At 44.3% G+C, this 71,372-nt stretch overlaps 3 protein-coding genes across 3 annotated transcripts; 2 read left to right on the top strand and 1 right to left on the bottom strand.

Moving 5' to 3' along the window:
• Window positions 1-36,130: 36,130 nt before the first annotated feature.
• Window positions 36,131-48,237, top strand: CDH5 (cadherin 5). The gene is made up of 11 exons (XM_062500048.1): window positions 36,131-36,325; window positions 39,603-39,891; window positions 39,979-40,095; window positions 40,778-40,942; window positions 41,325-41,512; window positions 43,165-43,418; window positions 43,993-44,135; window positions 44,694-44,818; window positions 46,302-46,410; window positions 46,691-46,936; window positions 47,744-48,237. The coding sequence occupies exons 1-11, from the start codon at window positions 36,140-36,142 to the stop codon at window positions 48,235-48,237; spliced, it is 2,316 nt and encodes a 771-aa protein (XP_062356032.1). The 5' UTR covers window positions 36,131-36,139.
• A 5,674-nt stretch (window positions 48,238-53,911) lies between these two features.
• LOC134048379 (thymidine kinase 2, mitochondrial-like) lies at window positions 53,912-64,962 on the bottom strand. The gene is made up of 10 exons (XM_062500114.1): window positions 64,846-64,962; window positions 64,033-64,070; window positions 63,215-63,289; window positions 61,905-61,958; window positions 60,435-60,524; window positions 59,020-59,093; window positions 56,403-56,491; window positions 56,039-56,118; window positions 54,724-54,804; window positions 53,912-54,339 (listed from the first exon to the last, which is right to left on the bottom strand). The coding sequence occupies exons 1-10, from the start codon at window positions 64,946-64,948 to the stop codon at window positions 54,241-54,243; spliced, it is 783 nt and encodes a 260-aa protein (XP_062356098.1). The 5' UTR covers window positions 64,949-64,962; the 3' UTR covers window positions 53,912-54,240.
• Window positions 64,963-65,077: 115 nt separating this feature from the next.
• LOC134048309 (chemokine-like factor) lies at window positions 65,078-68,233 on the top strand. Its single transcript, XM_062500013.1, has 4 exons — window positions 65,078-65,245; window positions 65,327-65,485; window positions 66,177-66,272; window positions 67,858-68,233. Exons 1-4 carry the CDS (start codon window positions 65,090-65,092, stop codon window positions 67,960-67,962), a joined length of 516 nt encoding a protein of 171 aa, XP_062355997.1. The 5' UTR covers window positions 65,078-65,089; the 3' UTR covers window positions 67,963-68,233.
• Window positions 68,234-71,372: the final 3,139 nt, after the last annotated feature.

Here is a 71,372-nt window from a genome sequence, read left to right as displayed (position 1 = left end):
GATGGATGATGGATAATGGATGGATGATTGATGGATGATGGATGGATGATGGATGGATGGATGGATGGATGGATGGATGGATGGATGATGGATGGATGGATGGATGATGGATGGATGGATGATGGATGGATGATGGATGGATGGATGATGGATGATGGATGGATGGATGGATGGATGGATGATGGATGGATGGATGGATGGATGGATGGATGGATGATGGATGGATGGATGATGGATGATGGATGATGGATGATGGATGGATGGACGGACAGACGGACGGACGGATGGATGGATGGATGGATGGATGGATGGATGGATGAAGGGATGGATGAGGGGTGGATGAAGGGGTGGATGAAGATTTGCCTGCACAGCCACAGACTTTATTACCTGTGCAGTGACTGGTGAGCACATGGCCAGCCCATTTTCCCTCAGCTTCTGGGGTTTTACCTGAGAACTGCACCTGCAGCTGCTTAACCCCTGCACTCCAAGGCTCATCTGAATGTGGCAAAGCCCAGGTCCCTGCTTGCTGTCCAGTGCAATTCCAGGGACCTGGGCACCTTCCAGGGAACTGGGCAGGTTCCAGGGAGCAAACACAGCCATCCTGTTGGGCTCAGCAGGGGCCTGTGCACCACATCTTTTGTGCCCACCCATCCCTAGGGACAGGAACAGCTTTCCAAAGCCTGTCTTCTGTTCTCAGCTGTAATATGCACAATAACCATTCCAGAGAAAAGAAAATGAAGCATTAAATAATTTCTATACTTTTTAAGAAGGTCTGAGTAATGACATTAATTAAAATTGCTAAATGAATTGAGGGTTATGGCTCTCTGCAGTGAACCAGAGAAATGTCAGTCTGTGGAAACACCAGGACTTGTAATTGTTGGAAATTCAGATGGAGAAATTGTTGGGATGGAGTTGGCTCTGGAGGAAACAGTTTAAAAACCCCTTTATACCTCCTTCCCTAAAACTAAATTATACTTGACCTCAAATGTAAAAAAACCCGTATTTTGTTCAAGAGTCAAACTAACAGCAGCATATTTCTTAAAAAGAATAAAAAAATCAGAGTTTCAATCAAATTGTGGTTCACAGTACCTCCCATCAAATCCTGACAATAGTTTTTATTGTCAGCAGCAGCAATAAATGATTGCCCATCATAGCTGTGGAGGACATGCAGTTTATATGATCCAAACAATTGCCAGTAACGTGCACAAAAGTAAGGAAAAAGCATTATCCAGATTACTAGAGCAGCAACCTGCTGTAACAGGCTTATATAGCAGAACCTGTAGAAATATTCATTTATCTTTTTGCTTAATGCAATGCCTAGTACATGAAAATGATACTTTGCACCATCTTATTTACTACAGGCAAGAAGGTTAATGCATGAGAACATATTAAAGGTCATTTCCATTCTTTGAAATAATAAAGTGTAGCACTTGCAGAACCCTTTTAGGGAGATTTGCAACAGAAATGCTTTTAAATAACTCCATGGGTAACTGCATTAAAATAAATCCTCAGTGGAGGGTGGACAAAGAACTTGGAATAAAACAGCAGCCCCCATTTGAGAGTCACAAGGTGTCTTTAGTTTCCAGACCAGCAGTGCCCACTGCACACCCTTTTGTTCCATGTAGGCCCAATAGGAACATTTTTATGTGCTTACAACTAGATTAATTCCAGATTTACATATTGGAACAAACCTTTAGTGGACTGGAAATACAACACATTCTTCATTGTCATTTAACCAGATCTCTCAATGGCTCCAAAAATACAACAATGGCCATTAAAGGGAAGCTCACTAAACAAGAGCAGGAATCAAGCTGAAAACCCCAGGGTCCTGTGGTGCTGGACCCAGGACCTCCTCTTGTCATCTTGCAGAAAAGGTTTGGTTCATTTGGAACAGAAAGAACTGCCAGAACTCAGCAGCCAGCACAGGAGAGCTGGGTCTGCAATCAGTGAGGAAGACCCCAGGCAAGCCCAGAATTGCTGGCCTGGCTGGAACCCCATTCCCTGCTTCTCTTCAGAGGGGATATTTTTGTTAGATGGGTCACTTTTAAGAAATCTGTTTAAATACTCTTTGTTCAGTGTTGTCTCCTCTTGAGGTAAGACAGCTAAAATACCCAAAGCTTGTGGTAATGAGAGATGCACAGAGAAATGGGGGAAAGTAAACAGGATATTCCTGTATTTTAATCAGTTGCAGCACACATGGCAGGAATCCCTGAGCTTCCACATGCGGGAAGCACAGGAGAGGCAAGAATATCTTCCCTAAATTAGGTCATAAGAGGAGCAATGGGATGTGCCAAAATTATGAGGTGGAGAGGCTCCAGCTGTGTAACATTTTGGTGGTCTCCATTAGCGCTGGCAGCTACAGGGACAGGGCCGTGCTTGAGTTACACCAGGTGACATTCCCAAAGCAGTGACAAGCCCATAAACACCACAAATCTGCTCCCCAGGTCCACTGAAATGCTTCAGCAGCCTCAAGCTGCCCACAGGGACAGCGTGAGTCCCAGCAAAGCCCTGCTAGTGCTCACTGGGCATCAGCTCCCAGCAAAGAGAGAACTATGAACAGCCCACAGAGAGCAGGCAGGGACGAGCTTCTGCTTGGGAAATCTTTTCATTTTGATAATTTATCACTTTTCACACTCAGTAATCATTTCCTTCTGCATAAAAGCCATGAAACCCAAATGGAAAAGCCAAAGTGATGGGCAGTGTCACCACATTCTTTAAACATCCTGAAGCTGCTGGCACTGGCGGGGTCAGCAGATCGATGAGAGCTGCCTGCTCGTTGATCCTCACAGCTCCACCTGTGCAGAGCAGCAGGGTCTCTGCCCGTGCCCACAGCCCCTTTGAGGGCAGGGTAGCCCCCCAGACAGGGGGCAAGATGCCAGAGAAAGGCTTCTCCTTCCAGCACAAGTGGCACAAACGTCAGGAATATTTTCCTGCTGAGCTCTGCTGTCAGCCACAGGCCATTATTTCTACCCTCAGACACATTACAAGCATAATGGAGAACACATAAATGAATGCACAATCATTGCAGGTATTTATATGCATCCTGCTGGTGAGAGATCATGCCTATAATTCATACATGGTAAAGCCACAGAATTATGAAGGTCTTCCTAGCACAGCCGTTCATAATCCAACGGGAATCCATTACATTTTTATTTCCTGTGCTACAAGAGGCAATTTATGACTGTCTGTATTTCACATTATGTTTTAGAGGTGATGATAATGTAAAAGCAGCCTGACCTCAAAATGGAATAACTGATTGAGGCAATGAGTCATTGCACAAAATGTATACTTAGTTTCTTAAAGAAATAAGCAACTACAGCTTTTTAAATTTTCGTCATGGAATTCATTTCAGAAAAACATTTTCGTCAAATTAATTTATTTTATTTTATTTTATTTTATTTTATTTTAATTTTAGGCACAGAGGTCTGGATTTATTTGATTTACTTAATTTCAACCAAATATACAAATTCAAGCTCTTTCAGAAACATTAAAACACCTCGTTCTCTGTTCTTTCAGTGTGGTCTTTCCCAAGGCCCTTTGTGGTCAATACTGAGGTGTTCTCAGCCCAAATGGAAATTTCAAGACTGTTACTATTTATCTATTTCCTCATTGTGTTGTGAGACATAAGCTCTGGGTGTATTTACATGTATTTAGGAGTTACTGAGGTGACATTGCTAAAAGAGGCCAAGAATTAATGTTAGACTTGTCACACAACAATTTGATGGGTTTGAGTTCTACTTATTCTTTCTTAGAACTGACATAACATTTGTGATAACAGTACCCTATGTCCTCTGCAAAAGTGTTCCTTTACCAGTGCTGTTGTGGGGTTTGTTATTATTTCTGGGGATATGTGCTCTATTATATCCATTTGATTCCCTAACAGCAATATAATCCTGTTCATGCCTTTGCAAACCCACCACATTTTCATTTTCAGATTCGCAAGTCCCCAGTATTAAGAACAGCATTGCCATATTCTGGCAACAGTTTTTTAAAAGCAGTAAATTCAGTTCTCTCTTGAAGGGCTGCCTTTCTGGAGGCATGAGTATTTCAGAGCAGATCCATAAAAACTGACAGCTAGCTAAACTTTATACACCTTGACCTCACTAAGAGTCCTGTTTCACCTGCAGCAGAGCCATTTTTATTGGCATCATGTGTTGCACAAGTCTGGCTGCAGTAAAATTGCCCCAAATAAGCCAGACTATATATTAAAAGAAGATGAAATAATGGCTATAATATTTAATGTGTCATTTAACTGTCACATTAATAGTAAATCCATCAGTAAAGATGACAGATCTACAGTGATTTAGCAGTCACCAATCCAGACCATCAGAGCTTTATGCTAACACCAGCAAAGAACATTTTGGGGCCAAGCCATGTAATTTCTCAGAGGGAAAATTACTTTCTTGAGGTTCCCAAAACAGTCACAACTACATGGAACTTGTAATGAGGCTGCTCAGAATTAGTCAGGATACCAGAATGTGGCTCTAGCAAGACTAAAACATGGTGCCATTTTCCAGATTTTACTGGGATACCTCCTGATAGACTATTTTAATTTCTAAAAATATTCTCACTACACAACATTTCATGCTCTAACGGTGCTTTCTTCTTTTCATATTAAGCAAGCCTAATGCTGGGCAAAAGTACAAATTTATTCCCCACAGTGTGATGCCTGAATTGCCACAGAGCTTCTGAACGTTTCAGTGATATCAGCCCCAAGCCTTCTTAGTTCACCAAGGAAAACTCCAAACACCCAAACAGCCTCCTTTCCATGGAAAAGCAACAGCTCGAGTTCCCTTAATTCATTGAAAAGGCCACCAGGGCAGGGCTAGCAGATGCCACATGGCTCATGTGCTTGAAGCCCCTTTTTCCTTGGGCACTGGGTGCTGCTCTCCAGTCTCCCAGAACAAGGGAAAAGCACCACAGTCCATTACAAACATCCCAGGCCATAAGTGATCATTCACATTAGAAACCCTCTAAAGATTACCCATGAACACACACGGGTTTACCATGACCTGCTTTAGGCTGGGTGCTCTGTGGAAGTTTTCAGGACTGAAGCTGCAGCCGTGGTTTCAATCTTTACTACTGACCTCCCCCAATAACAAATTTCATGGATACTGTGCTCTGCTCAAAAATTCAGTAGCCTCTGGCCACAGATAACCATCTACCAAGCAACCTTAAATGTTATCCTCTCAAGGTTAAAAAAGTGTGTTTAGGATTACTTTGGCTTTCAGGTCACATTCTTGCATCCTTCCTGAACTCTTGTTTCCCAGGAGATTCTGCCCAGTGATGGATTCAATGTGTTTTTCCTCCTGTTCTTTCAAGCTGATTCATTCATCACACTAGGTGGGGTACATTTTTTTAAACACTGGAATGAGAGGTGGTCGGCACAAAACAGCATGTGTGAAAGGGAAAACTATGCTGAAAGCAGGTCTGGGGAAGCTCTGGGGAGAGTCCAGAGAAATGTACAAAACCCTCTCTTATCAAACCCAAAACTTTGTATCAAGCAGCTCATTGCACCTCCCTCTCAAAATCTCTGGAATCTCAACTGATGTTCCAGTTGTTATCCTGCATTAAGATTTACTCGTATTATTATGGAATATGGCCCAAAAAATTTCAGAATTTTCTCTCATCTTTGCTGAGGGAAGGCATCAGGAAAGAAAACTGGCCCACAACCAGCCTGGATTTGTGCTGTCTACACAATGAACACAGCACCAGAGGCAGAAATTATTGCAAGTAATTTTCACATCACTTCTAAGAGAAAATTACTTTTCTACATATATATTCTCTGTTTCTACACTCACCCTCTTGGCTCTCCCAGATTATTGCCAAAGAAGATCTTTTAGAAAACAAGACCAGCTTCCTTTGCAACCAGAGTTGTGAACATCTTTATATGTCTCACCATTTACTTTTCATGTTACAACCAAAAGGAATTAAGATGTAAAAAAAAGCACATCAAATAACAAAGCTACTCCCAAGATGGAGCAAATGTAAAAACTGAGGAAATCTCCTCTTAAAATCAGATTAAATTAATAACAGGCTCTGCCTTTGCACAGTACAGAAATACAGTCTTACCAGAAATTCCCTGGTCATCGAAGATTTGGCTCTTGTAAGTCCAGCTGTGGGTTTGGGACTGGTCAGAAAGCCCAGGGCACAGGGTTTTCATCTCTGGGGGTAGTCACTACTGCACTGTGTGCACAGAAACAAACCCACTGTTTAGAAGTCAGGTTGCTAGTACCCAACAAAATCACAGAATGCATTTTGAATTCAGGCCTAAAAGCACTGTTGAACTACTGGCATAGAAAAAAATTTAGCCCTGGAGATGAAATCTTTCTGCTGTTGTTGATTTTCATGTATCACTAACCTACATAATCTGTTATTTAATCTACCATCCCTGATTTTAATGGGCCAATGCTGATGATTTTTTTAAGCTGTCATTAAATACAGAAATGAAGACAGACAGATATCCCATCAGAGAGACACTAACCAGGCAGAAGGGGTGTGCCCACTGAAGTCCTGTCAGCACACAGGGTGATTACCATATCTTGAGGCAACAGCTCCTCAGGAGGGGGCTTCAGATACAGGCAAGGGGAGACACAACCCTTTTCTGTTGGAGGAAGCTGATAAACACAGCAAAGGGTATCTTGGATCTCCTCCAAGATCTCCTATTTCTGAAGTGCAATAGTATTAAAATACTACATTAACACAGAAAAACAATTTTCTCCCTTTCCTTGCATTCTGCTTTGTTTCCCCAGTAGCCAGTTTCTGAGGCGTGGAAAAAAAAAAAAAACCCAACAATCCCAAAAGAGAAAAGCCCACTATAAAGGTACAAGTTTGCCATTCCACCACAGCCTATACCTTCTCTCAGCAAAGTCCAAACACAATGTGCTTCCTGTCCCAGGCTTTGTTATACAACGGAAATCCTTTCAACAGAAGCATAGATGGGTCAAAACATACCAGAACTACTGCATTCAGATAGGAAAAAAGTTCCCTTTCCCACTTACTATTCTACTCAAAGTGTGCTTGAGAGCACTAGTGGCTCCCAGGTTGTGTGTGTCCCTTCACCATGATACATGGGTTCCACTGCATATCTTAGAGAGCTGGGAAATGAGTTGGTCCTTTTCTCTTCAGTAAAAATCGCCTCTTGTGACAAAGGAGAGGGGACGAGACATACAATAATTAATCCAGTAAGTGAGTACATGCAACAAATGCCATGGGAAATCCTAGCTGGGACACTGGACCTGCCCAGCACCAGCAGTGCCAAACCCGTGTCACTGTGGGCTGGACAGTGACAGAGACAGAGAGGCCAGCAGGGAGCACAGCACCCCACTCCCAACTGCACTTGGGCTGTTCCTCTCTTTGCTCTCCTGAGTTTCAGAGATCCTTTGGCTCTGCACACCCCTACAAGCCGAGGAGGACGGAGGAAGCAGCACATGGATGACACAAGCACACACACAACACCCCTGAGGGGTTGGGGAAGCCAGCACTCAGCAGCATCCCCAATGGGTTTTTCTTCCTTTGTCTGCTGCTGCTGAAGTTCTTTATGTTTTTGCATCACTTACACAACAGAAAGCAGCTCACACTACATAATGCACACAGCAAAATATTACAAATCCAATTAAAACCAGAAGTCAACTTCTGCTTTCCAAAAAAAATGAAGGCAGCAGTTGATTTTAAGTGGTAATAAAAGCCTTCAAACCACCATTGTGGTTCTTACTGTTTTCAAAAGATACCCTTCCAAGTCACATCAACCTCCAAGAGTAAAGCCAGAATTCAGATTACCTGACTCATTCCAGCAATATTATTAAAGGAAATGGGACAATTCTTCCCACCATGGGGCACACAGTAAGTTGTATTGTCATAAAATTCTGTGTCGCACATCAGGATCCAAAATGGAAAATCTGAGCCATCCTTGAAGAAACATGAGCCACAAAACCCAGGAAATCAGTAAGAAAATCAATTGGAAAAAGTATTTGAGCTATTCACAGACAGATTTGTTTCACAGAATCATAGAATTGTTTAGGTTGAGACCATCAAGTCCAACCATTCCCCCAGCACTGCCAAGGCCACCATGTCCCCAAGAGCCACATCCACACGGAATTCAATTCCTCCAGGGATGGGGACTCCAGCTCTGGCCTGAGCAGCCTGTTCAGAATCCCAGAGTCCTTGAGGCTGGAAAAGCCCTCTCAGCCCATGGAGTCCCAGCCGTGCCCCATCCCCACCTTGTCCCCAGCCCAGAGCTCTGGGTGCCACCTGCAGCCCTTCCTGGGACACCTCCAGGGATGGGCACTCCAAAGCTCCCTGGGCAGCCCCTGCCAATCCCTGAGCACCCTTTCCATGGGGAAATTCCTGCTGCTGTCCCCCCTGAGCCTGCCCTGGCCAGCCTGAGGCCGTTCCCTCTGCTCCTGTCCCTGTTCCCTGGAGCAGATCCCGACCCCTCTGTCTGTCCCCTCCTGTCAGGGAGTTGTGCAGAGCCACAAGGGCCCCCCTGAGCCTTCTTTTCTCCAGGCTAAAGCTCCAGTTCCTCAGTCCCAGTGCTTGACAACCCTTTCAGCAGTGCTCAGTCACAGAATTTAATATAAAATCACTTTTAAAACTTAATTAAGCTACAACAGGGTAAATTCATTAAAATGTTGCCCTATTGCCTCTAATGCCTTGCAGAAGTGGAGAAATTAGCCTGGCTGGCCTGAAGATTTCATTTGCACAATGTTGAGCACAACAGGGCCCTGTTCCATCCTGGACATGACAATAAACCTCCTCAGCAGTGGTCCCATCAGGTCCCACCATCATTTTTGGCACTGCACCTTTGTAGATGAGGTGAAGCTGAAAAGAGGTGGTTCAGACCTGTAACAGAGCACCAGGACCAGACCCTACACTACCTTTCAGTCAGGAGGCTTTTGGCATGCACATTCCATCAGGAAATATTTTTGGCACTGAGTAGACCGTATCTATTGTGGCTGGGGAAAGTCAGGAAAGCAGGAAAGCTGGATTCCATCACTTGAGATTCCCTGGTCCCATGGCAGGGGCTGCTCCCTCCTGCTCCACACAGGTTTGGAAGCTCAGTTCTGCAGAACAGAGAAATCTGGGGGTGCCACAGTGGGGAAACAAGGCAGGAGCAAAACCTGAGGAGCTGCAGCAGGAGCAGGAGAATGATGTTGAGTGCAGGAAAAAGGAAGAAAAGCAGTAAGTGTACTGACTGAAAAACTGGGGTTGGGGGGGTCGGGGCAGGGGTGAGAAGACAATCCCCAAACATCAACAGAAAACACAAATTCTCAGCTTTGTGACAGGAACATCTGCAATCATCCAACCTTTACCACCTGTTTAATCCCAGAAATTCCCTTCAAACCAGCATGTCACACCACTACCAGCCAGGGAACCTCTGCAGCACTCCAGGCTCTTGGCTACACCTTTACCAATAGAGCTCCACACTGCTCCACCTGACAGACACAAGTTCTGCAGAAGCAAGACGGTCTCTGGCTCTCCAGCTGTGGCAGAATGAAGCAAAAGTTGTTCCAACGCTGAATTCTTTTTGTTCCATTTTTGATACAAACTCTATTTGTGCGTCTGTATTAACAGGGCACATGACCGAGCAGGCTCAATTTGTCATGTGCTAGTTGGTCCTCCTGCTCTGGAAAGCCAAAACAAAACCTGGAATTTCTCATTTGCAGATTCATGATGCATTCAGCCCTTATTGAATAGTCCAGCTCCGTGGCTACAGTTGCTTTTCATTTTCCTCTACTTCCAGGCTGTCAAATCAAACTAATACTAATACTAATACTAATACTAATACTAATACTAATACTAATACTAGTAGTAGTAATAATAATAATAATAATAATAATAATAATAATAATATAACTTGCACATGTAACTCAAGACACCCACACTGGTCAATTACCACTACAGAAATACAATTATTTGTTCAAGTATTACTTTTATTATTATTATTAATAATAATAATAATTATAAAGTGCAAGTTTTTGCACAACTGATGTTTACAGCCTTGGTGAAAGCTGTTTATATTTGCATGTGTGTAATAACCAGAGATCAAGTCTGCTCCAATAAAGTGTTTCATCATAAGAAACCGGACTTTGTTCCAAGCTTTGCTGTAATGTATTAAATACCTCAGCCTGCCCACAAATGCAGCCATTGGGTACCTATCCTGTTATTCTCAATGTGAAAACAGACCTCCCTGTTGTAATGATAGCAATAACTTCTCTTTTTTTCCCCTCCACATACGACAGGACAGAAAATCTTTCCTGTGACAGGCAGAGAGTGCTTGTGAAACAAACACACACAGATGTGCTCCTCTATTTTAGCACCAGCAAAGCTGTGCCTTGCTGGGCATCTTCCAGACAGTGAAATCCCAGGCAGCCAGGCTCACTCCCACTCCACTGAAACTCTCTCTCTGGTCCTACACCTCTGGATTTTCTCCCCACACCCAGCTGGAAGAGCCACCAAAGAGCATCCTCCAGCCAGCAGCACATTCCAGGCTGACGACTCACAGCATCCTCTGCCATTTTTAAATGTGCTCGAGCTAATGCTCACATTCCAGCCCCATTCTGCTCTAGTTTGCTCTGTGCAGCCCTGGCTGTGATGCCACCCCACAGGGATGAGTGGGAATGTCTCCTTTTTCACCCCAGCCTCCCCTAAGCCAGCCTCTGAAGATGTGAGGGAAGCACGTAGAGGGCATTTCTCATTGTGCTGCCGTGCACCTGCAGCTGCCGGCCAAGGTCACGAGAGGAAACAACAAAACCCCTCAAGAGACCCCATTCCTTTGTCATCTGAACATGGGCAGGAAGCACTGGACGTGTCTTAAGAAAATTTTTCTAATGAGCTCTTTGCCCAGCCTTGCAGAAGCCAAAGGCAGATGATCACTGCAGGTCCCTTCCAGCTGAAATAGCCTATTTTACCCTACCCTGCTTTGAGGAGAAACAGCACCAATACCTGACTATTTCAGACCAAAATCCACATCCTCATTTTCACAGGGATTCCTGTGCTTCAGAGCACAGGAACAGCCACATAACCTGGGTTTGAGGGAAGGCAGGGCCAAGGTCTGGGTCAGAGCTGCTCTGGATGATCCGCCCCATCCGCCTGATTCAGGTTCTATCGCTCTGGTTTAACCTCAGGAGCCCTTCAGAGAAGGCTCTGAGTTATTCTGCAGTATAAATAATACTAATTACCAACCCTTTCATTTCAGAGGTACTCGAAGCCCATTTAAAAATATTGCACTCTGTGTGCAAATAATATATAAAAGGTGGGGGTTTTGAAAAGCAAGTGTTCTAAAATTATGCTTTCTCTTCAAAACAGATTATTAAAGTTAAATCAACATAATTTTCTGCTGCATTAAACCGGGGACAAGTCAAAATAGCTGCAAGTCTGCTTGAAGTAATTCATGAACATTTATCTTTCCTCCTGTTTATTGTAAATGTATCTTTATAGAATAAGCTAATTTTGTTACATACTTTTTCAGGAGCAGTCAGGAAGACAGATCCTAACAGAGCTGTTCATGCATAATCCTTGCAAACTAGCAAGATCAATCATTTTCCTTTTCTCTGAATTTCCAAAATTAATGTAAATCCTGAGAAGTCAAAGCAAGGATTTAACTGCACTAAATTTTCCATTGTGCTTTTAAATATACATATTCTCTCCTTTGAGACTTTGTTTGGATGTTAGGAACCAGCTCTTATTCTTTTTAATCTCTGTAAAAGTGCACAGGGATGGACACAGCGTAACCATTTGTACAGTCAAGATGAAATATCAGCAAAAGAAAACTGTCCAGGGCAGATATATTTCAGTACAAATCATTAATTCCTAAAGCTTGAATTTTTTCATTATTCATTACCCATTTTTCATCCAGTATTACTCCCTCAGTTTGCAGAGCTGCAGTGAGATCCTCACAGCTCACAAGTGTTGGTGTGTGGCTGGGGGGAGCAGCCCCACACCTCAAATGGAGCCATTCACAGGTAAACAGAAGATTAAAAATTATTTTTCCACTATACTGCAAAGATCAGTCACTAAAATCTGGCATTTTGTAGCCTAAACCCGCTAAGGTCTGTGACTGGTTTCTCTGATTATTTGCAGGGTACGTCCTCATGCCAAAATTCCATAGGACAATACCCAAACCCAAATACTTGGATTTCCATCAGATTTGCACCGCCCCTGTGCTTGAAAGCGAGGAATTTATTGATGCAATTATGAACACAGAATTAAGAATCAGATGCTATTTTATCAGTTCTAGGGAAAGCCTGAAACTTTTATATTCCACATCCCACTGCAAAGGCTAAATTCAAACCAGCACAAATCAGAGCAGCCTCACAGCAGAGGAGACATCAGAGCCTGCAGAGTTTAAATAAAGGCAAAGCCTGGCTGCTGTAGGCTGCACACAGATGGCTGGCTTTCAACGGGCTGGGGGGAGAAATCCATCCTGACTGGTTTCCAAGCCATTAGGAGCTCTGACACATCCACTCCGTGGCTAAAGAGGCACCGTGCCCACCGCAGCACAGGGACAATGCAGGGGGATGGCAGCGGTGCTCTTAAACCATCTGCACTTGCACAGGGCTTGGCAGCAGGGGCAGCGCTGGCAGCCTGGGCCTGGGGTGTAATAAAGGGACTATAATAAATGAGTAAAAGTCACTGAACCAATTTACAAGGCATTAGTGCCTTGGCTCTCTCTCTTCAGCCCCTCAGCAAGGATTTATCCAGAGCAGCTCTCTCCACTCTGCTTTCAGCAAATTCTCAGCTCCTCCAACAGCTTTAGAGAAGGCACATCACCTCCTTCCCTTACCCCATGGGCCTTGGAGCAACACAAAACCCATCTGGAAGCCCGTGTCCTTGGGAGAAGGGTGGAGTGGGGTCCATGCGATGCGTGTGGAGAACTGTGGAATCTCACACAGGGTCTGTGTGGAGCTGGAGCCCACGTCCCGCACTGCCCAGTCCAGCACGTCCCCCGCACAGATCACAGGGTGTCCCAGCCAGGGAAATATAAGGAGCATATGGCAGAGAGAGCTGGGGACAGCGAGGTCACAGCAGCTGGGTGGCACAGCGGGCAGGCAGGGCCGTGGCTGTGGCACAGGAGACACCGAGCGTGCGTGAGCGCATGTGAGTGTGTGAGTGTTTATGTGTGTGTGTGAAGGTTGAACATGAGCCAGCAGTGTGCCCAGGTGCCAAGAAGGCCAATGGCTCCTGGCCTGTGTCAGGAATGGTGTGGCCAGCAGGAGCAGGGAGGTCACTGTTCCCCTGTACTCAGCACTGGTGAGGTCACACCTCGAGTGCTGTGTGCAGTTCTGGGCCCCCAGATTACAAAGGATGTTGGGATGCTCAAATGAATCCAGAGAAGGGCAACAAGGCTGGAGAGGGGTCTGGAACACAAGTCCTGTGAGGAGGGGCTGAGGGAGCTGGGGATGTTTATCCTGGAGAAAAGGAGACTCAGGGCAGACCTCATCACTCCACAAATCCCTGACAGGAGCGTGCAGCCAGGGGGGTCGGGCTCTGCTCCAGGGAACAGCGACAGGACAAGAGGATGCAGCCTTAAGATGCACTAGGAAAGGTTTAGGCTGGACACTAGGAAATATTATTCACAAAGAGGGTGATTGGGCATTGGAATGGGCTGCCCAGGGAAGTGGGAGAGTCACCATCCTGGAGGGGTTTCAGGAAAGCCTGGATGTGGCACTGAGTGCCATGGTCATGGTGACAAGGTGCTGTTGGGTCGCAGGACTCGATAATCTCAAAGGTTGATTCTGTGACTGTGTGGCTCTGTGGCTCTGTGCCTGTGCCTGTGTGTGGCTCTGTGTGTTTGTGTGTTCCACAGCACTGAGAGCTCCAACCCTGCGCGGCCACACCTGGGGAAGGAGGGTGAGCAGTGAGCAGGACACACCAACGTCAGTGCCATGACTTCACTTGGAATGCACACATGGAGATTGAATCACTGGGGCTCACTTTGAGGACATGAAAGGAAAATCTAGAGACTTCAAGGGGCATCAAGGAAAGCATTTGAGATACAGGTCATCTCACATCCTGTAAACACCATTTCCCTTCAGGAACTGGTTTACTGGCACTCACTGGAATGAGGCCCCAATGAGCCACGTCCCTTCTTTGGCAGTTTACAAGTGGATTCAGCACAGTGGGAGGGACACTGGGGTGAGCAACAGCCCTGAAAGCAGCCCCAACCCAGAGTGCGACCTGCCTGTTGAGGCAACCTGCTCTTTTCACCCCAGTACTGTAAAATCTTCCTCTCGAGATAAAACTCCTTCTGCACTTGAGTAGCCACATGAATCCCAGCACAGCAGAGCTATTTGTGTGCTGCAGCTTTTGGGATGACAGCTCTCCTCTGCTTGGAATGGTTATTTGGTATATAGATTGCAGTTCAAGCAATAATCTGACTTTTTATGTCCCCTGAAGCTCTCACAGAAGAGTAAGAGGCATAAAAATTCGATTTCAGATTTTTTGAAAGAAAAATCAACATTATTTCAACCAGTTAAAAATCTTCTGTTTTAGAGCTTTCTAGCAGACATTTAACTGCAGGACAATCAAAGAGCCAGCACTGCTGAGTGCAGGGACCTCTGCCCCAGTCACCCCAGCACTGAAGCCGGGAGCTTGCAGGCTGAGCCATTAATGGGCAGAATGCAGTAGGAGAGCCAGGACAAGGATGGACAAGCAGTTGTGTAAACAGTGCAGGAAGAAAAGGGAAGAGGCCATCAGACCCCTGGTTCTGTCTGATCCCTCACAGCCAGGACATGAGCACAGGTTTTGGAGCAGCCCCAGTGGGGCTCCCAGAGGGAAACCTCGGCAGCTGCTGCTGCCCCAGGAGCTCCACATCATCTCTTGCAACCCTGTTTCTGGGTTATTTTGAGTTAATGCCACAGACATAAAGAATGTTTGCACTGCAGACTTTACCAAAAATTAAGATGGATGCTCTTCCTCCGATTTTAGATCTGGCATAGCAGAGAGAACCTCTTCTACACCAAAACATGAGCCTCCCATTTCCACCACCAGTCGGAGGTGGAAGCTGGGCTGCTTCAACAACCAAACAACAGAGTTCATGCATGAAAGGTGACAATTTTCATCCCTTTTCTTTAGGAGCACATTGCCTTGTTTTGGGTTTCTATTTTAAGGGGCATTCCAATTTAAACAGGTACGTTCTTTAGGTGAAAAAAAAAATCACTGAAATGAAGATTGTTTACAAAAATATTTGTGGAAAACTTTTTATCAGCTTCACACCTCTACACTAGACCTGCTCTTCCAATTGAAATCACATCTAAAGGTTAGTGTGCCACAGTTAGCCTGCAGGCTTGTTGTTCTAAATCCCTGTGGACTGTGTCTTCAGTGAACACATCAAAGGGATTCATGATTCCTTCCTTCAGCTCAGTGGTGACACAGTTCCGTTTTATGGCTTCTGCTTAGGATGTTACAGAGTTTTAATACTGTATGGGTGCATTTTGTACCATCTGTTCTTTCCTGGCATTTCCAAACAAGGCAACAAGATCATTTGGGATCATCTCCTGCTGAACATTTTAGGAAAAAAACCCTGTAGTCATTAGTCTTTATGAAGCCAGAGGTCTCATTTAGGAGCATAGGACTGACCCTCCCATGAAAAATCTGGTGTAGTGAAATGAGTGAGGTACAGTCAGAACTGTACTCTGGAAAACATCTCAGCAGATGCTATCACACCTCCCCAGCAAACCCAACTCCACCAGCCTGAACTAAAATTCCTCAACAGTTTGGTTTTGTGGTTTTTTTTTTAATACACCTTAAATTAAAAACAAATCAGAGCTACATTCCTTTGTTTAAGAAACCTGACAAGAGGAAGCTGAGTCAGAGTCGCTCCAGGATGCGCACCTCAAACTGTGACAGAAAGGAAGCCAGGGACCAAGTGGAAATCACTAAGGACACTGCCCTGCCCTGATTAAAGGCCCAAAAATAACAGCACAACATGCTGCAGAGATGATGCCTTCCACATTGAGCAGGAATTGTTATTTTTTAACCTTCAAGTAATGGGTCCTTCCAGAGGGGCTGCAGACAACCATCAGGTACAATTCACATTTCAGATGTGAGGGGTTTTACACTGATTATCAGAGTTGCTGGAAATTAGCATTTGGGATTTATTTCTATAACTGAAGGAAAGCCTGAGCTCTCCCCTAACATATTTCCTAAGTGGTCAGAAAAATCCTGACACGGTCTCACTGCTGTGACTGAATTCCCAACCTTGGCAGCCCTTCACTTGCACAGCGCCTGTAACGTGCTGGGTTTAGCAGGACAGAGTACTAAGTCTAACTTTTATAAACTGTTAAAAAGCATTCTTGGGCTGTATTGCCAAGGGTAAAACCCTTCCCTAGTGAGAGTCAGATAGTAGGATGAGAATTAAAAGATTATTAGTTGCAGCTGTGTCAATAGCTCTTTGGTTTTGATGACTGTGCTTATCAAGAAGGGCTTATCTATCATATGGAATTTTACCATAACTCAAATTACTTGTAAAGGAAACTCTCACTCAGTGAAAGTCATGGGGCTGCTTTATTCACTTTGCTGGTTAGGAAAGCAATGATCTTGTTCCTACAACTATGTGTTCCATGAATTCTTTGAGGAGAACTTCACAGAGCACTGATCAGATGAGACAGTGAACAAGCGCTACATTGCAAACCTGAAACCAGCTGTAACCACAAGTCAGCCTGCTCTGCTGGGTACACAGCAAGCAGAGAAATTTGAGCTCCTGATAACCAATCTCCTCAGCAAAAGATAAAATCTAATTCTGAAGAAAGTGCTTTAATATCACATTTATTCTGTGCACTTATCAACCCAGTACCTTCCACTAGCCCCTCACAGGTGTCTGTGCACAGTGAGCACAGTCAGATTGTACAGATTTAATGTGGTGAATGAGGGCTGTGCTTCTGCCCATTATAATACATTATTCCTCACAGCAGCAACAAGATGACAGTTATTACTTCAGATTCCCAGGAATGTAAAATTCAAACTATGAACAAGCACCTGTAAAGCAAAGTTGAATTCTACCCCATCATTCAAGAGAGGGAAGACTATTTTAAGCTTTACTAGTCTGGCAAATTGCTCAGACTCCAGAATTTCAATAATACAGGCTAAACTCAAAGTTTCACAGAAAGAGATACTGATCTGAACCAGACATATCTGACCCAGGTGCCACAGAGCCCCAAAGCAGCAGCTAATGAACATCTGTGGGAAAAGCACTGGAAAGAAGTAAATGATCCAATAAGGGCAGCTGGATACAAGATGGAATAAAACTCATACAGCAGAGCTGAACTGAAAAGGGCCTGATGCCATTTGGAGAAAGGAATGGCAGGAAAACACCATGAAATGCCAAGAACATAATTATCACTCCTTTTGCATGAGCCACACAGACTGTGTGTGCTAAGGTTCCTATTCATCTTCTACCTGTTCCCTTCAGTTCCACAAGCTGGACTGTAAAATAATTTTTCATACACAAAATCACACAATTAAGAGGTAATTATGTCTGTTATCTGATGTTATCTGATCATGCAAAGGATTTTTCTCATTAGCAGAACTTACTGTGAATTAATAATATTTTTGAAACATTACCCTCTGACTTGCAAAAGGCATGAGCCACCAAGGAATTTTTCCAAAGTCTTATGATTTGGCCCCAGTGATAAAGTCTGAAAGATCTACAAGAAATCCTGCTTGCCAGCATTTTGTGTCAGCACCTTTAAAACATGGTGACATTCAATGCCTAGGAGGTACAGCAGGGCAAATGTCTGGAATGGACCCGAGGGCACAGGGCACTCTGAACCATCATGGGAGGGGCTGCAAAAATTGGTTCTTCTTTCCATAAAATCTCAGTAGACCTTTCCTCACAGCCAGAAAGGAAACCTAAAGAACCAGTTCAGCAGAGATGAAATCTGTAAAGCATAGTGGGGAGGTTTTAGATGGTGAATCAGTTCTCTAAAATTTTCATGGAAATATCTTCCTCTTAAACTTACTAAAGGCTTTTAGTTTTCTATCAAGCTCTGAAGCATGTGAAAAGGCCTTAGAAACTTTCTCACTTCCTGCCTTGAGCTTTTTGTGGGAGATAAGGAAGGTAATTTAGCAGGCATGGGAACAGACCTGGACAACCTCAGCCTGTGGCCTCAGGGCACACAGAGAGGGCCCTGGGCTCTCTTTTCCCTCTGAGCAGAGGGATGACTCCTTCCCCTCCTGCTTTCTTGGAGCAGCTGAATGTCACCCTCAGTCCCAGCCCCACACAGGGACATCAGAGGAACAAAGAGCTGGAAATGCAGCTGGAGCCTCTTGCAAGGGTAAATCCTATCTGGACACCTTATCTGCAGTGGGTACCAGATTATCAGGGAGCTGCATCCTGACCAGAGAGCTGCACTTCCCTGGAAACCTCTATCAGCATCTCCCTGCTCCTCTCCCTGCAGTGAGCTCATTTAACAGCTCACTTTCCTGCAAGGAAACTAGACTCTCTGAGCTCCTTACACAAGACTGTGAAAAATGTCTCCTTTTTTTTTTTTTTAATAATTAATGTAACAAATTCCTTCAGAAGCCATTCATCTTCACTGCTGTACACCTGAAAACATGAAGCAATCTGACCAAGTTCAGCCTTCTGGCAAGGCAGGAAATCAATGCCACCACCTGCGCTGGACTGCAATGACAAATAGGGGCAAGAGAGTACTTAACTGTGGAATAATATTAAAAAATTAATTCCATAATTAAAATTATTAAAGTCATGCTTAAGATACATTGAACATTTGCCTACATTTATTGTAAGTCATTCCTAAGAGTGCATTTTGAGTAAGCCCTGGACTTCTCAGTTTTCTTCTGCATTCGTGAAAAAATCTGCTTTCATTTGTAGTGCACAATGCCAAGAGCTACACCCTTGTGTTCAGTTTAACACTCAAGCTTCCCCTTCTGTGTGCCCTGAGTGGTCTCCAGACTTAGAACTCAACATAATCAAGATGCTATGAACATTTTTTGCTTCTGAAAGGCCTACCTACACTTTACCTGTGAAAAATATCATGAAATTTCATCTTTACATCCAGCACTGACAGAGCTTAGCATGAACCCAGTCTCATTAACAGTCTTTACCTTTTTGGTTTCCAGGTATAAAAGTTCTTATAGATGGGACACTTCCAAATTGCTTTGAAAATCCTGTTTGTGCAAAGCAGGTGTAGTCTGTGCTGAACAAGTGTCAGACACCAAAAGTTCCTCTCAGATATTTGCTAGCTCCTAAAACTCTCTCTAAAACAATACTAAATAACAGACCAACTCTGGTGTTTCTCTCATAGCCAGTTTCCTTTTATTCAGTTCCCTCATTAGAGTCAGCAACAAATAAGTAGATAGAGCAATAACAAGGCTAAGTTTATCTTGTTTCCTCCACTCCCTTTTCTCACTGTATTACTAAGACTTGGAACAATAACAGGATGCCGGGATGCAGGATGGGAAAAGGCTGACTCCCAGCTGGAAAACCTTGGAGACTGGAGAGCTGAACACTCCCAGTATTGCTTAACGAAAAGAGAAGTGGATTTTTCTATTTGATCTTCTTTTTTTGTGTTCTGCTTAACATTTTGGGATACCGTTGGGTTGAGTTTGCCTGATTTGGTACCAGACCGAAGCTCTGCCACTTTGGACTCAGGTAAGATAAATGTTATTTTCTGTCCTTCAGCCATGAATTTCATTTCAAAGGTTTTTTTACCTCCACCCAGATGATTTTCTAATGTCTTCAACAATTTAAGAAATACCAGCAAATGGGCTATGAATTTTACACATATCCACCAAATCCTTTGTGTCTTACACTGATGGTACCCACACCAAGTTAAGTACAAACAGCAGAGCTATTTATAATTGACACTGGAAGAGGAAAATCTCTGGTTTCGTTGGGCTATACCATAATAATTCCAGATTTTTTTTTTAAATAGAGGCATTTCATGGTTTCTTTGAGTACTGTTTTGTAATATTGAGGTTGTGTTGCCAATGTTAATTTGTAATGGAAGAGAGGTGGAGGTTGTGCTGCCAATTGCACCTGGAAAGCCTTTAGGAAGGGATTTCACTCATGGTGTGGACAGGTGCAGCTCCAGGACTGTTTGCAGTGAGCAGGGGTGTGCTGGGCTGTGATTTGATGCAAATGTTTTATTGAAGTGGGGGTGGATTTGGGGTCTGTCTTTGAGGTGGGTGGCTTTCCTGTGCCCAGGAGCCAAGAGGCAACAGCCACGGTGTGCATTGGCCAGCTCTGGCATATCTGTTTAAAACTGAGAGGGGAGTTTATACAAACTCAGGTCAATGACTTGATGGCCTAATTCCCAACTTGAAAGTGTCCCAGGTACTTTAACACCCTAATTCTGGAGTGCTAGGTTTTACAGACCCTGTTTTAAAAGACCAGCAGTTCTTATTCCAGAGGTTTCTTGATCTCAGTGGTTCAGAAACACCCTTTTTTTCCCTGATGAGTTATTTTATGAGCAGTGGCTTGACACAAAAATTTGGTTGTAAAGTCTTTTATCTTGTCCTACAACCAGTGTAACAGGTCCCTGAACTAACAAGCTCGCTGTATTGCTTGCAGAGACAAAGCATTTATGCATAAGAGATGAACTGATAGTGGTGTTTCTGTAAGAAATCTATTCTGCCATAGTGGGACCGTCAGTGTGCACAGCACCTCACTGTGCTGGCTGTCACAAAGTAATAAAGATAAAGGGAGGGAAGAAATGCAGGGGGAAAAAAAAGATATGGAAGAAGATGAATTTCTGTGAGAAAATCTCTTCAATTCTTAGCTCCCCAAAACATTCCAAGTTGGCTGTTTCTGCAGTTAACAAAGGTACACTTAATCAATGTGTCCCTGCCTCCTGTGAATATAAATCATTAGATCAGCATTTATAAAAGCACACAGTATTATAGATGTTCATGCAGGAAAATATATTAGACAAAAGCAAAGATGCTCCAATGATTTACAAAAGCTTCTCATCTTAGGTTAATTTGTGCCTGGTGGCAACAACCCATATACCAGAAACAAATCACAGAAATGCTGACTTGAAATTTACCTTTGGTATCTCCAGGAGGTACTTTTAATCCTTAAATAAAGGGTGACCCACAGGACAAAAGGACACAGGATGCATTTGGCATAGGAAAGCCTTAGAATAGTACAGCATACTAGAGAGAAGAATGTCAATTTACAAGAATAAAACAAATTAATCTGAAAGCAAAGTAAAAACTCAATTAAAAAATCATTCCTGCTTTGCCCACAAAGGCACAAACCTGGGTTATTTTTCAAGACTGCTACAATTGCACTGCAGTGCTACAGGAAGCATTTCCCAAAGCTTTGCTCTTTAACAGAATACCATAAAACTGTTCTTTAAATATTTTTTAAACAAATGTTAACACTGAAATTGTGTCCTGGAAGAAGAGTATGTTCCTGAGCAGCGTGCAGCTCAGCAGAGGGCTGGATGTGGGGCAGAGGCAGCTGGGGCAGGGCAGAGTTAGCAGCTCTGCTGCCAGCTTTGCTTCACATCCTGCCTCTGCTGAGAGAAACTGCTCTGAAAACAGCATAGAGGTAAAAATCACGGGGTATAGAGGTAAAAAAATCAATAGAGGTACAAATCACGGGATAGAGGTAAAAATCATCCTTCAAGAAACTGCTCTGATTTACAGCACTTATGGAACAAAGGATTTCACTGTCCATCCATAAATCTATTACTTTAATTAATATTTCAAATTCAACATAGAAAAGCTTTCATAAAATTCTCTTTTCTTGTCTGGGTGTGTGCCTACAGAATTACAGGCTTAAATCAGGCCAGAAAATACTTTATGTTTTCCAAATGAGCAGAGGTTCACAGAATCAAGATAACTGATTCTTTCTGGCAGCTGAGCTGTCTGTAAGGAGTCGTTATTGTATTTTTATCATAATTCCAGGTTTTACTCGGGTTCTACAGTTTAATTCAGAGGTTCCAATGTTAATGCCAAGAAAAAAAGAAGAGGTTCCTTCCCTTTGTGAGAAATTTGTTGGGCATGAAATTACTTTGGTGTCTTTTTTTTTCTTTTCTCTCTTTTTTTTCTTCGTTTTTAACAAATGGGTTTCCGTTGTTATCCTTGTGAGTTTACAAACTGAAAACCCCTCAGTGTTTAGCACTATTGTGAGTGATTTTCCTTCCTGCCCTGAGCACAGCAGACAGGGATTATTTGTGCAGACTGGAGATTTGCTAGGAGAGAGAGGTGCCAGCTCACAATCACCAGAACAGTTCCCACTTGCAGAGCTGAAGAACAGTCCTTGGCAAGCCCAGAGCTGGATACTCTTCTGACCTGAGAGAAGAGGTTTTCTGACCCACCTGTGGGCTTCCCTTCAGGGCTCTGCTTCACCAGGGGACCATGCAGGTGTAGCAGACACAGAAAACAAACTCTGGTGTCACGGTCCTGGCCAGGAGCCACCAGCTGTGCTGTGAGGAACTTCCAGGGATCCTGCTCCAGAGCCTGTCCCCAGCCCAGGCACCGAGCCCCTGCAAACCCAGGGGTCCCACCAGGCAATGCTGGAAATAAACCTGTGCAAAATGAAAGCATGCTTTAGAAACCAAGGCACACCAGTTCAGGAAACTGCCCTGTCCAGCCATCCAGGAGGGACTCAGGCAGTCCCACTCCCATCCCAGACTGTCCCTGCTGGAGCTGGAGCCCCTTCCCAGCTCCAGGACCCAACAGGTCCTGCTTGGCTCCCTACACACACCCAGGATTCCTTCAGACCAGGATTCCTTCCCCCTTCCAGCCCAGGTTTCCCATGGGAGAGTCTCAGACATCTCATTCCATAAAGCCATTTATTCCCAGTGCAGGAACACAGAGCAGCTCGAGCTGGTGCCTCCCAGGAGGGATCCCAGCCAAGGAACCCCTGGGCTTTTATCCCCTCACAGCCCAAGGGTGCCAAAATCTTGCTCTCCCTCCTGAGCCACTTGTCTGGCTGTGCCACAGATCCCTGCACCCTTTGTTGTGCACAGAGCCCCTTTCCTGGGGCTCCAACCATCCCCAGGGCTCAACCTGAGCTGTGCCCAGAGACCTGCACAGAGTGAATTCCTCATCACACCACGCACCACTGCGCCTCCTGAATTCTGCAGTGAGGCTGGCCTCAGAATATGAAAAATTAATAAAAAATTGTGAAGAATCTGTTTGCAGTTCTCCAGTGCAGGAATACAAATTAGCCCCTTTCATTTGATTTTCACTTTTCTGCATCTGAATTTCAGATCTGTCAATAAGAATGGAACTGGCTATATTTTGAATGCAAGCTTTTGCTGAATATGTTAAGTAAGTTCTCTCATCTCCTGAAATGGAAGCTGTTTGTGCCATGGGTCTGATCTGTGCCTTTGCTGCTGGACCCATCTGTTGGGCAGGCAGGGAGATTTGCACATACCAGGTGGCAATTAGGACATTCACAGGATCTGGAACAGCTCAAGACCTGGGATTTCCAGTGCTGGCAAAGACAGGAGAAGGGCACAAAGACAACTTATCCACCCATTATCACTGCCTACACTTCAGTTTTGGTGGCCTGAGAATACTCCTGTAAAGGTTTATAATCCATAAACCAGAAAGAGTCAAGAAGTGAACAGACATTTTGGAAGACTTTTAGACTTTTCTCCAGACAAATATTTTTGTGTGAGACAGAGAGCAAAATTCTTACAACAGATGAGCAGCTGCATGTGAAAGCTTTATCAAGTATTATTCACAAAAGTCCAAAATTTAGAGTGAAAAATGACTGATATTTTAGAGAAAGGCAAGCCTGGTTACCTGGACAAACTATGGAACTTGCACAGGTACCTCCCCAAAAAGAAAAGATTGTTCTTCTGCCCCAGCATTGCTACCTGAAATGCAAGGACTTACAGAGCACCATCGTAGTTAGAGGTAGACAAAAAGGCAAAAATATTTTCAATTCCTCATTTTTCAAAACCCAAAGAGTTCACTTTTATTGTCCCAGCTGTCACCAAGACCCCTCTGTTCCTGTCCAATCTCCCCAGCATCCTCTGTCACAACTTGAGGTGTTTCTGTTTGTTTTCTGTTTGTTTTCTGTTTCTGTAACTGTTTCTGTTACACATCCTGTAAAAAGCCACAAACCAGCAGTGACACACCTGGCTTTGTCCCCACTGAAGTCACTTATTTCTCTACATCCTTCATCTCCCAGAACCACCAGCAACACCTGGGGTGGTGCCCCTGACTCCTGGCAGAGCTCAGCAGGCACCAGGTGGGAAATGCAGCACACAGGGACCCTGGGCCTCATTGTGCATGACAGTGGGAAGGGAAATTCCACTTCCACCTGAGGATACACTGAATTCCTTCTCCTGCCTTTGTCCACATTTCTAAGCAATGCTCTGGTAGCACCAGTCTTCCTTTTCCCCTTCCTTTAAGGATGCTATCTGCTGTGAGTTTTTGCTCTGGGAATCCTCACAGGAGGAGCACAAAGTCTGACTTCAGCATTTGGCTTGAGGAGCCCGAGGGCTGCTGTCCTGCAAATGATAGGAAATCCTGCCATTGATGGGAATGGTTCCTGTGATGGGCTCAGCTCCATCAGCAGAATCCCCACTGGCACAGAGCTTCAGGTTGGCTTCTCCATTCTGTTTGTGGGATGGTCCCTCCCTCTAATCCAGCCCTAGACCTGAATTCAGAAGAGATTTTCTTTATCCTTCTGGTTTCTGCTGTCATTATCTTTCAGATATAAATGGTCTGTCTGCAAGAGAATCAGTTTACTCATGACTTGGTGATCTTAAAGGCCTTTTCCAGCTTCAACAATTCTGTGATTTTATGTTAGGATTAGGCCAAGCAATCAATGTTAATATAATGTGTCAGAGTTTTCAACACCTCCTCTAGGAACCCAAAGCTACAAGGAATTAGTGTATATTGGCTGTTTGCTCAGTGATGTTAATTTAGGGGTTTAGGCTCTCATTAAAGCATAAACAATGATTGCATATTTTAGTAGCATTCAGATGGTCAGTGCACTCCACTTCAGACACTTCCCCAGCACACAAATTAAGCAGAGAGGGCAGAAAGCAGAGAGCAGGAGAGCTGGGATGCTTTTGCAGTGGGTTCATTTTACAAAGACAGAAATGTGAACTCAACAGGGACAGAAATATCAAAGAGCTCCATCCTCTGTAGCACCATTTAACAAACACCTTTGCTTTGTACCCTGGACTTGCCAGCAGCAGCTTGGGTAAAAGTTTAGGATTAGAACAGATACTGAATTATTGAGCTGGACTTGGACATGACTTCCCAAACAGGAAGAAAGGGACATTTTTCTCTGTGGAATATATTTTCTCATTTCCCTGCTGTGAAGTGATGAGCTGCATCACCCACCAAATAGGGACTGAGCTGCAGCTTCCTCAGATGAAGAGAAAGGGTTTATTCACACCAGAAGGGGATTTTCACTGCCTGAGATTAAAACGTGAGCTGTGGCAGAAATAAATGTTCCACTTACACAGCCTCTGAAGAGAAAAAAGTTCCACCTCAGCTTAAGAAACATCTTTATTAAATCACAACCACTCCCACATAAAAACAAATCCACACAGAAGCGTCACACAATTTACAACTGCTTTCCTCATCTTTTTAAGCTTTCCCTATGTCTGAGTCCTGTATTTTCAGGCTCTCCAGGTTTCCTTTATCAGCATATTGAAGTGGAAATTTGCTCCCCTAGTTTTATTTTGATTTAAAGATGGAATTTTCCTGACAAGAGCTAAGCTGTAACTAAAACTATTGAAAGACTCATTGTAAATTCACAAGAGCAGTAATGATATCGTTTGCATCATCTCACAACACATTGAGATAACACAATGGAAGTGTTCCAGGAAAGGACTGTAACTCTAGGGGTGGATATAAAAGGTCTTAAAGTTAATTAAGCCTGGTCTACAAGTCTCGTTGAATAAGGCAGGAAATAGAGAAGAATGAACTGACATTTGAATTAGACATTCTAAAAAGGGAGAAAAATACAGAACACTAAACAAAATCTACCCCGACACACCCTGTTTTTTTAGCCTCTTGCCCAGACAGAAAACAGGAGATTTATGTATAAGTGCATGCTTTCTTTATCTGCCACAACATTAATTTTCGGAGGAAATACTAATGCATTCAGTTACCCCAGAGAATACCCTGGACAAAGGAATGAGCACACACAGCCAGCTAAGCAGGGTTTCTCTGCTGCAGATTTCTGTTAGTGCAGTAAATATCAATTACGGTGACCTGGGCACGATGCTCGTGTTCCACACAGATACTTTTGCTCCTGAGCTTTTGTTAAAGAAAAACATGGAGGAAAAAAAAATAATTATCTGCTGTAAACACAGTTACATTGTACTTTTTAAAAAAATCATCGTTATTGCAAGTGGTTCCTCAAAGGAGAGGGACTTTTCCTTAATGAGGGGGGCTCAGCTGGTTCTCTGTGCTAGGAGGCCTCTCTGATATTAAGGATTTATGTAGAAGCAAAGGGAAAGTGGAGGAAGCTCTTCAATACATTATTCTTATACATACCTTATATTCTTTCAGCTTGGCCAAACCCTGAAACACCCAGTGGCAGTTTCAGCCATGCTCTGTGGAGCTGAGCTAAGCAGGGGAAGCACCAAAAACAGAGCCAGTGTAAACTAGCCCCCGTCTTGAAACATACCCAGTCTTTTCAATAAATTTAAAAAAAAAATTTTTCAATAAGTTATGAAAAACACAATTTATTGTAGGGAGCAAAGCTTCTGCTCAGAGGCAGGAGAAGTCTTTTCAGTGATCACAAACACCTCCAAGATGCCCAAACGATTCCACTTCTGCACTGGAATGAGCAAATAATTTTTGGAGCATTCTCTTTTCTTCCTGCTCCCCAAAAATCAAACAGTATAGGGGTGTGGGGGGTGCTGGGGATGAGGGGGGCTCCTGCACCTCTCTCTGTCCCGCTGAGCCACCTCAGTTTGGGATAAGCAAAAGGAAATTGGCTCAGAGGAAGCAAGAAAAAAAGCTGGATCTACAGCCAGGTGAATATGTCACTGAGAATGAGAGAGCCGCTTCCCAGGGGGAGTACACCAGATCATCCCTGAAATTTGCTTTTGGATACAAGAAAGGGAGTAAGTCCTTTGCCTGTCTGCAGCACTGGCACTTCATCACTGTTTTCAGCACCCGTCTTTGTCAATAATTAACCCAGATGGGAGGTATCTTCCTCTTTATCCTGAACAAGGAATTCAGAAGGGGAAGTGGCTGTAGTTCCAAACTGTGTGTGCAGGGTTATCCCACCCATCTTATCAGCTCACTTCAGAGCAAAAGGGCTGCATTAAACCCAGAGTTAGCCCCCAGAATGGCACTGGCTTCAACAGCATTTGACAACTGTCACCACAACACATGGCCAAGAGCAAATTTTCTGTCATTTCATTGTTTGTCTCACTCCTGCAACATCTGCAAAGTAAATAAATCGTACCAGTCATAGGTATTGTGGGACTTCTTATCTTATTAAATGGAATTCTCTAAACCAGAGAGCACAGAATCTGTGTGACAGTGATGATAAGAACATTCTGTACCAACCCTCAGACTCTGCCTGTGGGTTTGAGCACATTCCCTAAACACCAGAACACCCCTGCTCCTCACTCAGCCCTCATAAACCTGCTCCCAGGGACCAGAGGCTGTAAAGAGCTACAGCAGACTAGGTTGTGACCTTAACTCCATAGGATCCATGTTGCCAACAGCTAAGGGAAAGCCAAAATTTTCTGTTTATGATAATATTTTTATTTGCTGTGAAACAAAATCAAAAATCGCTTTAATAATTTAATCACAAATGAGCTTCAAAATATTTCAGCAGCTGTGTTTATACTTGGCACTGTGCTTAAGCACATTTTACCCCTCATTATATTTTGGACTGACATATTTGTACATGAAGTAAAAGGTTTTATGCATGGAAAGAGTGGACAATACCACTTATTTAAAGGATTCTAATCCATTTTGGGAATACTTCAGGGAAAGTAAAGCATTACGTGACTATAGGAGAAAGGCCAGAGTCAGATCCCTCAGGCAGCACCAGAGCATTTCCATGCTTCCTGCTTTGTATCTGTCCCATTCCAAACTGGTTCTCATCAGCAATCAAGTGTCTCCACAGCTTCTGTGGTGACATTATCATGAAAAATGAGCAAAGCCAGGGATTCTGCACCTAGCAAAAGACACCATCTGCATGCTGAGAGTGGGAAATTAAGAAGATTGTTAAAGCTCACTTCAGATTGAATGTGGCTCTGACAGATCTTGATCTACCAACACTGGGGATTTCTTGCTGGGTGTACCAGGATGGTCACAGAAAAACAGTCATCCCTTAAAACAACAATGAGCTGCACCACCAATCTGATGAGAATAAAGTCTATACTGTCACTGCTCATTTTAATTACTTCAAAGCATTGTTTTACCCCATCACATCTGTCATCCACAGCAAACAACTCAGTTCCAGAGTGCACTGTCATTTCAATAACAGAAGTCATTCAAGAATTATTAATTTAGCTAGTCCAAAAATAGTCCTTCCTTAAGGTCCATGAACAGTCCACAACTGAAACATTAATATATATTTAATTTGCCTCCCAATTACCGGATTTACAAGAAAGAAACTCAGATAAAAACCAGATTAGTACAGACTGGAAATTACTGCATGCAGGAAAATTGATTTGATTAAAAATGAGGATAGGAATCAAAGCTTGTGCACATGACCAGGAGTAGCAGCCCCTCTGGTGTGGCTCATTTTCCTGGGTAAGATTTTTTGACATGACACAGAAAAATAAATCCTGGATTTTCTCAACCAACATGGAAGTTGCACACTTTTGTACAGACTCTCCAGGTCTTTTATAATTAGATCATGTAAGAGATTCATTTCCACAAGCAGAAGGGTTTCAGACCCCCAGACATTTATCTGGCGATATCCCCATATTTGAATTAACACTATCCACAAAAGGCTGCAGGTATCAAAATAACACAGGACAACCAGGCACAATCTATCAGCCCATCTCTCCCAAATCTTCCCAGGAAAAGAGATTCTTTAAGGTCTTCTTGAATTCTAACAGAAGCCAAATTCAGAGCTGATTATGAGCTGTGCAGGTGTTATGCAAAGGGAAATCAAGATCTAAGCCAAACAAATGCGCATTTGTGAACAGGAAATTGAATCTGAACCTACACCAGAAACACACATTCAATAATTTTATCCATTCTTTATCAGATACAAGTCAGGTAGGAGCATAGACAGCACCTTCCAAACTGCAAATATGCTTCTGAAAGCCTTTAGAAAATGCATGTTAAGAGAAGTTTAACTAGAAATTGTGATAAACCATCAGATTTTAAAAATCCTTCCACCTTTGAGGCTTTGGGCCTTGGTGCTTCACTGTCTGACAGGACTCTCTCAACTCAATCAGATTTATCAGCAAGGAACAAAAGGGATCTTGCTCCCTCACTCATTCTGTTTACAACCAAATCCTTCTTGAACCACACATTTCTGATTTTCAGCTCTCACTTTGCCTGCTCTCAGAATTCACTGCAGCACTTTAAATCAGCAGGTCATTCACTGAAATGCAAGCAGGAATGTCAGGAACGCTGGAAGAATTCTTGGGTAGATTCACTTCTGCTGCTCACCCAGCTTTAGAGCACAAGTTGTCACTCACTAGCTTGGAGAGTGACTTCTTTGGGGAAAGAAAGAAAAAGAAAAAGAAAAAGAAAAAGAAAAAGAAAAAGAAAAAGAAAAAGAAAAAGAAAAAGAAAAAGAAAAAGAAAAAGAAAAAGAAAAAGAAAAAGAAAAAGAAAAAGAAAAAGAAAAAGAAAAAGAAAAAGAAAAAGAAAAAGAAAAAGAAAAAGAAAAAGAGAAAGAAAAAAAAGAAAGAAAAAGAAAATAAGAAGAAAAAGAAAAAGAAAAAAAGAAAAAGAAAAAGAAAAAGAAAAAGAAAAAGAAAAAGAAAAAGAAAAAGAAAAAGAAAAAGAAAAAGAAAAAGAAAAAGAAAAAGAAAAAGAAAAAGAAAAAGAAAAAGAAAAAGAAAAAGGGGGGTGGGGGGGGGGGAAACCCACCAAACCAGGTCTTGCCTCCCCCATTTTCTTTGCAGTTCTGTATCTGAGATAACAGAAAGACTTGGGGGCACAATTTGGCTGCCTGCTTTCCACCAAGGCAATAAACCCTTGTATACAAAGCAAGTATTAAAAGGTTTCTTACAGACAAATTTCTTCATTTCCAAAAGAGAAATCTGTCCTAGCTGAGGACTACATCCACCCATGAGATGAAGTTGTATTTTGCATCATCCAGGAGAAAATTTCTGGTGAAATGAACAGGCAGGGAAAAACAATCTTTAATAAATTTCCCCCAGACCTACCAGAAACATGAAGCTCAAATCACAAGATGATTTCAGATAAGAATTAACTCTCCTTTTCCCTGTGAAAAAAAAGTATGAGGAGCCAAAATCAGAAGTGCTGAATTATGTCCTCACCTGTGTTTATACACTGCTGCAGCATCAACACCAAGAACTGAGCAGCACCAAATGCAGCACGAGTGCTCTCACAACACTGATATTTCTAAAGTAGCAAGTTTGCTTAAGATATTGCTGAAGTGTCTGTTCATTCAAAGGTACTATCCCGAGTAGAAAATGTCATTTTCCAATCAGTTTTCAGGCAGGCACTGGCACTCCAAATTATTTAGTCATCACAGTGGCTATTTACTTAAAGGTGCTATCACTGCACACAAAATGGCATTTTAGAGCCAGTTCCAGGCAGGCATTTGCACTCCAGACTGTTTAGTCATCGGTGGAAATCACTTCTCACATGCATAAAATGGACATAAGGACAACCAAAAATGCAACCCCAGGTAGTCAGGCACGAGGTCTGTTGGACAGGAACAAGCAGCAGAGTGTTCTCAGGAAAGGCTTGTTCTGATCTTCGTGCCTTGCTGGGGACATGTGACAGACACAGAGAAACACTGAGTTCTGCGCCGCCATAAATTACATCCGAAAATGAGAAAAAAAAAAAAAAAAAGATTCCTCTGAGTCAAAAGTTGCATGATTTCCTTAGCCAGCTGTTTTCAGGGTCACTAAGGTTTGGGGACCTCCCCAGTTCCTGTTGCTACTGGGTACCCTCAGCTCCTGTCCCACGGGAGCCCTGGCAGCACGGCTGGACCACGGAAGGGAACGGGAGCAGAGGTAACAGCACAGCTGGGGACACAGCTGGGGACACTGCTGGGACACACCTGGGGACACTGCTGGGACACACCTGGGGACACAGCTGGGGACACAACTGGGACACACCTGGGGACACTGCTGGGGACACCTCCTGCTGCTCCCCTGGATGCTGGGAGTTGGGCACAGCTGTGGGGACCGGCTCTGAGGGAACAAGCACAGCTGGGGACACTGCTGGGACACACCTGGGGACACTGCTGGGGACACTGCTGGGGACACTGCTGGGGACACACCTGGGGACACTGCTGGGGACACTGCTGGGGACACACCTGGGGACACCTCCTGCTGCTCCTCTGGGTGCTGGGCACAGCCACAGGCACCAGATCTGAGCTGAGCAAATAGGGACGGTAAAACCTGAGAGCAAAACCTGAGTTGTCACTCCTGCCCTGGTCCCTGTCAGGACACCACAAACACATCTCAGTCCCCTGTGCTTCCAGGGTCCCTTTTGGAAGGGATAATGTTTTTTATCTGCCTGCAGGGCTTGTCAGAGACATGAGGAGCTTTATCAGTCTGAGTTTGCACAGCCCTTTATGGCCCCTGAAAGGCAGAGTTAAGTATTGCTAAGATTATTTTCTTTTAATAATGTTCTGCCTGCTCACCAAAACTACAGCACTGCACAGGAGAAAGACAATTTATCCCCTCCTGTGTTTGGTGTGTTAACTTTCTGTTCCTTAGTGCTTTCTGCAGTAACACATTTATACTTGGTCTTACCCATCCTAGAGATGAGAAATTAATGTTAAAATAGATTCTGTATGGCCAGGCTGTTCAGAGCATTTCTGCTCCCTGAGACCAGGTCAGGTTCTGCTCTCTGTGTCTGCCATGGTTTCACTGAGCACAGCAATTTTGCAGGTGCTTAGATAGTGTATCCAAGTATATTTTTTCTATCTGAAAAATTATTTTTCAGCACTGTCTGCTCCAAGAAAGACTAATTTTGTATGGGGTTTTTCATTTTCATTTACATAGTTCAGAGAGAAAATAATAAGTAAGAGAAAATAATCTTTCATTTCCAGCCTTTCTCACAATCAGTCATGCAAATTATCTCAACAACATGGACACAACCCTTTTAAAATGTGTTGGTTTTGTATGTCTGTATGACAGTCACTTTTAGCAAATTTCTCTCTCAGGATGTTCATTAACACCACCCTACCATTACTTGGGTTTTTTTGGATGCTAAAAATTCTCAAAGATAAGCATAAGGTTTTAGTACGATCAACCAGGAAAATACATCATTTCAGAGGCAACTGTTCCTCATTTCCTAAAATCTCTGTGCAGAAACCTGGTTTAACTTTTGTCTAACATAAAAGTATAGAACAAACTTCTTTGCAAACTAAACTAACCTTGCATAAGCATTAATACTCACTTTTAAAGTTAGAAGTAAACTAGGTGAATGGCAAGTAACAGAAAAAAAAAAAAAATCCCCCACAAATGTTCATAAGAATGTTTCATCCAATGTGGTTTCATTACATGGAGACTGTATTTATAACAGCTGTTCATCACCTTTACAGTTGATTACTTGCCAAAACAACCTGTAAAATGCAAATTTTTAATTAGTACAGTATTGTCTATATCTCCACCCGACATTTTTTACATTTTTTAATAATTACTCCCAGTTTGGAAGAAGAAACTGCACTATATGAGTCATGTGTCACATAAATCACTTTGAATACCAGAATTTCTCCATTAACTGTCTATAGTACCCTGCAGACCAAGAGTTATTTGCTAAAATAACTCAACCCATAAAATGAATAATATGGGTGGGAGAACCCATCATTTGCTGGAAGAAAATTTAAGATCAAAGTAAGAAATTCAACTGCTTGAATAAACCATTCCCTGCTAACTTTCAGGAACATTTATGGTGCCTGGTTAGATGAAAGGAAGCTGGAACTGTTGGGTTAATCAGCCAGGGACAGAGGGATAACTGGGGCTGTGTGAGGGCAGAGCAGGGCAGGGGCTCGTGGAGCATCCAGGAGATTCACCTGCATTCCCAAGCTGTGCTGGAAGCTGGGGGTCCTTGCTTCAAGGGATGCACCTGATTCCCTCCCCTCAGTCCTGGCTTCCCCAGCAGACACAGGTAGAAAGAAAAAGCTGATCCCTACAGGAAAAAAGGAAAATGTGTAAATGTGTGCCTCTCCCCTTCTTTGTTTTATCCAAAAGGGATTTTAAAGTTTGGTGTGTTTTTTTTAATGATCGTTTGACTTGTGGGAGAATGAGGGATGCTAAAGGTGTGATATATACTCTAATTCATCAAGAATGCCTTGAGCCTTTGAGCTATGTAGGCTGGTTTATTATTTGTTTTGATTTTTGAGACATTCCTGTGGAATTACATTGTGGTATGTAACTGTTTGGTCAAAATGAAGGTTGATTGGCATGGCCACGATGTTTGAGTGCTGTCAGGAACCTGGAAAAATCTGTGCTGTGCTTATTATTTTGTCTTCCATGTTAATTTCAGGGTGGTGAGTGCCTCAGTGACCTCTATTAAAAATCCACTTCTATTTAACTACACACCCGTAACTCCATCACTCAAATTTGGAAGCCTTCTCCAAGGCCTCAGGTCAAAAGCAGTGCTCTCCTGGGGGTCAGTGCCAGAAAGCACAGAAAGCTCAAAAATCCCAGGTTAACACCAGCTGTTAATAATCCCCTGTTATCCCTCAGAAACGTTCTTGCTTCTGACTCCACGGGAATGCATTCTCCTGCTCAGGCATGGGAATGTTCCCTTCTGCTGCTGCCTCTGGCACTCAGGAGATAGCTGCTGGGAAGGAAAACTGTCATGGCCAGTAAAGGGAGCATTTAGTCCAGCTGGCATCCAGGGAAAGTGGCCTTCCCACCAGGACGGAGCCCTCATCCCACCCTGCTCTGTGAGTGCTGCCAGGGAAGGGCATTCCTGAACATCGTGAGGAATCAGCGACAGGCTCAGCAGCAAAGGCTGCCACATGGAAACGTGCATGGCTGGGAAAGTGTCCCCAGGATCACACCTCCCATGTCCCTGGAGAAGAGTGAGCAAAGAGCCCAAGTGTGCACTCTTGTTTTCCCAAAACCAGCAGCTTGAAAGATGCCAAAGTTGAAGCAGAAATCAATTTTTGCAAGAGGCTCTCCCACCTCGGTCTGTGTTGGAGCTGCAGGGCCAGAGGGCAGCCAAGGACCTCCAAACTCCTGCCCAAGGAACCCTTCACTTCCCACAGAGGTTGGACAGCTATTAACAAGGAGTCCATTAATCAGGAATTAAAGGAATTGAAGCCTCCTTAAAATCTGCAAACACAGAGATGGACATGCTAAGTGAAAGGGGTAGCTCAAGTTTCAGCTGAAATGCACACGTATAGACTCACACATGCACACATGAACAGATTCAGTCAGCACTTTCTGCTTTAAAACTTCCAAGCAGCAGCTCAGCACTACAGGAGAGCTCCACTCAGCACAGGAACGAGAGAAAAAGGCTCTTTAAACACTTCAGTCTGTTCTTTGGCAAAACCACAGCCTGTACTGCTTGCCACTGTCCAATGGCTTCCTTTGATTATCGTGTTTCGTGGTTTTATGCATAAAAGTCAGACTTATGCAATCACAACAGAACCATATCACTGCCTCCCAGTTTCCAGTTGTAATATGTTCATCTACACAAATAAAGTATAGAAAAACAACTAAATCATACTCATTTTTCTAAAAATATTCAAAGTCAAGCTAAGGGCATAGAATAGAAAAAAACTGGCTAAATTTAAAGGCTTTGTTTGAATCCAGAATTATCAAACACAGCTTGTCTATCAAAAAGCAGCTTCAAAGGCACCTTATTCGGTCACTTCCTACACAGCCACAAAGGAGGAACATTTCTCAATTTATGTACAACAATGTGGGAGAGAGAAAAGTACAGCAAAGCAACATTTCATGGTAAATAAAATCATTTTTACTGACATTGATGCTGCACGATGGGATAGCACTGATTGCCTAGTTACCAAAGAGTAATTTTGGAAACATCTCAGCACCTTCCTGACAAAAATATTAATTTAATCTCACATCTAGCAGACTGTGTGATGTCAACTTCTCATCACAATTAGCAGGTTTATTTTTGACGTGCATGCTGACAGCTCCTAAAAGCTAATGGAAAGTCATTTATGTGCAATTTAATGTCTGATTACTTGAGTGTTAAAGTTCCCTGACAGTCCTTTATATCAGGAACAGGAAATTTAGTAAGAAGATGAATCAGTTTTGATACATTAAAATAACTCCTGTGATATGAAAGTCAGGCCTAAAGTTTGCTAATATTAACACAGGATGCAAAAATATGGTTTCACCTGAAAATAATTTCACAAATTATCATTTAAAAGGTGTTAAAGTCTGGGAACAGAGGATAAAGGAACTTTATGTGAATCTCCAAAAGCTTCAGAAGACAAGGAGTTGAATCAATAGATGAGCCCTTAAAGAATGATAACTTGGTGTATTGTACTTGGAATTGATGGAAAATTTCACATAAATAACTTTTTCCACCAAAAAGAAAAAAAAATAAAAAAAAATTTAAAAAACAGGGTTTTTTTTCTAAATCAATATTTTCCATAGGAAGATATTGACTATAGCATATTTTGTGTCAGAGCATGTCAAAACTCTGCACTTGGGTTTGTCAAGCCTGAACATTTCATTTCAAGTGAAGTTACCTCGACCTCAGCCGTGGTGCCAGGCTGCCCTAGCCCTGTGCACAACGGGGACCTCAGCTCTGAAACTGCTCCTCAGAGCAATGGCAGTCACTCAGGGGGATGCTGCCTCTTATACCAGCATTCAGAACTGACTTCTTATTTAATTGAAACATTTTGTGTTGGTTTCTACAGTTTTCATCCAGGTAAAACTATTCCATAGAAGGAAGAAGCCTTCAAATTTTGGTGTTGAGGCAAATGAAAAGAAACAAAGTGATCAAACTTCCTGGCAGAAAGAATGTCCACTTGCACTTCTACATGTGCTCCCTCTGCTGAATCTGATTCTGTTCTTATTTATCTTTTTGCATTTCTGTATTACTTTCTAGGCTACAGAAGAAGATGAGCCACCTTATTCTACTTTTGTCCTTGTTCTTGGCTCCAGCATTTGCTGACGGAGGAAGTCAGAAATCAACCCAAAACCTTTGTTCAAATGTTAGCCACAAACGCCAGAAGAGAGACTGGATATGGAACCAAATGCACATCAAAGAAGAGATTGATACACCTTTGCCACACCATGTTGGCAAGGTAAGCAGCAACCTGTCAGCAGTGACTAAAAACAGCAAATTAGGATATTGAAAAGCAGTATTTGTTTGCAGTCTAGGCAGGAGAAATGGAAAGGAAACAGAAATGGGATTTAATACCCACATATTAACATGTTAAAACCTTCAAAATGTGGGCAAAGAGTAAATGAAGAGGGTGCCAAAGGAATTTTAATTCCTTTGAAGAACACAAGTAAATTTAAGGGAATAGCAAGTCTGGGGATTCCAAATGCAGGAACAGCCACATTACCTGCAGGTACATGGTTAGGAAGGAAGTCTGGGCCTGATGCATGTCAGGATTTTTCTGGCAGCGTGAGATTCTTTCTGTAACCTCAGAGATCAGCAAATAAAAATATCTGTATTCAAAAACACAGTTTACGTCTCTCAGCTTGTACATGAAGCACGACTGCTATGTTTTGAAATATTGTTACACAATCAAAAATATTGTTGCACAAAGAGAAAGCAAATAATTTTTTAAAAATACTAACAAGCATTGGCCTGGTGGCAAATTCATTTTCCTCTGGGCATGCTCATAAAAGCTTATTATCAGCTGCATATTGCCCAGGGAAAGTTCTGCCAGTGCAGTCTTTCAAAGGGATGTACTGTGACACTTGGCAGATAAATGCAGCTGAGCGTTTCCCTGCCCTATACAGCATTCACATCTGTCAGGGATATCTCAGCAAAGTCCAGCACAGGGTCTTCTCATCCTCCATGGGGCATCTCTGCTTCATTTCAGACCAATTCATCCCCAGACTGAGGAACAGCTTCTATTGCTGGAGCTGTCCTAAGCAAGAATAATTGCCTTTGTCCAGCTCTGGGTGTTTCAGCAGCCCAATCTCCTGATGGCTCCTGCAGTGGCTGCTTGGGGCCCCCGCAGCACTGAGCCCTTGATAAACCCTGTAACAAAAGGCCCCAGCAGCAAGGCAGGGCTGAGTGACAGCTGCAGGAATGTGCTGGCACATTTGGATTTCATCTTGCACCACCTGTGTGCTTTCCTTTGTGTTCATCCTCAGCACCAGAAAAGGCATTCTGAGAAGTTTATGCTATTTACACTGAATAGGTACATCAACATTGAGAAAGAATTCAGTGAAATCACGGAATGCCCAAGTGGGAAGAGACCTTCAAGATCATTGAGTCCAACCCAGCACTAACACCTCAACCAGACCAAGGCACTGAGTGCCACATCCAGTCTTTTTTAAAACCCATCCAGGGATGCTGACTCCACCACCTCCCTGAGCAGACCATTCCAGTACTTTATCACTCTTCCAGTAAAAAACTTCTCCCTAATATCCAACCTCTATTTCCCTTGGTACAGCTTGAGACTGTGTCCTGTGGTTCTGTCAGTGCTGCCTGGGGAAGGAGACCAACCCCACCTGACTACAAACACCTTTCAGGGAGCTGTAGAGAGTGAAAAGGTCACTCTGAGTCTCCTTTTCTCCAGGCTGAACAACCCCAGCTCCCTCAGTCATTCCTCACAGGGTTTGTGTTCCAAGCCCCTCACCAGCCTCGTTGCCTCCTCTGGACAAGCTCCAGCCCCTCCATGTCCTTCCTAAGCTGAGGGGACAGAACTGCACACAGCACTCGAGGTGTGACCTCACCAGTGCTGAGTACAGGGGAACAGTGACCTCCCTGCTCCTGCTGGCCACACCATTCCTGACACAGGCCAGGAGCCATTGGCCTTCTTGGCACCTGAGCACACTGCTGGCTCATGTCCAGCTGCTGTCCATCAGTGCCCCCAGGTCCCTTTCTGCCTGGGCACTGTCCAGCCACACTGTCCCCAGCCTGGAGCACTGCAAGGGGTTATCGTGGCCAAAATGCAGGAGTCGGCACTTGGACTTGTTGAACTTCATCCTATTGGACTCTGCCCATCCATCCAACCATTCCAGGTCTTTCTGCAGCGCCCTCCTACCTCCCAACAGATGGACACATGCTCCCAGCTTAGTGTCATCTGCAAATTTGCTAGTGAAAGACTCAATGCCCTGATCCATGTCATCAATAAAAGCATTGAACAGGACTGGCCCCAGCACAGACCCCTGGGGGCCACCACTGGTGACTGGCTCCCAGCTGGATTGCAGCACCGTTCACCACCACTCTCTGGGCCTGGCCATCCAGCCAGTTCCTAACCCAGCAAAGAGGGCACAGAAAAGAAGGCACAGCCTATCGTATCTTTGAGACAAGGATGGGGTTTTTTCTCACGTGGCATCTCGGGAGGTGTGAACTGCTCTCCAACAGTCCCAGCAGCATGATTAAGGAATGAGGGGTGGAAATATTAATGACACATTTCAAAAGAGAAAACCCAAATTTAAACAGTGCTCAACAGTAAATGACAACAAGATAAAACAAATCCTGAACACCCAACAGGTGACATTTATGATAACATCAGTAACAAAAGGCTGGAAATACTTGGTGAAACCCAGCAATCCTTGATAATAAGCTGCCTGAAATAAGAATGCTGATAATAGTGCATGGAAAATTGCCATTTAAACCTTCTAGCAGTGACCCTGTATGTGTGAGGGTATAGAAAGGGAAGCATCATTACATTATATGCAAATCAAGTAGTGTGCAAAAGCATTTAAAATTGGATTAAATTATGTCTTAAAACCAATTAATGCTCATTCCTCTTACCACATCCCCTCTCCACTTAACCTTATATTTACCTTATAACCTTACCATATAACCTTAAATTTTAAAATTTGTGGGGTGGAAATACAACCTTCCTGTCATAGCATGAGCCTGAAGACTGCCTATTAAAGGATTGCATGTGACTGAGCACAAGAAAGCTGTCAGCTATGGAAGGAATTTTGCTAAATGCTAAGGAACAGAGGTAAATGCTAAATAATGGCAGGAGCTGTGAATACAGATTTCCTCCTGTAATCCTGTGAAATTGAGCAAAAACCCCTGGTAGACAGCAGAAAGTTGCAGACAAGAGTAACTCAGACTGAATGGTGCCTCATGTTATTTCAGACATAATGTAGTTAATTACTTGTAAGTGTTGACTGCATGGACAATTTATACCTTTAGGAAACATGAGGTATGATTTAAAAAAAGGTTTGCTCTGTATAAGCAAGCAAGTTTCAGTATGGGTGAAGTGCCATCCTCTAAGCCCAGCTGCTGCTGTGCTGCTGCCCAGTGCTGCCCCAGCTGACAGCACAAGTCCTGAGGGCTGCTCTGGTTCCCAGTGTCATGAGGAATTCCTGACCGTGTGAATCCTCTGGGAGAACCAGACTGCACCTTTATCTCTCTGAATTACACTTTCCTTCCAGATCACATCCAGTGTAAGGAACAACAACGCCAAGTACATCATCAAGGGTGAATATGCCAACACCATCTTCAAGGTGGAGGAGACCAGTGGGGACGTCTATGCCTTCGAGAGGCTGGACAGGGAGAAGAAGGCAGAGTATGAGCTGACAGCCCTCATCATTGACAGAACAAACAACAGGTCCCTGGAGCAGCCCTCCAAATTCATCATCAAGGTGTATGATATCAATGACAACGCTCCTGTGTTTGTACAGAAGGTGTTCAATGGGTCTGTCCCAGAGATGTCCCCAGTAGGTGTGTCCTCTGTCACCCATCTCCCTTCACGGCTGCCATTAAAAAGCACCATTTATATTAATATGCACCTTGTAAATCCTTTTCTAGGAACCTCAGTCACCAAAGTGACAGCTGTGGATGCTGATGACCCCACAGTGTCAGGTCATGCCACGGTGACCTATGAAGTCACCACAGGAAGTGAATATTTCACCATTGATGATTCTGGTAAGTCAGACACACAAATGTCCTTACACTTTGTCCATACCATACCCTTCAAAGAAAACACAGTTTTAAGAATTTTTCATTCTGGAAAAGAGGAATAATCATTAAAAAAATACCATTTTAAATATTAATTTGAGAGGCTCTTCATTCACACTCAACAGTGCTACTGTCTGCCTCTGGAAATGAACTAATAAAATCAGGATATCAGCTGCCATGAACAAAATGAGAAGATAAAAGGTCATTTTTTTTTCCACTTATGCAAAGACTGATGAGGAACTGAGATGAGTTCATGTTTTCAGTTCAGCATAGATACTGGAAAAGGGAATACACAAATGCTGAAGCAGCACTCAGTAATCAATAATTGTTTGCTCTCCTAAACTTTCAAGCTTAAATTTTGCCTAGTTTTAAAACCAGTGCCAGTATCTCTTGTAACCATGCTAGTTTTCTAGACCAAGAACGCAGGTAAAGAGGTTAAAAATCCATTAAAAGGAATATTCTGCATGAAGTCTCCTGAATATTCCATCACGCAGAAAAATCTTTAACATTTCTTGAAAAATACCACTGTAAAATTGGCACTTAAAGCTGAATGTGTGGAGATAGAAAAAGGTAAAAAATTGCTGTCAAAATTGAAGAGATGTTGGATGTGCTGCAAAATCTAATTGTATTCAATATTATTTTTTCACAGGTGTGATTTATACAAAAGAGCCCAATCTAGACAGAGAGACAAAGTCAACATATGAGATTGTTGTTCGAGCCAAAGATGCTCCGGGTTTTTCTGGGGATTCCAGCACAGCCACGGTGATCATCACCTTGTCTGACATCAACGACAACTTCCCAGTGTTCAAACACTGTGAGTGCCACACAGCCTCTGAGCCACCCTGAAACCAGGGCTGACACAAACATGGGCTTAGCCCACAGTCCAGCACAATTCAGCTTTCCTTAAAAATTGCCAAAAGAACTTTACATGTTCAGAAGCTCTTCTGTGTTTCAGCCAGAGCCACGTTTCCTGGGCAATTAGCAGAAAACAAAAATCAGTATTAATTTCATTCTTTGCTAAAGATCTTGACAATTCAGAGTATTATTTATAGCTATATATGTCTTAGAGATACAGAGTTCTAAATTCTCAATGAAATATTTTTATTTGCATCTGTCAAGTAAGAACAGTTTTAACTAAGTTCTGACTTCTATGTACACGTTCCTTATGTATTTTTCTTTTTTTTTTTTTTTTGCAGCATCATTTCACTTTAAAGTTCCTGAAAACATTTCAGTAGGAGGAGAAGTTGGCAGAGTCAAAGTAGAAGATATTGATGAACCACAGCACAGAAATACAAGATACAGCTTTATCCAAGGAGAGTTCAGGGACACCTTTGACATTGTAGCAAATCCATACACAAATGAAGGAATCATTAGGCCAAAGAAGGTACTTTTCCCTGTAACAAATATTATTATTGTGGTTTTCCATGTATAACAACAGGCTTTTTTGATTTAGGACTAGCAGCAGGAAAAAATGGAAACACATGAAATTCAGCATGAAATATATTGATCCTGAACGCCAGCTCTCCAAGCTCTGAGAGAAGAAGAGCTGTTGATTTCTAGTCCTTTTCAACCTCCAGACCTGAAAAACTCCAGAATTACTGCAGATTGCAGTGGGGGCTGTGTCAGATATTCAGGTTATGTACTGTGGGCTCCTCCCAAACTTCAAGTGGTTGGATGCTTCAAAGAGGCAGTGATTCAGGAGTTGAACCAACTGGGCGAGTCAAAGAATCCTTCACTTCTGCAGCCCACGTGCAACCAAAGCAGAAAATGTGAACAAGTCCACCTGATCTCTTTTCTAAAAGTCTCTGCAGTCTGGCATTTGCTCTAATCTGAGCCACAGCTCCCTTACTTTCCTCAAGGTGTTTCCAGAGCTTCTCCACTACTTTCTTACAAGTCTTTAAGACTCTCCAAAGCCTTTATTAGGATCTGTTCTTTGTTGTTTCTTTTCTTTTTTTTAATTCTCAAATCCCCTTGATCTGAACTGAGGGACTGCTGCAGAGCATTGCCAAAGCAAGACTTCATTGATTTCACTGATTTGATGTTAAAAAAAAAATAGGAGAGCAGACTATAAACCAGGTCCTGTAATCCTCAGATTGACAGGAATGTGTTTTTCCCTTCCAAATGTCTCTCTGTAACTGCTAAGACTAGAAATATCATTAAGAAGAGAAAACATTCAAGAAAAACAGTACCAAAGATTTCAAGACTGGCAGTAAAATCCTTGGCTGTGGTCACACTGGGTATGAGCAGCCCTCCTTCACCTGGTGCACAGCCTGCCCAGTGGAGGAGCACACACACACTCCCAGAAGGATTTGGAACCAGCTCCTCCTCCAACACGTTGTGGGCAAAGTTCACCACCTTGTTTTGCAATGTGTTTTTGGCAATGCACATGCCATAAATTTAAATACACTGCCATGTGAGATAAAATGTCAGCTGCTGGATAAATCCCATCACTTCCCTTTGCAATGTCTACTCAAAGAGAAAAACAAGAGTCACCATAACTACTGTGTATCTCAGTGTCTTTAGAATCTCAGCACTTCTTACTGCCCGAGCTCCTGGCCTTCCTCCCATTGTGTGAGGCCTTTTATAGTCTCAGACAAGGGGAAAAACAGGGAAGAGGATGTCATTTGTCACTAAATGCCCCAGCTGTCAGCCAGTACAGATCTGCAATCTGCCTTGAGTGCCTTCAGAACACAAAGCCAAGAGGAAAATCTTTTCTCCAGCCTTTAGGGGACAGGAGCTAACCAAGTTTTGGTAGTTACAGCATTATAAAAAGAAATTTATTTAATCCAAAAGAAAATTATTTTGTCAAACTTAAGCTACTGGATAAATCTGTTCCATACCAGAGGTAGTTGGAGCCATGCTATGATAGAGTTCAGCTGGGAAATGCTCTCCCATGGATCCAGACAAGACAAAATCTGGTAACATTGCCAAACATGAACTAGAGCACAGATCTTAAATCTGCACAGAGAGACAATGGAAAGTTTGCTTAGACATCACCAATGGGGGAATACCTGTAACTCTCTTCTTTTTTTTCAGCCCCTGGACTTCGAAACGGTATCAGAATACAGGTTTAGCATTGAGGCCACAGACCCCACGGTTAACCTCCGGCACTTCAAACCTGGCAACCCCCGGAGCATCTCCACAGTCACCATCGAAGTCACCGACGTGGATGAGCCTCCTGTCTTCACCAGACTGCCATATGAATTTAAAGTGAGGGAAAATCACGCAGAAGTTAAAACACTTGGTTCAGTTCACGCAGAGGACCCCGACACAGCTAAACGGAAAATCAGGTAAAACAACACCAGCTTTAGCAATTCTATTTAAAAGTTCAGTATCCACTAATAGTGCCAAGAATTTGACAAAGAATCCAGACTTTGGCCCTATTTTTTTAAGAATTGGCATGCCATACAAAAAAAAAAATCGAATTTAATTTTTCCAGCACTGTGGCCATGGATATCCATGCTCACCAAAAGCTGAATATAAATTTCATTTACCCATGTAATTACCACATGGACTTACTGATAAAACATATGCACATTTAGGGAAAAAAATAATCAACCTGGATATTTTTACACTGTTATAATGTATTGTTATATTTTTTATTGTAAGAGGTCTCTCAAGCATGTGCTTAGAGAGAAAATAGATTTCTGAAAGGGCAAAGTACAATAATCTGGAAGCTCCTCGGACAGATGTATTTCACTCTCACAGCTTGCACAGTTTAGGGCAACGTTCTCAGCCCTCCTGGTCAAGATATTAATGTAATTTGTCACACAAGAACTCTCTGACCTCCCTCTGAGAAGAAATGAAGTGAAACACAACATTATCAGCCCTGCATTGACATATCTTGTTTTAAACAAAAAACAGATACATTCAGCGTAGAGCAAGTCCTAACGGAGACTACGTCAGGGTATCCAATAATGGAGTTATTCAACTTCCCAAGCCTCTGGACAGAGAATTCAGCTCCTCATACAACATCACTGTGGCAGCTGTGGAGATCCTTGAAGATGGTAAGTGCCACCCATTTCCCAGTTTGAAAGAAATCCAGGTACACCTTTCCAACAGGGCTTTCCAACAGAAAGGAAAGGCACAACCTGGCAGCCAGTTCCTACTGAGCTAGGAATGAAAGGAAAGCTTCAAGGTTTGCATCTTCATCTTCCCAGTCAAACAAGTCCCTACAAACAGGTCAGAGATCATTTTAAGGTTTGGCCCCAGGCTTTGCTCAGCTCCAGGGAGTGGGGAAGGCCAGTCCCAACTTGGCTTGATATTTCACAATATAGACATGGCCTGTTCTGTCCATGTTGCTTTAGTGCCAGAGAACGATGCTCAATCCATCACCATGCAGTGGGACAATCAGGAAGCCATAAGCTACTGTCATTTTATTCCTGAGAGATCCTTGATGATTTAACCACTAGGAGACATTTTAGGAAAATATCTAAATCTCAGATTACAGGCTGAAGTTGGAGCTAGAAATTCTTCATCGTGTGGGAGGCACAGAACTGGGCACAAAGTGTGGGGAGTTTAGCCAGCACTGGGACTTCAGCCTTGCTCTCTTGTTGTCATTCCAGGCCGCCTTTCCGACAGAGAGTCACACGCCCACGTTCATGTCATAGTTGATGATGTGAATGATAATGCTCCAGAGCTTGTTTCTCCTGATGAACCTCGAGTATGTGAAAATGCTGCACCTGGAAAGGTGAGACAGGGAGAGCTTTTCCCAGAAACCTGAATTGCTGCTTGTCAGCTCAAGTGAAAGGTGTCTTTTAATAAAAGCGAGTCTCAGGTTTCATGCCAAAACACCTGATCATTTCACTGATTTCCAAAACACCAGTGGTCAGGAATATCTCTTAAGGATATTGCACTGTTGGAATATTGACTTTTATCTGCTTGCACACATGGGCTGCACTGCTCCTCTCCCCCCAGGCTCTCACATCTGTGTATAAACAGTTGAGCCATGAAGGACAGTCAAGCTTTGCACAGCAAGAATCAGCAACCCAGTTCTATCACACAAATGCTTGAATGTGATACTGAGGAGGAAACCATTTCAAACTAGTAAGAGAAACATTGGTGCATGGAACATTATTCTGTACTCTTAGAGTGCACGGATCTGCACATGCAAATTGTGTTACCACTTGGCAGCACTACGGTGTTGGTATTTTGGATTTGCCTGCTTGGCCTCAGACACAAGTGTTCAGCCCACACCGAACACATTGTTTAATTGAGACACTTTGTGACGTGGTTTAGGGATGGTACCTCCCAGTTTAGTGTTCCCACTGAAACACCAAACCACACACCCTGTGCTTGCCCCCTTTTCCCCTGCAGCAGGATGGAGAGGAGAATTGACAGCACAAAAGGAAAAGATCATGGACTGAGATAAGAACAATTTACTGTTAACAGTAATGGCATAAGAAAATGAACAGTAATAGCAACAATATAAATAACAGAAATGTGCGTGTACACATATATATAAAGACAGTGTGGAGCAGCCACACCACCCAAAGTGCTCCCTCTGGCTCAGCAACAGGATTATCTCACCACTCCTTCAAACAAGAAACCCCTTCTCCATGAAGAGTCCCTTTCCTCTCCCAGAAATGACATGAGGTGATCAAGAATAACCACTGTGCCCACTCCCAGCTACTGAAAAAAAAAAAGAACTCTTTCCTGGCTGGAACCAAGACACTGTCACTGCCTGGACTCTGATAGAAAATGCAAGGTATTAACTTCACCTGTAATTTTTACAATACCTTTGGGACATAACCAGACACATTTTTTGTATTTTATACATCTAATGTACATCAGGTTGAAGATTTCAAAACCCAAGTATGTTCTTCAGGCATGGCAGTCTCAATGGCATTCCAAGAAAGACAATCACACCTCAGAGTAGGCTGAGGACTTCAGAAAACACTATCTTAGACATTCCAACAAGGCATATGTCTTTAAAAATGAGGCTTTTTACGAGTTTTCATTACATTAAATTTTAAGAGGCAAAACTGGTCTTTTTGAAGACCCACAAAGAAATTGCTTACCTGAAAAAGCTTAAAGAGGAGTATCCTGAGATGTTTGTGCCCTGCCCTTTACTGAAAGGTTACACAGGACACACAGTCCAACTCAAATACTCCACATGCTTCATCACTGGAGACAAGGCACACTGGAAACTGTGACCTCTTCCATCCTTGTAGGTAATTGTCAGGATTTCAGCTGTTGACAAGGATGAAACATCACCCAGAGGTTTCTTCAGATACTCGCTGGCCACAGAAGACAGCAACTTCTCCCTGATTGAGAACTACGGTAGGGTATCCCTGCAATGCCCTTCCTCAGCTCCCCAGAGTGGGACCCTAGGACTCAGGGAAGAAAAGCACTGACCTCTGGTTGGTCTAGCTGAGCTAAGTAACTCTTTATTTTTAAAGGCTTAATGTACTGGAAAAAACAGTATGTTTAATGAAACCAAAGTTTCACTGGGTTCCTGAAAGGCTGGCAGAGTTTAAGGGGAAGAGGCACCAACTGACTGGTAATCTGTGAGGACAGTCTGGTAGATTATCACCTCATGGGATGTCCTTGCTTCTTCCAGACAACACCGCTAACATCACCGTCAAATACGGACAATTCAACCGGGAACTTGCCAAATTCCACTACCTGCCTGTGCTCATCTCAGACAACGGTGACCCTGACCTAACCAGCACAAACACTCTGGTCATCAGTGTCTGCAAGTGCAATGAGAAAGGCAACTTCACTTTCTGTGAGGAGAGAGCAAAGCAGGTCGGCGTCAGCATTCAAGCACTGGTGGCAATTTTTATCTGCATCTTCACAATCATTGGTGAGTATCTGACTTTTGGAATGTTCTCTGCACTACAGTGTGAGGATTGTTTTGTTCTTTCTTTACTGAGATCTACAAAAGATTTGTGGCAATGGAATGGTCGTGAAGCCAGACATGTTGTACCTATTTGATTCATCTCACGCATTCATCTCTGGCCTGTTAGAACAGCTTCAGCTGCAAAGCTGCTCACTCCTCTAGAGAGGCTATTGCACATATACATAACATACTTGATTTACTGATACCAGCTTCATATAGAACGATAAAACAGCAAATTTGGGCTGGGACAATAACAACAGAATTCTTGGTTCCTTTTTCATAACTAGTCTGGAAACCCTTTCAGCAGTAAAGTGAACATAAATATATTTCTAACAAATAATCAGAGCAGTACCTGTTTGCTGCATTTGAAATCTATCAGAGAAGGCCAAGTACTTTTTTCTTGCCTGAGAACTGGCCTGCTTTGCAAGTACCACCTAAGTAGCATCTGTTGCTTGGCACTAAGAGATTTACCAGTTCAAGGCACCAGTTGACTCGATGACCTTGTGACACCATGCTTTTGTACTTGTGATTCCAGTTCAAGAGTCAGGGGAAAATCCCTGTCCAGACTGAACTCCTTCACCTAATCCTACAGTAAAAAAGGAATTTTAACTATTTTTAAAATAAATATACGGTTAAAAAAACACCCCAGGAAAAAAACAACCAACCAAACAACAAAAAAACCACTTCAGTCTATGTTACGTGTCTTAAGTGCAATTTGGTTTTATGTCTTACTTCTTTGTCCACACGCGCTCATCTGAGTTTCCTTTGCAGGAATCGCCTTGCTGATTCTGCTGAGAAAGAGGCACAAGAAGGATCTTGGTGGGCTGGGGAGGAGCGTGGCAGAGATCCACGAGCAGCTGGTGACCTATGACGAGGAGGGAGGGGGTGAGATGGACACCACCAGCTACGACGTGTCCGTGCTCAACTCCGTCCGCAAGAGCGGCCTCAAGGCGGAAGCCGCTCCCTGTGCCTACGCACAGGTCCAGAAACCTCCTGGGAACATCACCCCTGGCGCTGAGGGGATGGAGATGATGATTGAGGTGAAGAAGGATGAGGCTGACAACGACAGGGATTTGCTGCCCTACGACACCCTGCACATCTATGGCTACGAAGGCGCCGAGTCCATCGCGGAATCCCTCAGCTCGCTGGGCTCGGGCTCCTCAGACTCAGACATTGATTATGACTTTCTCAGTGACTGGGGACCCAGGTTCAAGATGCTAGCTGAGTTGTATGGATCAGAACCAAGTGAAGATTTTGTGTATTAAGCTCAAACTAGCCGTGAATTTTCTCCCTCCTGCTACAGATAGACACCAAGAGACTGCCCGTGGCCAAAGAGGAACTCACAGCTCTTCCCTCAAGCCATAGTAGGATTTCTAACAGGCGTGGAAAAAAACTGCAGTAGGGTCAAAAAGACACACGGAGATCACCTGTATTAACTTCTCCCAGCACTACTGTCCTTGCTAACACTCATTTTTTTGCCTCCAAATTCCTGCTCAGTGACCTGCTCAAGTCTTCCAGGACACACCTCCTCTCCCCATCTCCCCCACTTCTCCTGATTTTGTCCCCAGTTTCTCCCTCACTCCTCTCCTCCTATGCTGTTCCCATCCACATGCATCCAAGGTCACCTTCTGCTGAGAGAGAGAGGTTCAGTGGCATTGGGAAGGGATGTTTTAACCACCCCCAGAACTGGATCTCCAGCTGGCTGCTTTGCCTGCCCCTCTTGCAACATCTTTATTGATACTCCACACTTATGCCTACCCAGTAGAGGAGAGGAGGAACATATGGTCAATCACCCAGTATTAGAAATTATTCCATCATTGATGGAATCAGAATGCTTCAAAAAGAAGCATTAGTTTTTCCTTCTTTCCATTCTATTAATTATTATTGCTTTATAGCCTTCTACTCCATCTATGAGTTGCTCAAGAGAAAATTAGACAGGATTTTTAGACACACAGTCTGGTTTCATCTGTCATTTTTAACAGCCTGACAACAATTTTAGGCACATTTCTGGCATGCTAGAATTTGCTCTAGCTAGCAGCAAAATTGTTTTCTCTCTCTGTAAATAGGATCTCAGTGTTCTACAACGGAACATATCCTGCAGGGCAGGAAATGTGGAGATCGAGGGAATGTTAAGACTCCAACACTGTAAATCTCCCTAGCTGGAAACACAGGTCTCTCTAGATTTCTAAAGAGGTTGAATAGGGGGTTTATTCAGTACAATTAAAGCAATAACATTTTTTCAGGGACAAAAAAAAAAAAAGGAAGGGCCTCATTACTGTGAAACTGTTGTGCTTTTTTTTCTAAGCAGGTACTGTAAAAGGAGTATTTTCCACACAGGAAAATACTGTAGACTCCCAAACCAGAATGCTACACACCCACACACTCGGCTGCATAAAAGCACCACAAATGTAAGGCAGGTTTGGAGCTGCAGCCACCACATCCCTGGAGAGAGACTGTGCTCAGTTTCCCACCTGGTGAAGAGCCACAGAGTGACCAGAATGAAACTTCCCACACTGGAAGTGACCCAGTCAAATACATTTTGGAAAAAGTGGGTCCCTTAGGACCATGGCCTGTCTCTGGCTTCCAGCAGTGCAGAGTCCTGTTGCCTCCAACAGGAACAGAGCCCTGCTACACAGATCCTCCACTGTGCAGGATCTGTGCTGGAGCTGTATGTATTAGTTTAGTTGATTTGATTATTTAAATCTGGTAGCTAACTAAATAGTACTAATTTTGGTTTTTTTTCTTAAACCGGTATGGTGGAACCTCGCAAATTTGTTTTGTACTTGTTCACATCATCTCTAATTCACACTCCCTTCCCCCAGAATGTTTTCTTGGCAGGAAATAGCAATGCACAATAATGATCTCACACTGCTCCTCACTGCTGTAAAAAGTTGTCCAATGCAATACTTGGCTGGACACTAATGCAACAGCAACAAGGTAATCACTCAAATTTTCAAAGATTAACTAAAGGAAAACCAAGGAGAATTCTGTCCATTGGTCAAATCAGCTTTAGATTCCATCCTTTGTTTTTAAAAAGTACATTTTGGGGTGACCTTTGTCACCTTTTGTTTTGAATGGGTTCATTCTCTTTTGCTTAATCCAGCCAGCAGTCCATGCTATAGGGGTTCCACATGTTTGTGTATTATAAAGAATGCTAACTAATAATACTTACAGTTTAAGGATTTTATCAGTACCTGTGGTATTGGCTATCAGCAGGTAAAGTTAGTTAGGAAATTATTTAGTGCAGTAAGTCAAGTACTTTGGTAGGTATCAGCCAGATTCTATTAGCTGGAATTGCTGTTTTTAAGCCTGTTTTTTAAAAAAAGTTATTTTAAGGAACACTGTATCCATTTCCAATGTATATGGTGTTTGCACTGGACAGTTTCTTTTCATATTCCTGTACTGTATTATGTTGTTTTTTACTACATAAAAGCCAATCTCAAGTCTGGGTTTTCTGCACATTAATGAGTTCCACTCAGAAGACAATATCAGACTTTGTGCCACAGTGACCTCGGCCATAAAAACACTCGAAGTGAACCCAACCTAGGCACCAACTCACCAAAGAGCTTTCTGTAGAAGCAGTTTTCTCGCTCTCCCTGCACAGCTGTTGGTACAGAAAAGCCCCAGCAGTGCAGCTGGCAAGGCTGGACCCTGTGGGGGCCTCTGCCAGCACTGCAGGACCCATCCCATGGCCCATCCCATCTGGGATCTCAGCAGCCAGGCATCAGGGTGGCTTTGCACCACCCTGAGCTTCTGCCCTGTTTTCCTGCCTCTCAGTGGGGAACAGAGTCCCAGCCATGGCTCAGCACAGCCCCAGAGCAGGGAGCCCCAGGGGGATCCGGGAGTGGGATCCAGAGGGAAAGTGAGGCTCAGCCCAGCCCAGCCCAGCCCAGCCCAGCCCAGCCCAGCCCAGCCCTGTCCTGCTCCCCTAGACTCGCAGCAGGGTCGCTCTGGGCTACAGAACCCTCCAGCTTCCTCAGCACTGGCACAGGACAGACACAGCAAACACATCGGTGCCAGAAAATCAAATCGCCCTTAAATCTGCAGCTTCAGGCAGCACAGCTCCTCACCTTCTCTTTTTGCTACTGCTAATGACTACCCCAATGTACTCCCAAGATTATTCTAGCACTTAAGAAAACCCCACATCCATATTCCCCAGATGTGGCACTTATAATTTACAAAGCCTGGAGTAAAGCAAAAAAGTTCAATTCCTTCACTGCTAATTGCCATGAGCAAACACCAGATCAAACACACTTTAGCACAAGTTGTATTAAAAACACAATAGATGTGCTAATTATGTTATAATGAAAGCCATTTTTCCATAGAAAGAATTTGATTAAACAGCTACTTGCAACTTGTGGGAGAGAATCTCACAAAGGTTTCCATCATTCATTTAATTAATATGCACTTTAATCTCTTATCCCTAAAAATATATCAGAAAGTATTATTTTATTATATTCAGATCCAGAAGTTCATGCCATTTAATAAAGGTTTTTTTACTCCCACCCCGTTAGAACTTTTTATGAAGCAATGGCTTGTGATGAGAATCCTTGATATGTATCAAAGCAGCAATGAAAAGCTGTTTGAACGTGAACACCTGGCACACAGTGGCACATCCCAGGTAGGGCAGGTGACCTAAGGTCCCCTGATCAAGGCAAATTTACAGTCAGTGAAAGAAAGAATTATTCTATGATTTATTATCCTATCGCAGTCCGATGTCACTGCAACAGCAAACCCAGCGAAAACAGAAGGACTGGTTATCAAAGGAAAATCAAATCATAATTTCTGAGCTCTTGTCCTTCTAGAAGTGCACCCTTCCCTTTCCTCCTTTCAGCAACAAGGGTTTGGAACAGCCCCAGGAGGGCCCAGCCAGCCTGGCAGTGACACCCTGGAATTGTCACCCTGCCAGGACTGACCACAGGGGAAGGCTTGCAAAGCCTCACTGGTTTTTGGAGCTCAGAGTTCAGGGCACAGATCCACCTCTATACATTTATTTTACATCTTTTCACACCCAAGCATGTGTCACAGGCAGGGGAACTGCTCTGATGGCAGTGAATATGGTGATATACTCTCTTATTTGGCTAGAAATAATACTTACACTATTTTTCATTACATTTCAGGTGCGGTTAGGACAAAATTAAATAATCACCATCTTTTCTGGACTATTCTTCCTTTTTCTTTCTTTAATAAATGTTTCAAGTGTGAGAGAGTAAGAAATAAAACTCTGATGCCTTTACTTCACAAACTTTCTGGAATTAAATCCATCATCAAGGTGATATCTTTCCCACTGAAATCTTCCCAATCTCAGTGTACCACAAGTCATCAAGTCCTACCAGGAAATGAATGAGAGTCTGATCAGATCACGGTGGAAGATTTAGGCTGAATCTTGTCCATAGAAAATATATAATAGGAACAAAACAGCAAAGACACTCTCACAGACTGCATCAGAAAAAGGAAAAAAAAAAAAAAAAAGGAAAATTAAAAAACACCAGAAAAGCACTTTTAGGAGCAATAAATAGGCACGGATCTTTGCTGACCTCTCTCATCTTCCTGACTTTGTTGCTGCCTAACCTAAAGGAAAAGGGAAAACCAAAACCAGCATTTCCTTCCACTTTCCCTCGGTGAGGAGCTGTCCCACCTGCTTCCCCTCAAGGCTCTCTTAATTCATCCAGTCAACCCCTTCATCAATGCCACAAGCAGTCCGAAATCCCTGCAACTTTTTAATTCCTCATTAAAAAAGAGCCTCCACTTGAAAGCCGGCGCTCGGGGTGAAGTCACCAGAACAAGCAGAACAAAGCAGGACAGAGCTCCCCGGGCAAACACATCCAGCAAACACAACCCCGGCAAGCTTTGCCAAAAAGTCACAGCCAGCCGGGCTGCAAATGGTCCCAGGAGCTCTTGTGGCACCTCGGGAGCCCAAGGCCTGGCCTGCAATGCCCCTCCAAGCCAGGGCATTCCCAAACAGGGAGGGTCAAAGGCGGCTCTGACCCCACAGAGCGCAGGGCAGACGGAGCCCAGGGACAGCCCCACGGACTGCTCTGAGCTGGGGCACTGCAAAGAGCCTGGAACGCCAGCCCCAGCTCCAGCACTCGAAAACGGCTTCTATGAACAGCGGTCCAGGCTTCCCTCTTCGCCCTAAAACACCCGAAAATGCCAAAGGCCTGAGCTGCACTTGGTGTGTCCCACGGCACTGATGTGTGCAATGCAGGCTGGTGCCTCGGCACTTCAGGGAACTTCAGCACCGGGACACTGCCCTTTATCCTGAGATCCTGATCTTGGCCCCAGGACGCTGCACTCTGTTCTTTACCCCTTTATTTATTTATTCATTTATTTATTCCTTTATCCCTACACGATTTGCGGCGCCGCCGCAGCAGCGCGGGCGGCAATGACCGCTGGTGACCGCCAGATGGAGCCCGATGGCAGCGCTGGGCACGGCCGCGCCCGGCACTTCCCGATGGATCCCCGAGGGATCCCAGATGGATCCCCGAGGGATGCTCCGATGGATCCCCGAGGGATCCCCGAGGGATGCTCCGATGGATCCCCGAGGGATCCCCGAGGGATCCCAGATTGATCCCCGAGGGATGCTCCGATGGATCCCTAATGGATGCCCACTGGATCTCAAATGGATCCCTCTTGGATCCCCAGTGCATTCTTGCTGGATCCCCACTGGATGCCCCCTGGATTCCAAATGGATCCCCGCTGCATTCCCATTGCTGCCTCATGGATGCCTGCTCTTGATTCTGTTTTGCCTTGAATGAGAACATTTGTTTACAAGCACCCACCTTATCCACCAGTTATAATTTGTTAATTATTTCTATGTTATAATCAAACCTCCCTTGTACACACACTGGCCATTGGGTGTTGTTTACCTCAATTCACCCCAAGGAGGTTATTAAGGGAAAAGAAATGTCAGGTACTCTTCCTCAGAGAGGTGTTGTAAGAAACCATTTATTTCAAATTACAAAAACAGGGCTGTCTTTTGGGGGAAAAAAAAATGAAATTTCTTCTATGAAGCAGCAGCAAAGTGGGAAATGAGGGAAACAGCCATATTTTAGCTGAACAGAACTAACACAGTAAAGCTGATGGAAAACCTAAAAACACAAAGGGAATTGGCTCATGCTCTGTTCCTGATTGGTATATGATCATTTCAGAGCTGCAAGTCCACAGCATTCGACAAAGCATAATGCAGAAACAATACTCATGTTTAAATATTAAAAATACCAAACCAGACTTAAGGAGATGATTTTTGATCCAACAGTCACAGGCTTCTATAAACGGTGTTGCCTGTTAGGCGAGTTCAGTATTTGGTCCCGGTTTTCTTCATACTTCTCTATCATTTTCTGCATGTCATGGTCAGCTCCAATAACCTTGGAAAGAAGAACACTGCAAATAACTGACACCATAAAACTTGGTTTCTTTTGAGTAGAACAGAACAGAACTCCCAGTGCAGCCAAACTGGGATACTCCTAGGGATCTGCCCAATCTGCTTTCTGCTGGGAATTTGGCATTCCCTGAAAAGCTACACAGATGATCCTGCAAGCAACCCCAGTGAACAGCCCCTCAAATTCCACTGCAGAGATGGCAGACCCCACTTTAATGCCATACACTAACAGTTGTCAAGTTTGTCAGAGGTTGTCCTTCTCCAAAGGCCATCAGAAATGCAGATTTATTTACTTTTACCACTAAACAATGCTCCTGTTATTTGGAAAGCACAATCTCCCACATGGCTAATTGGTTAAAATAATACTCACAAGTACTGGGCAGGAGACTTCAAACAGTGCACGTTTAATGAGCCACTCTTCATAGAGCTCGTGAATAGCTTCTAAATATTCCTAGAAAAGAGGCACTGGAATAACACAAATGCCTAGGGATGACACACACATTGCAATCTTTATCCATTTGGGAAGTAGTTAAGAGACACATATAAAAGCCTGCAACACGCACCTTCCGCTAACAAAAAAAAAAAAGCATCAGAAGGTTTTGAGAAAAATTAATTCCCAGTACAAAGTTTAACTCCAGGAAGACCTCAAAGACATAGCTTACAGGAGCACAGGGTTCTCAGCTCCTTTTAAGATCAAGCAACCACGAGTCTCTCCCACAGGTAAAATGTGGTTCAAGGTTTCACAGGGAAAAATACAACAAGGTAAGGACAAAAAGGGCAAGGCTGCAAAGAATATGTACAGGAGGCACTTCCTGTGACAATACATTTCTCTAAAATTCCCACTTCACTTTCTCGTAACTCAGTTTCCTCTAAAAGCTCTTTTGCCTGTCAGCTGTTTTTTTTTTCTTCACAGAGACCACTTTACATGGCTCATTCATAACTGCTCCCCTCCTCTTCAGCAGAGCTGCAAAATAACACAAGGGCTCTTCAAATTCATCACAGGAGGATTTATTCTCAAGGCAAAGTTTCACATAGCCCAAAATTTAGCTCTTTGCACAGGTCTTCAACTGACAATTGCTCCTCTTGAGCCACCTACCCAGAGCTGCAGAGGGAACTGCATTTCTGTCTGGTCAGGCTTCCTTAGAAGCCTTGGGGCATAGAGGGCCATGCTGTAAATTGGCACAGAAAGTCACTGTTCCACCCACCACAGTTTGTTTTATAAAGCAGATTCCCAAGCTCACGATTTTCGAGGAGTTGATTCTTTTCAGCCCCAGCAGAGACACTTTTCATGCACAATCCTGGTGAGAGCAGACAACAAAGTGCCCCCAGAAATCTCAGCACCTGCAAGCCCAGGAATCCGTGCTTCACCTGGGTGATTTTGTGCCATATAATGGTACAAAGGCAATTGACTTTTACATCCTGGAGAAGATTACCAGTTGATTAATACTGCACCTAAAGTCAGCTACAGTGCACTGACTACTACAGCAGAACACCTGGGAGAGTCAGTGTGCATGACAGATCATTTTTAAAAATAAATGAAAATTCAATATTCAGCGTTTAGTTTGCAGTGGGAACAGCTGCACCACACTTTGGCAATAGACTCGGGATACAGTTTTAGTATTTAGACTGAAATAATTCTGTTTTCAAAGTTCCTTGTTAGCACATATATCAGAGGAAGTCCTTACCAGGGGTATGACTTTTTCCTCTTCCCTGCATCGTGTCTTTAGCCTCTCATAACAAACTTTAGGAGATGTCTGCAAATAAACTGCAGGAACAAAAATTTTAATAGTTATGTTCAAGGATCAGCTTTAAAAGCAAAGAAACTCACTTCACAGACCATAGAAGGGAAGGATCCTGGCTTGAGTACCACCACTGGACCTCTGCTTTGGCACCAGCAGGAACCACCCACAAACCCAAGCTGCCTGATGGTGTTTACTTTTATAGTGAATAATGGGATTATTTATGAGCCAAGAAACAAGAATTATTTTTTTTCTCCCAGAAAGGAGACCCACCAACAAACAGAGCCCTCTAGATCCATAAGGATGTTACCTATCAAATCAACTGAAACATCAGTGTTGTTCTGGATCCAGTCAAACCATTCACTTAGGACAGCATAATCCACCTCTGGCATTTTTCCACTGCACAAACACAAGAGGCATCGCTCACTGAGCAGCATACAGAGATCAACTCCAAACTCTCATTTTGTTCACCTGACCAGAATCCCTCCCCATTTACTCCAACATCTGTGAAAAGAAGGCCAACATTATGCCCACCCAAACTGAAGGCCACAAAACCCATTGTTTATAAAACAGAAAGACCAGGTCTTTTCCCTTTTTCTTTTTTTGAGTACTCAATGGTATTTATTGCTCAGGTTCTCTTTATCAGCATCAGTTCAAATCTGCCCCAGGGCATGTCACCAGAAAGGCTGGATTTACTGAGCAGCATCAACAATTCCTTACAGAAACCTCAGTAAAAGGCAGCAAAAATATAAGGTCAATGTGTCATTAAGTTTACTCCCACTGTAAGAAGTATTTCTTACAGGAGTAAGGAGTAGTGAAATATCCAATATGCTTAACTGGAACTCTGAACTCGGAGCACAGAACGTTGGAGACAAATATCTCAAAAGTTATCTCAGCAGCAATAATAAAGTATCTGACAACTCCAGTAAAAGGGAGTTACTGAGGACATGTTAAGAATAACATACTCTGTTTTTAGAAGTGTATCAATTTTCACTTATTACCATATTCCTGATTGTCAAATATTACTAATTTTACAGTGTCCTCTCTTCAAAACTGGTGACAGTAACACATACTCCCTAGTCTTTCCTAAACGCTTCTGCAGCAGAAATATCTTTAAAAAGATGGAGTTGGGAGGCTCCTGTGCTCTCCAGCTGAATGATTAAGACCAGTTACGCCATTTGAAATAGGACTGAAGAAAAATATTCCACCGATTTCTAAACCTGTCCCCTGGTAACTTGCTTTGACCACTGGCAAAACTGAGCAAAAGTAATAAAGACATTTCCCTAAATATGGAGAAAAGCAAAATCCCTGTCCCTGTTTGTACCACCTCGCCTCTTGGTCTACCACCCAGAAATGGGCTAACACTGGTCACTGCTGCTCTTCTAATACATCAATTCTGGGTAGCAGGGATCTACATCCGCCAAACTCTGATCGTGCTACTTTTCTCCAGGATAGATGGGGGAAGCAGGAAGGTTGGAAGAATCTGGAAGTAAGAAAAACTCCACTGTTCTTACCCTGAAAGACAGACACATGCAAGTCAATTCTGCATTGACCTACCCTGCAGACAACACACCTCTGCTTTCCCTGGGGAATCCTGGGAGGACTCTGGCTCAAGATACGTAAAGATCCAGGGAATAGAAAAGACACAAAATGGTGTTTACATTTCCTAAGTTTGCTGACATTTGGCACCTACCAAGTCATGGATTCAGAGGCATAGTAAACTGCAGTGCTTGCCTACAGCACACCCTGCACACTCATGTGCACACATTTAAAACCCACCCATCACAGCCAGATTGATTCGTTTTTTAATATGCCACAGAATAGCTACTCCCATACATTCCCCAGTTATTCCTTGTTTCATTTATGATCCTTTTACACATCCTTTTCTTTTGGCTTGCTGTTGGTACTATCAGCTGCCTCCTAGCTTGCTGTAGCAAAACAAAGCAAATCCTTTTTTCCAACATTTTAAAAAGTGCTGAAACCACAAAACATCTTAGGCGCCCTTAAAATTGTTGGTATTGTTACATTAATTCACAGAGTTTACACAAACAGATTTAGCCTCATAACTACTAAGTCTTTGAGAAAAAAGCATTTTGACTACAAGGAAAAAAGAAGTCAGTAACTAAAAATGAGGATATTCCAGGCCGCTTGCATTATGTGGACTGGGATGAATAATGTGAGTCTCTCCCCACTTACAAAGGCATTTCCGTGGCAGACAGCTGCTCACGCAGCATGGATGACACCTCGTGGCACAAACTGGGTTTGTCCTTCAAGGCCACTGAAAAACCCACTAAAACCCATCTGTCACACACATACACTCCTCGACAGAAGGAGCATTCCAAGCAAAGAAACAAACCCCTGATTCCTGCACTATTTCAGTTACCTTGGGGTGAGTGAGTTACACCTAGGACACATAATAGGTGATTCTTCTTTCTTTACTCACAGCCTACCAAGGCTCGCAGTCTATTGCGATCCTGTCAATCCTGATTCTGAGCAAGAGCACAGAACTTCAGTCCCTGCTTGCAAGAAATGCCAATCCTGGATGCCAGGCTGGATAACACTGCCCAGTTCTCTCCCTCCTGCAGTCTTACGCTTTATATTCTTGTGGGGTTTTTACCTGTTCAGCACGTGTTTGATTCAAGCAAGATTTGGGTATTCAGCTGGAGAGCAGATAACTTCAACAGATGGTGTCTAAATAATACTGAGTAATATAAATAAATATTCAGAAGCACTGCTGAAAAAGGTTTTCCAGAGCCTTACAGGAAGTGGGCAGCACATGCCATACCAAACATACTGCCACTCCAACACAGAACGGGCAGATTTCACAGGCCCCTTAAATGCACATTACCAAAGAAATTATCATTTGATTACAGATATATTTAAAATAATTAATCCAAGAAAGTCAAGCAGAAAATCACATCCCATACCTTCGATACAGGTTTTCCACAAAAATGTGTTTTGCACTGTGAATCGATCGCTCCATCATCCTTACAGGGGAAATCTGCAACAGAAAACTGGACTCTGTACGTTTTCATGCTCATTTCTTTTCACACTCATATGGCACATATGAAACACAGTTTTCAGATCTTGTGAGAAACAACCTTACTGGGAGGGTGGGAGCCACAAAACAAACAAGGACTCCTGTTCTTACTCTAATTTGTTACTCAGACACCAGTTCAAAACTAAGCGCTCAGCATTCAGCTGAGCACTGGAAGGTAACTCAGGGTACAAAAAGGCAGCAACCCACTTGGGATTTGCAGAACTATGGGAACTATTGCTCCCCAGATTGCTGCCCCATCCCATGCATTGCTGGGTCACAGCACAGGGCTGACATCAGACACATTCAATAAACGAAACAGGACTTTTAAAAGAAATAATTGCAGCTGACAGATCCAGCCCTGCATGTGTTCCACCAGCACTCCATGCTGGAGCAGGGAGATCATCTGATACTCTTGGGCCTGCAGAGCAACTTCTCACCCAGGTTTCTGCACATTAACAAAGCACAAATGGCTCCAAAAAGGCTCAAATAACAAAAAGGCTCTGACTGAAATACAGGGAAATCCTCAGGAATTCTTGAATGAACTTCTGCTCCAACAGAACAGGATTTCTACTGTCTTGGAAAAACACCTCTTCCAAAAACCTAATGATTATATATGCCACTTTCAGATTTGGCACTGCTAAAAGTTTGCCCCAACGCAAACTCAGAAAACGGAACGTAAGAACATTCAGTAAAATATAAGCTTGGCATCTAAGACCAGGTTTTGTAATCAGGGAATGGAAGACAGCATAGAATGAAACAAAAGGTGTTGGAAAGAGAAAAGAATGAAGAAATCTTGATAAAAGGTAGGATGTGATATTTTATATTTAAAAAAAAATAATAAAATTACAAGGAGAAAAAGGATGTAAACCTGAAAAAGGAATAGAAAATAGAAGTATTTTGTATATACAAAAGCAGCAATGGCCATATTTGTACTAGACAGCACGGAGCAGTACTATGAGTTCTAACATGAGATTACTTGGTGTTTGCCAAAGATTTGAAATAATGAAATTACAGACAAGTTCACGGCCACAAAATGAGGAAGAGATTTGTGCAAGCCTAGCTCTGGGGGGTGTGCCCAACCAGCAGGATCGGTTTGGGGAAGTTGTGAGCAGGCAGGAGGCAGAGGTTTTATCCCCAGAGCACACGCAGGGGACACCAATGTCTGCACCACACAAGTTCCTACTTGCTGCAAGAACAAAGGATGAACACACACAGCATCCTAACTCTTGCATACAAGGTTAAAAGGATTTAGCACTCATAACCACATCTAATTACTCTCAAAATTAAAAGAGGTTTCCTTACCATGGGCCTTGTGTGCTGCTCCAGCATGGTCAGCTGGACATAGCTCTGCAGAGTTATCCCCCACCTTGAAGCATCCTGGTACATTAAGCCCTGGGGTCAGAGATAGAAGCAGGACAGATGAGCATTTGTTAGGACAAACACTTCTTAAGAAGTTGGGTATTAGGAAGCTTTTGCCCTACAACAGCATTGCTCTAAGTGCACTAAAACATCAGGTTTGACAAGTGATCATTTGCTCTCCACAATGGAGACGAAGAATTATGGCCCTGTACCTACAGAGTGGGAGGCTGCCTGAAGTCAGCAGGAATTAGTTACTCTGCACATGGAACAGCTGGAACCAAGTAATAACAAAAAACCTATCTACTACTCAGTTTTTGTGCATTGACAGACTCTCAGTACACCCAGTGCATCCAGAAATCATCCAGGGTTCTAAGTATGGTCTGGGCCTCAGAAAACACAGGCAGCTGTTCTTCCCAAAGGATCCTCACAGCAGCTCTCAGGTAGCTGTTCCACTTTCTAATTGCTACAATTCCACACACACACATAGAACTTACAAGCAACAATCCATCCTGCACAGCAGAGAAAGGCTCTCACTCAAAATAAAACATCATTCAGTGTCTGTTCGCTGAGGTGACAAGTTTTAAGGCAGCAGCACAGCTTCACACCACAGGTCTGACCTCCTCCTCTCCATTCCAAGATCAGACTTTCCCAGTGTTCCAAGGCCGCTCTGGTGTTGTGCAACACGAGCCCCACCCTTTCACCAACAATCCCAAAGGCATCAGCAACCCCCAGGAAGGGCAATTTACTGGTCCAGAGGGTCTGTGCTAACCAGCACGGTATTTGACACATGGTAGGGAAAGTATGGTTTGGGGTGTGTCCACACCACAGACTGCAGAGCCCGAGCACAGAGTCCTGCCTCTACCACCATGGGGTCTGTGCAGAGGGGCTGAGTCCCAAGCACAGCACTGACAGCAGGGACCTCTTCCAGCAGCCCAGCAGCTGGGACCCAGGGACATCCCTGGGGTGGAACACTTCCAAGAAGCCTTGGCCACCCAAGCCAACACAAGCCCTCAATACCTCGCTGGGTTGAATTTTCCTTATCTGCAGCAGCCACGGGATCACAGATTCTTACAGTGTTAAGGGGTTGGAAGGGACCATAAAAGATCATCCAGTGCCACCCCTGCCATGGGCAGGGACTGCCACACTCAGGGCTCACCTTGCTGGGAATTGCTTTAACTCACACCCCGCTGGACACCCAGTCCTTGACAAAACCACATTTTATATGCAATCTTTCTACTACATGCATGTCTTAATTGCAGTAGAAGCTCTTTTTCTGTGTGGAGCTTTAGTTTTTGCTGTGTAAGATTTGGATCACACCTCATGCAGCAGTTTTGCTGGCTGATAAAAAGCCATCACACATGTCTTGCTAGAAGAATAACCGCTGTAACTGCAGAAATAATTTCTGCCCCTTACCAGGATATTATGACCTTGAACATTCCTCCACTTGCTCAAGGGTTCCTTCAAAACCTGGTTAAAAAGAATTACTCCATGTTAAACACATCCTAGAGTCAAAATACTTAATGTGATCCTACAAATGTACAACTATTTTTAAGGAATACTTCTGTAGTAAATCACAGTATTCAGGACTTGTATTGGAAAGCTCATCCTTAAAATCCAGCACTGAATTCTGTGACACAACAGGTAATAATGAGCATTGCTAAAAATAGAAAAATGCCAATATCCAACGTCCTCTTAGCACTTTTAAACACTGATTCGATAAGCCCACCCCCTCACAAATTAATTCCTCAGAAAGTAACACCCGCCAACAAAGGAAGAGGATCAGATGGCTACCACATTCATGTTCATTTTATTTTTGTGTTCTAACAAAATGTATTCAAATATTTTATAAAATGAATCAGAAAAGCTTCTACACTGAATAGATAGAATCACGAGAGATCTGTCTGGTTCAAACAGGGTCTAAATCTGCAATAATACTGTACAGTCAGGCCTAGGAGAATCTCATCAGCCTGAACACTTAAGCAGCTACTTAAAAATGCTGCACTGTATGCAAATTAAAGTCTGTTATCCTTTGGATTAACAGTTAAGTACTTCATAAGGACAATTCCTGTTAAATTCCCAAATAACATCTGGCAAGCTAGCATTTCTAGGAGGACTCCTAAAACTTATTACCAAATGTGTTACCAGGTCTGCTGGGGAAACCATTAATAGCTGTTGTACAAAATCAACTGTTCGCTGAGGCTTGACCTTGATTTTGTTTAAAATACAAGCCTGCCCTTCCCCTCACCTGGTTCTAAGCAACATGAAATCAAATACCCCATCAGTCTAAGAAATCTCCTGAAACAGTTCTGACAGGCTTTCCTTCTTTTAAAAAAGCCATCTATTCTCTGGGACCTCTGTTACAGGACATGGGTATTGTTACAGAACAATTCTTTGCTTTGCTTTTACCGGACCCATCTAAGATTTCAGTGACATGAAATGGCAAATGGGCAAGTCCAAACGTGCCCATGCTCTGCAGGTTGCTGTTATTTTATAAAGGTACAAACTTCGATTCACAGGTTTTACTGGTATCTTGGCATCCACTACATACCACACGTGATCTACATTTCTCTGCTGCAATTTGACTGTAAAAAGTTGGGGTGGTGCCCCAGCAAGCCCCTGGCTCAGCCCCTGATGCTCCCTCCTCACACACCCAAGGACATGCTGTCTAAGACAATCAGCTGCTCAGGTAGGGAAATAAGGACAAAGAAATGCACACCCAGTACCTCAATGCTGGTAGTTTGTGCAAAATAATCCAGGCATGTTGTTTTTCCACTTGCAATGTTGCCCTCGATACAGATCTGGTGAAAAACAGAGTCACTACGAGACCCACACCGGGCAGAGCAGTGAACAGCGTGTTAGAAATGCACCCTGCCCATTCCAACGTGCCAGCTCCGTGCTGGGAAGAGAAGATTTCATGGGAAGGCACTGAGGATCCATTTGGATGGTGTCATTCTCCCAGACCACCACTTTTTCCCTCCCTGCTACCCGCACAGCCAGGCCCTGCCCTGCTTCTTCCAGCTTCCTTTCCCTCCCTCCCCAGGGCCCCAGGGGGTTCCAGACGGTCACCTGCTGCTCCTCACTCTGCCACAACCCACCCCAGAGACCTGACTCCCAACCTAAAATAAGTGCCAGTTGAAATAAGCATTTCAGCATCCGTTATATAGACAGCTGAAACCTTAAGAGGGTCACGCTTTTATTTTCAGAAACCTAAATAACTAAAATAAACTTAAGAGAATTTTTTTCAACTGTCTTGAAATAACTTGGAGCCCAGGGGGGTTACAGAAGGCTCCACATGCAACACTGAACCCAAACTGCCACCTGTCTTGACAGAAGCCCTCACAATTTTTGCATAGACCTCTCACAGTTTTATTACAACTTTTCAGCGTAGCCTTGCACAGAGCATGACCCAGTAACAGACCCAGCACTACACAGTGACACAGCTATGGCCTACAGCTGCCAATACACACGCACTCAAATTATAATGGAATTACAATCAAAGAGGCTGCACTTTTTGTTTTCTGAACAAAATGCAAATACTTACAGTTCTCTTTCTAGCATCCTTTTTTATCAGATGCTTATCTAGAATGGAAATAAGCAACAGTTAAAATCAAAGCGGTTTTCATAACTTAGTTATTCTGAGCCTCTTAATGCGAGACCCTCCGGGACATTTTTAGGTTGCCTCTGGCTTCATATGACTATTTTCTAAATTATCGACCATCAGGGTTTTAGGTAATTATTGGGTCATGTAACAGACGCATTGCAGCACTGACACAAGATTCAGCTGAAGTTGTCCACGGTCCCTGACACTGCCAAGAGTGCAACAATGAGCGCTCACGCTTCCACCGGATTTCTGCTACGTCTGCTGCTCCTCAGTGGGTTTGCACAGGGGAAAGATGAATTTTGGAAGGACCAGAATTGGAGCAGCCCACACTGGCCTCACAGTCCGGCGGGGAAAGGGTGAGGATTACAGAGCAGCTCCCAAACAAGCACCTTACGCTTCAACAAACGCAGTAAGAAACCTGCCCAAGCGCAAGCTGACATTAGACCCTTCACCCAGCCCAGCACGGCAGGAAGGCAGGGAAGGGAAGGGCTCGGCAGTGACACCCGGTCAGAGCTCCAGTCTGACCCCGCTCCTGCTCCCCCAAAGCCACTCCAGGGTCTGACCCCGAGCCCGGGTCTCATCCCCATCCCGCTCCCGCTGTCCCGGAGCCGCTCTCGGGTTACCCCCGCTCCCGCTGTCCCGCAGCCGCTCCAGAGCGTCCCGAGGGCCGGCGCAGAGCCGAAGCCGAGCCCAGGGGCGGCCACCCGGCCCGGCCCGGCCCGGCCCGTCCCCGCGGTGCCGCCCCGCACTTACGGCCGGCAGCGGCGGCGGCGCGAGGCGGGTGCGCTGAGGGGCCCGGGCCGGCACCGCCCGCGCCCCGCCGGGCCCGCGCCCAGGCCGCGCCCCGCCGCCACATAGCCCATCCCCGCCGCCGCCCGGAGCCGCGCCGGACCCGCTCCGGCCCGCCCCGGTCCTTCCGCCGCCGAGCCATCGCTTCCTCCCCTCGGCGCTCGGAGGCGGGGCCGCTGTAGGCGCTGAACCGGCCTCGCCAGCACCTATGGCGTCGGTCCCGGCATCTCCCCGGCTCCCGACGCCGTCCCGGGGTCCCGGTCCCGCCGCGCACCGCCGGGGCCGCCCGGCCGCCATGCTGAGGGTGGAGGTGGACCAGGCCTTCCTCCGCTCGCCGCGGGGCTTTCTGAAGATCGCCCGCACGGTACGGCCGGGGGCGGCCCCGGGGCCCGCGGGCAGGGCCCGGGCCGGCGCTGACCCACCCCCGTCCCCTCCTGTCCCGCAGCTGGTGGCGCTGGCCGCCTTCCTCTGCTTCATGGCGTCGGGGGCGCGCGAGGCCTACGCGGCGCTGGCCGGCATGGAGGTGGTGACCAATGCCCTGTTCCTGCTGCTCTACCTTGTGAAGCTCGACGCTCGGATTCGGTTCCTCTATTGGCCGCTGGCTGTGAGTACCCGTGAGCTCCGAGTACCAGTGTCCCCTGGCTATGGGTACCAGTGTCCCCTGGCTATGGGTACCAGTGTCCCCTGGCTATGGGTACCAACGTTCCCTGGCTGTCGTGGCCACTGGATGAACAGGAAGGATCACCTGTCCCAGGGGACATTGTCAGCTGGCTCAGTGATGGTTTCTGTACAGGTGAGGCAAGCCCCAGTGTCCTGTACAGGTTGAGGCAGTTTTTCCTAGGAGCGTTCTGTTCCATCAGTTCCTGGATGGCTGTGCTGGATCCGATCACAGCCCCTCCCAGCACGGGCACTGTTTGCCTTGCAGTGTAACACCTTCACATCACAAATTAGTCGCACAATTTCACTCAAATACTAACAAGTTCTCTTCTTACCTCCCATTTGTACAAATACACTCCCAGTGTATTTGCTGCTTCAGTCTCTCAGGTGTAACCAAGTTGCAAAAATTTGACACAGAAACAACAGAAGAAAGGTAAAATGAGGAAGTTTTACTATAAATGCTCTTTTTACCATCAAACCACTGGGTGTCAGTGCCCTCTCACACAGATATTGCTGTATCTCTGTTTTCATGGCACTCCAGCCGTTTTTAACCATCCCTTCTGTGTTGGGAACTCTCCAGGTTATCCTTCAGGCCTGCATTGCAGAATTAAATATTTTGCTTCCACTGGCTGTTTCAGGATGTTTTGAACTCGGTGCTTGCAGCATTGTTGCTCCTCGTTGTGTCCTTGTGTGCAATAATAATCAAGACCAACAAAGGGACATTGGCTGGAGGAGTAAGTAGGAACATTATTAATGAATTTCAGTTCTTAAAGTGCAGTGATTTGAGCCTCTTGGTACTCGCATTGTGGTAGGACCATGCAAACTGTCTTGGGAGAACACTCTCAGTAGTAGCAAATGATACATTCAGTGTATCTCGCTAAAAGAAATTAATCCTCAAGTCACTGGTAATTTAAAGATGTTACAAGACTTGGCATTATGGCAGAGAAGTACTGAAACACTGAAAATTTCTAGAGTTTTTAAGTAACCGATGTTTTCTACCATAGCCTGAAATCCTAGGTGGGAGAAACCCTAGCTCTATTAGGATTATCCAGTTTGGTTACACTACTTGAGAAAAAAAAGTCAACAGTCCTGCTAAAAACAGTTTAAACTTTTTAACATACACACTGGTACTTCCCTCCTGGTGTGTACATTGTTTTTTCTGACACAAACTGAGGAATTATGTCAGTTGAAAAGAGGTTTTGTTCATAGTATGATTGTAAGAATTTCGTGTTCTTAAGATGAAACCAGTTTATTAGTTGAGTAAGTGCTATTTTTAATTCAAATGGCAACTAATGTAATTAACCTTAATAAAAAATAAGGAGGGGAAGAAGCCCCTCAGTTTTGGAAGAGTCTAGAAGTACAAGGTAAGCTGAAATGTGACAAACAGCCAAAAGAAACCTAAAAGGTGCCACAGAGGTCTTTCAAACTCAGCTTAGGAGATGATGAGGGGGAAAACTAATGGCTTCACTGTCAATGGCACCCGAAGCAAAAAGGAGACTTGCTGATAGTGTGACTGTGCTGGAACAGAATTTATATTTTGAGTTGTGAAGTGCACCGAAATTAAAGGTGGGAACAGGCAGGAGAGTGAGCAGGTAGAGTGCACAAGTTTGGGTGGCACATGTGACATCTTCAGTGCTGGGAGGGACAGAATCACCCCCAGCCTGTTCTCCTGAGGCACAAACTGCCTTGAGCTGTGCTCTCCCAGGAGCTCTCCTGAGAGTAACTCTCCTGATCAGGTAATTCAGTGTTTGCATAAAAAAACCCTTAGTGCATGTGGGATGGGGCTGAAGGGCAGGAGCTGAGTGAGTTAACTCAGTGGCTCTTCTGCAAACACATTTTTCTATTTACCTGCCCGAGGTAGTCTGGTTTTTATTTAGTACGTGTTCTTCAGTTTGGAATGTGTTTCCCATTCAGAGCTTCAGAGGAGAAGAGAATTTTCCTGCTGGGCTTGTTTCTACCAATACTGACTTTTCTCAGGGCCAGCAGTCCCATTAATTAAGCAACCTTTAAAGGGACAGAGGGCTTTCATTTAGGATAAAAGCATTGCCTGGCATAATGCAGCATTAGCTTAGCTTTCAAGGAGAGCACCACACTATCTCCAAGGCCTGACACAAACATCAAACAGAGCAGGCTGCAGCTCTCTGAAAGGCTGATGGGATGAAAATGTGGGTGTTATTTAATTTATCAGCTGTCTCAAATCACACACGTTTTCAAGGCCAGCATCAAGTTAGGAAGATGTGTTTACAGCTACCTTGATGAGTCACTACAGTAAAAGCTTGAGATTGATTGGAGGAACTAATTTTATGGTAATTTTTGTAGGTGTTGGGTCTTACATTGCTTGCTCTCTACCTTGTCGACGTCATTCTTCTTTGGAAGAAGATTAGCCTTGATAAAGCAAGAGGAGGGAGTGCTCCTGCCAAATAAGATTGGCGTGTTAGTGAAAGAATGAGTTGTCCATTCTGTTTACCCACTCTCTTTTAAAGAATTTGTATTTTCACATGCTCAGTTTTAAATTTCCTGTGCACTGATGTTTCTGCAAGTATCATTCATAAGGTTTCATACTGTTCCAAATGCAGTTTCAGCGTTGCAATTTCACCAGTTAAAGCTGCAGAGAAAATTCATGTTTTTCTAAACTGAATTACGTTTTTACTGTATGAAAATAATTTTCATGGTTGTCTTGTTTAATAAAAAAAATACAAACGGGTTTAAGTGCATTATTTAATCTTATTTATTTTCTAAGTGTAAAAAAAGTACATTAGAGTAAACGTACATTTTAAAGTGAAGTAAAAATGTAATGAGCCAGTAAGCCATCCTTCGGAAAGATTTTCCTGTGCCGTGTGAGTTGCATGTTAAAGCATTCGCCGAGGCATTTGGATGCTGAAATTTCGGCCTCGAGCGGGGTTTGGCCTCCAGCAGCCCCTTGCAGCCCCGAGCGCCCTGCGGTTCCGTGCTTTCCGTTCGCAGGGGCAGGGACGAGAATCCCCGGCTCCGTCCCTGCTGTCGGTGCAGCAGCGCAGCCCAGGGCCGGGCCGAGGGGGCAGCCCGGCTCCATTGTCCCCGTCCCGGGGCTGGGGGCGCCCGCTGAGGCCGTCCGCTACAGCTGGGGATGCTGAAACTTTTTTTGTACGTTTCCGCAGTGTCACGATTTCCGCTTCCCTCCTTCAAAGAAAAAAAAAAAAAAATCCACGGCCAACCCCCCAGCCTGAGCCCGGCTCGAGCCCAGCTCAGGCCGAGTCCCAGCCCAGCCCCAGCTCAGCCCAGCCCAGCCCAGCCCCAGCTCAGGCCGAGTCCCAGCCCACCCCTCCCGCCGCCGCCGCCGCCATGGAGGACCCCGAGTCCGAGGGAGCCGCACCACCGCCCGGGCTGAGCTCGCTGCTCCCCCCCCGGGAGTTCCTGCGCTCTCGCAAGGGGCAGCTGCTGCTCGCAGAGTCGGTAAGGACGGGACACCGGGGCCGGGGGGCTGCGGGAGCCAGCCCCGGGCAGCGGGGACCCGAGCGGGCTCCGCCGGACCGACCTGCCCCGGGCCGCTCCGTGTGCGGCTGAGGGGAGAGGGGGAACAGCGACCGAGGGGAAAATTGGGGAACAGCGATCGAGGGGAAAATTGGGGAACAGCGACCGATGGGAAAATTGGGCAACAGCGACCGATGGGAAAATTGGGGAACAGCGACCGAGGGGAAACTGGGGAACAGCGACCGAGGGGAAAATTGGGGAACGGCGACCGAGGGGAAAATTGGGGAACAGCGATCGAGGGGAAACTGGGCAACAGCGACCGAGGGGAAAATTGGGGAACGGCGATCGAGGGGAAACTGGGCAACAGCGACCGAGGGGAAAATTGGGGAACAGCGACCGAGGGGAAAATTGGGGAACGGCGACCGAGGGGAAAATTGGGGAACAGCGACCGAGGGGAAAATTGGGGAACAGCCGCACCGGAGTGGGGAACGTAATGGATTTAGTGTGATTCAGGCAAAGCACGTTAGAGACCAGAAGTTGTCACGTTAGACTTTCAGTGCCTTAAGTGTGTTTCGCTATCGGCAGCCCCTTTTCGGTAAAAAAGCGCTTTGATTGCGTTTTAAGCTGTTTGCGGTGTGGATCCAGTCACCACTACGGCTGCAGTCTGCATTATCGGCTGGTGCCAGCTTGGGGGGCAGGCTGTCCTGAGAGTGTCAGGAAAGACTACTCATGGATTTATGATGTGTGGAATCAGGCTGTGCATCGCGGTCACTCAGCTGCTGTCCGGAGCCCTGCTCGTCCCTGGCCCTCGGAGGGATGCTGTGGAGCCCTTGGGCTGGAGAGCTGCCCAGAGGGAAATGCCCTGGGGTGCTGAGACAGCAGCTGGACACCAGCCCTGGTGGGCACAAGGGCAGGGACACCTGGCCTGGATCAGCAGTAGTGTGGCAGCAGGACCAGGGCAGGGACTGTGGTGTGAGACTTTCTGGAATTTTACCTGGGGAGGCTTAAAACCTGACGGCTGAAACAGTGTCCGTGTGATGGGGAAGGAGATGGCTCACCCCGTGGGGAGTGGGTATTTCACACCAAAATTTAGCTTCTGAGTAGGAAGCTCATTGATTGAAATTAGATGTTCAGCATCATTTTTGCTAGGAAAAATGATAAATTCAAACACGAATGGAATGTTTGTTTACTGGAGTTTTGGCAGCAGATAGTCAAATATCAGGACAGCCCAAACTAGCAGTCAGGTCCATGGAGTGCTGTTCAGATGTGCAAGGTATCTCTGGCTATCCACTATGCTAGGTCAGGGAAGGAAACAAGGATATTCCAGGAAAAGAAAGATAAGGAACAGGCAGAAGGAGGCAGAATTGTCTGGGACCAGCTGCTGGGGACCAGCTCTGAGAGTTTGTGAAGCTGCAGGCACTGCCCTGTGGCAGAGAGGCAGGGAACAGCCAGCTGTGAGGCTGGCTTTGAGAGGAAAATCATTCACTCAGGAGGTCAGGATGACTTCTGTGGTGGGGAGAGCCTCGGGCTGGGTAGCAGCAGGCCACAGGCTTTATGAGCTCCACCAAAAAAAATGCCAGCTACCCCATCCCTCCTCCAGGTACCCCATCACTCACACAGCTTCTGTAGTGTACAAAAACACACATTTAGAAGATAGCAGAGCCCAGCTAACCTGGCTCCTTTGGCACGTATTTTTGTTACCTACTATAACACGCACTGAAATTTCCTCTACAGGCTTGTGGCCACTAAATGATGGCTTTCAGACAGCCTGCCTTTTTAAGATCTAGAATGATGACATATTGGAAGAACATGTTCTGGTCACGGGATCAGACTCACCCTTTTGTTGTCATAGAGAAGTACTGATGATGCCTCCTTGGAGTAATAAAAGCTGCTCTGTCTCGACAAAACAGGGATTTATCCTTTGTAAGGCCACTCGGGGCTTCCCAAGGGCTTGGCTGGCTGAAAGCAGCTCTAAAATCCCATCTGCCGAGAGCTTTCCTTGTGCTCCTTGCAGGCCAAGCCCACGTGCTCAGGACATGGTTTCCTGGCAGACAAGAGGCAGCAGTAGTTTCTCTGCAGTTGTCTCAGCTTTGCCAGAAGAAACCCTTGAAGATAACACAGGCCCCAGAGTAAATGCAGCCTCTGTACAGTTAGAGAAATGCAGTGCCAAATAATTGAAGATGAGTCCAAGTTAAATCTGTCATGGTTTAAATGTGTGCTTCATCTTTAGCTTTGCATTTCTCATCTTGAATGTTTAACTTTTCCTCTGACAAAGTGCTAATGTGGGGTGCGGTTGGGTTCTGCATAAATGTATGGAAGTAATACTCATGGCTACACATTTTGAACAGTGCCTTTTGTTCAGAAGCAAAGTGGGGTCCTCATTG

Source organism: Cinclus cinclus, chromosome 11 (genome assembly GCF_963662255.1).
Source record: "Cinclus cinclus chromosome 11, bCinCin1.1, whole genome shotgun sequence".
Taxonomy (NCBI): domain Eukaryota; kingdom Metazoa; phylum Chordata; class Aves; order Passeriformes; family Cinclidae; genus Cinclus; species Cinclus cinclus.
Note: the sequence above shows the minus strand (reverse complement) of the source record. Positions and strands in the feature narration are given on the sequence as shown.

Bases quoted from the DNA above. Each gene is read 5' to 3' on its own strand.
- CDH5 (XM_062500048.1), top strand. From the start codon at position 36,140: ATGAGCCACCTTATTCTACTTTTGTCCTTGTTCTTGGCTCCAGCATTT. The intron at 40,096-40,777 runs GTAAGTCAGACA...ATTTTTTCACAG, and splicing joins TTTCACCATTGATGATTCTG to GTGTGATTTATACAAAAGAG. The intron at 43,419-43,992 runs GTAAAACAACAC...AACAAAAAACAG, and splicing joins ACAGCTAAACGGAAAATCAG to ATACATTCAGCGTAGAGCAA.
- LOC134048379 (XM_062500114.1), bottom strand. From the start codon at position 64,948: ATGTGGCGGCGGGGCGCGGCCTGGGCGCGGGCCCGGCGGGGCGCGGGC. The intron at 63,290-64,032 runs GTAAGTATTTGC...GTTTTTCACCAG, and splicing joins AGGATGCTAGAAAGAGAACT to ATCTGTATCGAGGGCAACAT. The intron at 59,094-60,434 runs GTAAGGAAACCT...TTTCTGTTGCAG, and splicing joins AGCAGCACACAAGGCCCATG to ATTTCCCCTGTAAGGATGAT.
- LOC134048309 (XM_062500013.1), top strand. From the start codon at position 65,090: ATGGCGTCGGTCCCGGCATCTCCCCGGCTCCCGACGCCGTCCCGGGGT. The intron at 65,486-66,176 runs GTGAGTACCCGT...TGGCTGTTTCAG, and splicing joins TCCTCTATTGGCCGCTGGCT to GATGTTTTGAACTCGGTGCT. The intron at 66,273-67,857 runs GTAAGTAGGAAC...TAATTTTTGTAG, and splicing joins AAGGGACATTGGCTGGAGGA to GTGTTGGGTCTTACATTGCT.